The 72,089-nt window shown below is 37.1% G+C and overlaps 3 protein-coding genes and 1 pseudogene across 7 annotated transcripts; 1 reads left to right on the top strand and 3 right to left on the bottom strand.

Moving 5' to 3' along the window:
* Nucleotides 1–16,384: 16,384 nt before the first annotated feature.
* Nucleotides 16,385–47,528, bottom strand: LOC114529957 (deleted in malignant brain tumors 1 protein-like). 5 transcript variants are annotated; one of them, XM_028551526.1, is made up of 15 exons: nt 47,402–47,528; nt 46,681–47,297; nt 44,112–44,196; nt 43,461–43,778; nt 41,553–41,900; nt 40,472–40,807; nt 39,039–39,383; nt 25,799–26,122; nt 24,673–24,996; nt 22,465–22,791; nt 21,667–22,002; nt 19,637–19,969; nt 18,988–19,320; nt 18,096–18,362; nt 16,385–17,060 (listed from the first exon to the last, which is right to left on the bottom strand). In XM_028551526.1, the coding sequence occupies exons 2-15, from the start codon at nt 46,693–46,695 to the stop codon at nt 16,738–16,740; spliced, it is 4,014 nt and encodes a 1,337-aa protein (XP_028407327.1). In that variant the 5' UTR covers nt 46,696–47,297; nt 47,402–47,528; the 3' UTR covers nt 16,385–16,737. The 5 variants fall into 5 exon arrangements, with proteins under 5 accessions (XP_028407327.1, XP_028407328.1, XP_028407330.1 ...); XM_028551527.1 differs by having other exon boundaries at nt 16,385–17,051; XM_028551529.1 differs by having other exon boundaries at nt 40,472–40,771.
* Nucleotides 33,663–34,358, top strand: LOC114529960 (annotated as a pseudogene).
* On the bottom strand, nt 34,475–36,229 carry LOC114529959. Its single transcript, XM_028551531.1, has 2 exons — nt 35,829–36,229; nt 34,475–35,175 (listed from the first exon to the last, which is right to left on the bottom strand). The coding sequence occupies exons 1-2, from the start codon at nt 35,992–35,994 to the stop codon at nt 34,499–34,501; spliced, it is 843 nt and encodes a 280-aa protein (XP_028407332.1). The 5' UTR covers nt 35,995–36,229; the 3' UTR covers nt 34,475–34,498.
* Nucleotides 47,529–49,554: 2,026 nt separating the features above from the next.
* LOC114529924 (deleted in malignant brain tumors 1 protein-like) lies at nt 49,555–70,328 on the bottom strand. The gene is made up of 15 exons (XM_028551491.1): nt 70,253–70,328; nt 69,144–69,464; nt 67,678–68,031; nt 67,010–67,330; nt 65,750–66,085; nt 64,735–65,085; nt 63,341–63,670; nt 61,856–62,191; nt 60,010–60,345; nt 59,384–59,716; nt 58,720–59,055; nt 56,269–56,595; nt 54,725–55,057; nt 53,136–53,402; nt 49,555–50,445 (listed from the first exon to the last, which is right to left on the bottom strand). The coding sequence occupies exons 1-15, from the start codon at nt 70,320–70,322 to the stop codon at nt 50,162–50,164; spliced, it is 4,635 nt and encodes a 1,544-aa protein (XP_028407292.1). The 5' UTR covers nt 70,323–70,328; the 3' UTR covers nt 49,555–50,161.
* Between the last annotated feature and the right edge of the window lie 1,761 nt (nt 70,329–72,089).

Below are 72,089 nucleotides of genomic sequence, written 5' to 3'. Positions count from 1 at the left end.
ATAGGCCACATGGCGTGTTCATACCAACAGTATATTATTTTGTTGTAATTTTTATTCTTATTGCTTTATTCTTTTATTCACTGTTGTGATATTAGAATAAACTATTTTAGAAATAACGAGAATTTTTGAGGATTACTATATATTATACAGGGTGAGTCAAAAAAGTGACGCCTTTCATATTCAAATTAGGCACATAATTAAACAGAAGTTGCCTAAATAACCCCAGGGTATACGAAGCATGTGAAATAAGTGAACTCTAAAACATAAATTGTGAATCTAAAATAAGTGAATAAGTGAAATCTAAATCATAAATTGTGCTCCTTTTGGGAGTAATTTTAACTAATCTTATAAAAGTAATAATAAAATAATTATAAAAGTAAAATAATAAAAGTGTATAAAATTTCCATGGAACTGGACGACTTTTTATTAGTCAGGCATTTTACTTGTTGGCAACACAAGATGGTTCAACCAACCACTGAACAACGAGTATTTGTTGTTGTTTGTTGAGACCCAAAATACAGAAATACAAAAAGATACCCAATCTGGATAGAAAAACAGTTGAAATTCCGCAAAAATTGAGCACTTATAACTATTCGAAGCACATTAATTTTAAATTTGAATTTGATAGCTCGAGTTTTTGTACTTCGCAAAGGATTTTACTTATATATGACTTCACCGGGAGGTCTATTATTCAGGGGGGTTGGCATGAATGTATTTCTAGTTAATTAGAGAGTTTTTTATTTATTTATTGATATTTCTATATCAAAATTTATTGAAAAATGTTGAAACGAGAGAAATACGAATGGGACTCGAGATCCCATTCCGGGCATTCCTCCGATTCCAAAAACGTTAAGAAATAATACACAGAAAAAACAATTATAGTTACATGAATAAACATATGCCGCAAGCTCATGAATAAAAATAATTGTGTTTTTTTAAATTTTAGACAATGCTTATTACCCGAAAGTAAAAGTAGCCTGAAATAATGTAAGAAAAACCTTAAAAATTAAGATTCAGGCAATAGCATATGAACAGTTTCTATACAATTCAATGACCACGTACAAGAAAAATCGACGTCGACGTAATAACTTTTATGAGCGTAAGAATGTTCTTGACAGAAAAGATTTTTGGCCAGTTGTATGAATCTACCGGATTTTGGATACCACCTGTTGTTCACTGAAACTTTGATTAAATCTTAGTATTCCTAACTTGAGTGTCCTATTTAACAATCATTCGTTTGAAAGCTTAAAATAATTTCATTGATTGAATAAATCACTATCCGGTGGATAGCACTATCCAGCCTTCGTACAACCGGCACCTGAACGTTAACTTTACTTATATGATTGGAAAGTCGATTACCTTATTCATACTTAATTTAATTGGCGCGACTTTTATTTCGCGATTTTATCCAAGCCATATTTCGCGAGGTTTTATTTTCGCGATTTTGATGGACGAAAATATAAAACGGCATTAAAATTCGTAAAATATTTCGGAATAACATTTTTTTAAATTGTATACACTTTTTCAACAACTGAGTTATTTTGGCAAGTAAAGTGTAGTAGTAACTGCGAACATAAAGATTCTTTTGTTTGGAGTTGTTGATCATTATTTATTGAATAATTTTTTATTTAGCAATTCTAAATTTTTGACGGGTTATTTAATTTCGCGCGGGGAATTTTCGCGGGGTTCTGTATTCGTGCGATTCTAATTTCGGGATTCAATTGCGAAAACTGCGAAACTACAGTAAAGTCGCGCGAAATTAAGTACGAGTAACTTTGACTTCTTTCGAAGATAAGTTAAAAGTTTGAAGTTCTAATTCCGTAACCGGCGGCTGGGTAATTTAAAACACCCTAGAGGTCAGATATTTTATCGAAACAACGCTAAACCAAAACGTGTCTATGTCAGCAAAGTTGGACGTTCAATGGTCATGGTTTGTTTTGCTTAATCCAAACTTTAGTTCGCGTTAGCGTAACTGCCATTTTAAAACTTTTAGAAATTCTATTTTTGACCTGTAAATTTTTTTGGAAAATGTACGACCATACAATGGCCTTAACAACTCTCAACCAATCACATCGCAGTATTTTCATTAGTGACGTAACCCGCGTTATCTACAGCTCCTCCTGACCCGGAAAGGTTTTGTGCGTGACGCACACGATTCGACTCATCAAAAACTGGATTTTTTATTGTATTTTCAGGAGTGGGATCTGGTTCAACATTCTTTCTTTTTAACCATCGACTGCGATAAAATAACGCAATACAGGCAATGATAATCCCAGCGATGATGACTGCTGGTATTATCATAAATATTGGCCATTCAACGCTGTCCGATTCCTCGTCTGACTTTGATTCTTCTAAAAATTCAAATATAGACAAATTGTAGCATCTGTAGTTGATTTAGTGTAGGTATATACAGGTGGATGACAAAATTGAAACAATTCAAATTCAAATTCAAACTAGCAGTAAGATATTGTAGTAACGTGAATGGTAGATAGATAGATAGATAGATAGATTTAATAACGATAACACATGGCAGCCTATAAGGCTGAATTGCGTGCTATAATTTACATGGATTAATAGAAATAGTTAATTAATTTTTACTCTATTTACACATAGATTTTTAAAATACATAACTGTAGGATAAAATTACGCTAATATAATAGTTAAAAGGATCTAGAAATTATATTTTATCATTAAAATGTCTAACGCATGAGGGTATAAAAGTGTCTTTAAATCTATTTGTCTTGGTTTTTGGAAGGACAAAAGTTCTTGAATGTCTCAGATTGTAACTTGAATGGCATCTAGGTGGTATGATATCGTGCATGTTTGCCACAGATGTTGTGCTGATTTCAGTAAAAAGTTTCTCGCATGCATCGATACGCCTGTCACTCAGAGTTTTGATGCCACATTTAGATAGACTATCCGAATAATTCATCTGTGGATAGATTATGGATAGAACACGCTTTTGAATCCGTTCCAGGGAGTTTGACAAATAAGAGGGTAGAGCAAAGTGGAATACTTGGCAGCTAAATTCCATAACTGGTCTGATGCAGGTGGTGTAGAAGTTTAAAACATCAGTTTCAGGGACGTGGGCCCGTTTCAATTGAATGATAAAATAGATACGTTTGTTGGCTTTCTTAATAATGTTGTTGATATGTTGGTTCCACTTTAGATCACTGGTTATTGTCAGTCCTAAGATTCTGGCATGCTTGACTACTTCGATATGACCTGAGTTAATCTTTAGGCGAGGGAATTCTTTCTCAACTTTAGTGAAACTGATTACGATTTCCTTGCACTTCGAGGTATTTAGTTGCATCTTATTTTCTACCGACCAGTTTTGAACGCAATCGACTGCATCTTGAATATTACTGGATGAGTCTCTATGAATAATTTCTGATGCAGTAGTATCGTCAATGTATTTCCAACGCTCGAAATGAGGAGGGCGGAGGTCATTTATCATAAGAATAAACATCCAGGGTCCCAGTTTGGTTCCCTGATAGTCCAGTAATTTTAGGAGATTTTTTTGTTAAGGTCGGAAAAAAATAGTAAAAAGTTGAAATTTGCAGTATGCAATCCTTTAACCGTTCTCAACAACATACTAAAAGTCCTCATGTATCCCGCTTGAGCTTTTGTTGTATTAACGCCAGAACCATACACTACCTTTGAACGGAAATTTTGGCAGATTGAATACATTTTGTTGGATTTGGTTGGATTTGGCAGTTCAAAAGTGGAAGCACTGACAATAACAATTGTCTGCAGACGCTGCGAATTGAAAATATCTCAGTTAAAAAAATGTAAGTATATGTGCAAAAAACCTTTATTTTCTTCAGAATTTACACTATATGTTAAACTCTACCTTCGGTATGCAACAAAAGCTGTATAATATATGCCAGTCTGCAAAGTTTACTTTTTAACCGGATATCGATTCAGCCAGGCACATGTAAATGTACGCCAATTTTGGAAATGTATATGTGCAAAAGTTCCAAATACATTTATTTTTTAGACTTTAGTATAAATATATTTGGTCCAATTTTGCAAACTCTGAATAATTACTTCTAAAGGTAAACAAATGTACGCCATATGTACGCCAAAATTTGTGTTTGTACACCGGACAAGTCCGGTGTACACACTTTACTTTCCAGGCTGGTAATATATGCATTTGGCAACTGGATTTAAGTTTATAGCTATAGAGTATAGTCATACGTTTCTACACTCTACAGATCCCTTGCGTTGTTTATGATTTGGTATTTTTAAAAGGCAAATTTTCCAAGCTCCCAAGAAAGCTTAGTTATTATATATGCATTGTAGCATACAATAGCACAATGGCGCACATATTCTTTGGTCATATATGATCGGAATTTAATAAATGCAAACAAGGCAAGGGTCTGTTGCGCTATAAAAATTTGTACTACCTTGCTTGCTATTTGAAGCCCTTGTAATGTGTCATCCAAAGAAATATTAGATTACTAGTATGGAATGTTTATAAATTCGCCATATAGAATAGACCTTTTCGGTAATTACGTCACAACTACATTGAAGCAGACAGAATGAAATACAATACTTTACAGCGCACGTGTCAATCCAGCATGTAGGCGGAAGGCCGGCCCATCAAGTGCATTTCTATCTATCGTTATATACCATCCACTATTATATACCATCCATGCATCTCACTATATGATACGATTGCCATGCAATGCTCCGTCTCAAATAACGATTTATCTAGATCACGCAGCAATGATTCACATACATCCATATCAAGAAATATATTTTTTCATTAATATTGTCCTATACCAAGTCATTTATCCGTCTATTAGGACAAGTGATGAAATAATTCGACATTATGTTATGGTTGTGGTGATCCTTTAATGTGGTGATCCCATATAATGGTCCTTTTTCAAACTGCTTTTTCAAAAACGTTCACTCCACCGCAGCATTTTGTCTAGTTGATTATATAGCTATTAGATTTATATAAAACTTGTCTGCTGTATACATCTGCATGTATATGCCTGTTGCCTGTACTTATTGGGCTACTTCAGTATTCACGTTTTTATAGAGTATGTTGTATATATACACACATCATCTGAAAATCTTATATATTAAACTATTACTATCCGTCAAGAAAGATTTCTGACAAATGGAAAGAATAAAGCACGGTTTATTGAAGGTCTAACGCGATATCTTGAACATGCTGAGATAGAAGTGAAACAAGCGGTAGCAGATGCAGATGCGTTAATTGTGCGAACTGCAATTGATTTGTCGACCAACAACAACGTTGTCGTAGTCGGAACTGATGTCGACTTGCTTATTTTGTTGATACAGCTATCGAAGAAAGACAACCAACTCTATCTGTACAAACAAGGAGCTGGAAAATGTCCAGATAAAGTATTTTCTATCAGAGATGTTCAGAAACATTTGACAGAAGTATCCAGCTCGTTGTTCTTTCTGCACGCCATGACAGGTTGTGACACTACCTCCGCCCTGTACAGACAAGGCAAGAAGAAGGCGTTCAACCTCTTACAGAAAAACGAGGAATTACGGCGCGAGGTGGTGAGTGTATTCAACGATCCAACATCTTCCCCTGATTCTGTGTCATCCGCGGGAGAAAAGTTTCTTCTGGCATTGTATAGTGCTCCTAAGTCAACAACTTCTCTGAATGATCACAGACACAAACGATTCATGAAAGCGGTAGCTAACTGTCCTGTTAACAACCAGATGCAACTCGCGGCTTTGCCACCGACATCTGCAGCAGCAAAGGAACATTCATTCAGAGTGTATCATCAAGTGCAACAGTGGTTAGGAGTGGAGTTGCCCCCAACTCAGTGGGGCTGGCAATTGAAAAATGGAAACCTGCAACCGGTTCTCACTCGTCAAGCACCTGCGCCTGAAAAACTGTTAACTTTGATTTCTTGCAATTGCAAGAGTGGCTGTGAGCGATCATGTGGCTGCAAGAAAGCAGGTTTGGTTTGCACCGTTCTGTGTGGCCATTGCAACGGAAATGGCTGCAGTAATTCTGAATCACCAATTGTATGTGAATCAGAAATGGATGGAGAACATATTTTTGATGAAAAGAGCGAAGGCATTGATGTTATTTCCGATTCGCCGATATTGGAAAATGAAGCATTTGATGTCCATGTGCCTGACGAAGAGTTGTCAATAGACAATCAATCTGATGAACTTGAATTTCCATCAGCAACTGCGAATCCACGAAAGCGGAAAAGTAAAACATAAACATATCGGGACAGTGTACAGTCTTTCGTGTAATAGAGTTGGGTGGAACCCCTGGCTAGGATTCTTGTGAAACGTGTTTTAATAATATTCACTTGTCAACTTTACTGTGAAAATTCCAGTTGTTACTTTGTGTCAGGTAATTTTGTATGTTATCGTGCTTATGACGTCATAATATTGCTGTTTAGTCTAAAGTAATAATTTTACGTACCAAAACATATTTTAAAAAATCCATATTTAGCGCAAATATAAGTAATGACGTCATGACCTCATAACGGCAGAAGCTCCAGTCGGATACATGAGGACTTTTACTATGTTATCAAGGTCACTGAAATGAGTGAATACCCCAATTTTCAACTTCTTACTAATTTTTTCCGACCTTTTTTACCATTTTGACTGTACTATGAGGGACACCGGAAGGGATATCAATCCATTCGGACTTACAATCTTTTGCTAATTTCACTCGTTGTTGTCTGTTCATGAGGAAGTCGACCACCCATCGCTTGATGAAAGTTGGCATAGGTAAATTGATAACTTTTTTTGCTAGAATTTTGTGGTCAATCAGGTCAAAAGCCTTTTTGTAATCAAATAATACCACTCTTACTGCATTACCTGTTCCATCAGTGGCTTGAGACCAAGAATGAATCATAGAAATTAAAGCTTTGGTAGCAGAAGATCGAGGGATGCCACCAAATTGAAAGGGATCTATTACCGTAAGCACAGCTGGGGCGAAGTATTTTTCCACGACAAATTCCTCCGCAAGCTTAGATAGGACAGGGGTTAACGATATAGGTCTAAGGTGTTTGTTTATGTCCTTAACAGGTTTCTCCTTTGGAATGGGTGTTATATTAGCCTGTTTCCACGACAAGGGAAGCTTCTTTTGTTTGTAAGAGGAATTCAAGAGGTTTGATATAGGGGGGGGCAAGGATTTCGGCATAATCTCGAAGAATCCAGTTTGGAATGTCATCGGGACCTGGGGCTTTGGATGGATTTAGGCGTTTCAGTTTTTTAAACACCATTTCAGTATCAGTCAGGTTCATATCTAAATCTGGTGGATCGTCAGGGATTCCTTCGAACAGGATTTCCACGTCTGAGGCATCTAATGGATTGTAAAAATTCATTGGTTCTAATAGGCTATTGTTGATTAAATCTGAGAAACCTTTATGTGTTAGATGTTCTGTATCCTCGATATGAAGTTGATTCAGCAGGCAGCTGGTTACTGGTTTCATACCTGAAATACGTTTAACTTCCGACCACCATGATTTCGGGTTGGACTCTTTTAGATTGGCAACTCTGGTAGCAAAATATTTTCCCTTACAGGATTTCCTCATTCTGTTCACTCTATTCCGATAGAATTTAAAAAGTGAAGTGTTATTAGACGAAAAAGCACGTTGTCTCAATTTTATCAATTGTTTCAGTTTTTCTGTGATCCAAGGAGTGTCGTTGTGATGGAATTTTACCTGCTTCTCTGGCATTAGAGTATCATATCCAGATTTAATGATGGAACATAAAAAATTACATTTATCATCGCAGGATATGGCTGAGTTAACAATTTGCCAGTCGATGTTACACAGGAAACGACCAAGTTCATTCTTACGTGACTGACGAGTGTCTCTTTTGATGACAGTTCTTCTACTTGAGATACCGACAGGTCTTCTAGTTTTGGGCTCAACAATTATTACATTATGGTCTGATAAACCTAGAGGAGGCAGTACAATAGCTGATTTTGTATCATAAAATTTGTACATGTTCGTAAGTACGAGGTCTAGGGTATTGGTGCCTCGCGTTGGTTTGTTTACCAATTGCCTTAACTGAAAGTCACGACAGAGGTCTCTGGTATCGAACTGGTTAAAGTCACCGGCAATGATGATTCCACACCCTGGGAAAAGACTATCAATTCGTGTCAAAGATTCAGATAGATATTCAAAGAGATCTGCATTATTAGAACTTGGTGTGTGGTAAACACATGCTGAAACGATACAGTTTATTCCTCTTGGTAATCTAGGTGGCCTAACATGTGTCCATAATACCTCAAAGTCTGGATGTTCGATGTCGGGTAGTCGTTTAAACATAATAGAGTTCTTTATGTACACGCAAACGCCGCCATGGGTGCCGAAAACGCGGTCTCGCCTTAAGAGGTGGTAATCAGTTAAGGTCACATGATTGTCACAAATGGATTCTCGTAGCCAGGTTTCAGTAACAAAAATTAAATCGAAACTGTTTTCAGACGTTAGAATACGTAACTCGTCAATCTTGGGGACTAAGGACATAACGTTAGTCAAAAAGATTCTTGGAGAAAATTCTGACTTTTGAGCAGGTAATAGATTCCTACTGTCTACATGTGAAGTAATACTGGAGTTTGAACTGCTGCCGATGCCACTTTCAAGGATGGGAGTATCAGCGGGAATACTCTGCCTCAATGATATTAAATTATTTCCATTTCGCCCGTTTTGCTTTGATCTATACACACGACTACGGGAGGAAATTCTAACTGGTATTAAGTTGGCCATTATACATACGTAGAGTAGTTCCCGTCGAGGGTCAAATTTGTTCTCCGTTCTGTGGGATTCTTAACAATTTCTCTCGGTCGCCATGGTTTACAACTAACGAATTTGGGCCAAAAGTTATCTTCTAGCACTTGTGAACTGACCGCTGAGGGAACATGGATCTTAACTGATAGTGTTCCTTTGCGTCGACTGGGGAAAGCGGAAATGTATGTTGGAATTATGTTTCGTCGCTCAAGATACGAGAGGATTTGACTTTCTTTAACGTTATTGGCTACACCAGACAGGAAATATTTCTTTGTTTTATTTCGCTTTCTATTGACTCCAATAAAGCCCTCAGGGTCGCAAGATGACTCTTGCTATTATTGATTTTACGTTGCGGAGTATCACCAGTTGTGTTTATATTTGTCTGTATCAGACTTTTCATTGATATCTTTACAATTACGGGATGCCACTACATTTGCATAGGTCGGTTGATGTCCGTCTTTTGTTAATTGTCCAGCGCTGGTCGTGTTGTTATCCTCTGTTGACTCATTTAGCACTGGAATTATTTCACGCCCATTGTTCTCAATAGGGTTTGTGAATTCATTCGAGACAATAGAGCTGTCGAAAGCTGACGTATTTGCATTAACACTTGACTTAGCCCAAATTTCATCGCATTTGCTAAGATTATTTTTACTTTTATCCATAAACTCTTGAAATTGTGAGATTACCGACGTTAAGTGAGAAATAGATCCCGATAATACTTGAATCGCTTCAGCATTCACTTTCTGGCCGACTTTTATGCATTCAAGGTCGTCACTAACATCAGCCGATTGTACGCTTGATTGCCGGGTGTCTGAGATAGGCGATTCGTCTTCGTCGAGTTTACAGATCTCCTTACACAGTTCTTTCATAATGACATTCGCTTTTCCACCATTAATGTACAACAGGTTCTTGTTCTTTCTCCATAAAATAGATGAGTCATCAAACGTGAACAGCTTTTTGTCACTTGCAGGCTGCGACCAAATTCCTTCCAATTTTAGATTTTCACTTACAAACAGTTTTAATGATTCGAGGTCACCCGTCCATGCGAAGCTTAACTTATCGCTTAATTTGTTATCCATAAGCAAATACAAGGCTTTTGGCTAGTATAAGCCTATATTCTTGATTGGTATACAGACTTTATATGGTATATATTTGATAAAGACGACCCAGTGAGCACACGACGTCGTTTCGACGTTGATTTATGGTTGAATTTTGGTCGCGACGTCGATCAACCCAATATCGACTTCGTTTCGACGTCGATTTCACGACGTCATATCGACGTCGCAAACTGACGTTGTTTCAACGTTGTTTTGACGTCAGGTAAAACTAGAGTTTGCTGCGTTTGCCGCATTTAAATTGTATATGGATTGACAACAATATTCGGAAAGTGTTGTGAACATCATATATGCAGTGTAATGATGTGTTTTTGTCAAGTCGTTAAAGCGTCGATATATCAACCTGTTCTCGACGTCGTTTTCGCGACGTTTATTCAACGTTGTTTCGACGTTATATAAAAACTTTACAGGACCAACTTGCAAAGACTCGCAATGGTAATAATATCATTCCTGATAGATAGTTAGGACGAATGTTGCGATTTTAAGAAGTGTTGAAAATTAATTTCTATGTAACAGACTATTTAAAACCATTATTAAATACCTCGGGCCTCCCCGGAGCAACATCGGTCATGCATCGTTGGTAGAGTGCGCGCAGTGCATTTCGGGAAGGTCAAATTGAGCGCGTTCATTTGAAAATTGAAACATGTTGTCGCGAACGGAATATGAAACATTGTAGCTGTATATTTCGGGATATTTTCACAGGATTTCTAAGTTTAATGGTTGGATATCTTTCGCATAAATCCAAGAAAGCAGTAAAGGTTAGTGAGAGTCAGTTTTACAGTGTGTATTGCCATGATAAAGGCCATGAATCGCGAGATATGAATACGCGATCGTGACATCGTGATTATATTTTGAAATTTAAACGTTTAAAACATTGCCCAAACTTTTTGATTCTCTTTTATAAATGGTTCAGCTAAACGAATAACGATACTTGCTCATTATATTTTGTTAATTTATGTTTCAACGTTGTGTGATCGTGGGTTATTCATTCTAATGTGACTTTGTATATACAGTAAGATCGCCATATTTGACGCCAGAACTAATTGCATTTATAATCCTATTCAATCCGCTACTTAGTTTTGATAATTTAGACCATATTTATGGTTCCGTATATGTTAGTCGTGTGTTCTTTATGTGTTGAACGGGATTCGATTTAGCTATTTGCTTTGATTTTTTGAAAATTGCGTACTATTATAGGCCCTTTGCTAGATGAATAAACTGATTTTTATTATGCTGCTCCCTTTGCCAGTTGCCTTTCTCAACTGAAGCACAGAAGTGTCAACGTGCTACATCATTAAGCTTGCTAAAAAACTAGCGAACGGCCTAGCACAGACCTATAACAAATATATGGGGTAAGCGTACACATAGGGACCACATATGTAGTAAACAATATCATCTCAACTTTTAAGGTTGGCCAAATCGCAAGTCGCAAATTGTCATCACAAGTAAATGCCCCTCCTGTTGCTGCGTGTATAATGATGATGAAAAGATTGTTCAGAATGAAGGGAAAGATAACATACTTGAACATAATGTCCAATTCCATAATGGTCTATAGTGTCCAAAAACTTTTTATTTTACAATACTGAGACTCTTCTCGCACTATTTTGAGGCGAGATTTTAAGAAAGAGATGAAGGAAACCCTGAGACAATTTTTCGAATCTGATTTCGTAATTTCAAATCAAGTATATTGTAGATTTAAACAAGGTGATGTAAATTGAATAAAATTTGTTTGAACTATAGAGTCAGTGCAATTATGTTTTTTATATGCATTTCAAAATCCAGCTAAAATCCTTTGCACGGACGTTGTTTTAAAGGCAATAATCTAACGTCGATTCGATTTGCGTTTTCAAATCATTTTCGATTTGGTTTTGACGTTGAAATTTCATAAATTCCAGACGTCGATTCGACGTCGATAACCCGACGTTGTTTCGACGTCGAATAATCGACGTCGATTCGATTTGCGTTTTCGAACCTTTTTCGACGTCGTTTCGACGTCGCTGGGTGACGTCGATTCAACGTTGAATCGACGTCGTTGTGCTCACTGGGGAGGAGCTCGAAAACTCACGTCATGCTCTGTCGGTGGTAAATAAGCATATTGAGATTAGTATATAAATGCCAAGTTTGGCTGCAAAACGTCGAGTAGAACGGAAAATATAGCCTTGCGCGAAGTAGACAATTTTTGTAAACTTATGTATTACGAGCAAAAGTTTTATATATTAATTACACTCTTCCGGCCATTATACAAAAGTATACAAAATTTGCTAACTTCATTAAAGGTTATATCTTCGGTACTTTACAATATTTCGCGGCCAAGTTTTACTATAAGCCATTTCCGTAGCCTCCATAAAAACAGACTAAAAGTGGTTAAAAGTGCCTTGTGCCCACTTTGCTACTTTTCAGTAGTAATTAACGTTGACAATTGAAACATTTAACACCTTAGAAAAAAATTGAGCTTGTTTATTTCTTTCTGAGCCTTGTTTACAATAGTTTCTTGTAAACTCACGGAGTATGTTGGGCCAGTGTGCCTTTTGTTTCGGTAATTTTAAAGTTCACACACAAGTGTTCACCAGTAATAAAGAAATTGTCGGTGTATTAAAAGGGTTGAATGTAGATCCAGTCACATTGAGTGCTTTTGCAATAAACAAATTCGAAGGACCCAGCAGACCCAGCGACACTGCCCGAATTCCTTATCGCACGCGGGTGTCGTTACAGTCGCCGACTGGCCGAATTAAAGCACCCCTATTTCGGTGATTCGTAAAATTTCTTTTCAAATATTAAAAGCACATTGTCAATTAGTTATTTGTCAAAGCATAGATATTTGTCCAAACAGTTCATAGATGCCTTGCGGTTCGCGACTAGATCTATACCCATGCAGTACCCTTGCTCGTTTGGAAAATGGCTAATTGCCGATATTGTTCGGATCAGGAAGTTATTATTGTTCCGCTCAACTAAGGCATGTTTCAGACGTTGAACTTTTCATGTGCCGAATCGAATGCAAATGAAGTGAAACAAAAACTTTAGCTTATTAACATTAGGTTCAGCGCATGAAACTGAGTTCGACGTCTGAAACGGGTCTAACTCCTACAGGTATCACAATTCACAACGCACGTTCAAAACATAAGGTATACTTTGTGGAAAACCCTGTATTCATTTCTTAACCGCAGCAGATAAATGTTTGAAGTTGGTTTATCGAAAGTAAAGTTAAACACATTGATTTTGAAACCTCGATCCTCTTCACAAATATTGTTGGCCTCGCCGGGCCAACATAAAGATCCCCAATTACGGCAAAGAAAGATACCGCCATGGAAATTTGTGACTATAAAAATTTGTGATTCTTATTCACTTCTAGATATAATTTAACGATAGAATTAATTTATATCTAAACGATTAACAAACGAACGAAATAAATGGATTCATTTGTTAGTATTAATGCCCCGTACACTTTGAACACGCTACAATAAACCACTTCCTGACTTTCCCGAATTACTGTCACAGAACCGTATCGCAAAATGTTTATAATAATTAGGCATCATTATATTACATACTTTATTCTTCTGCACCTCTCGGCTTTTTCTTCATATAAAATCCAACAAGAAAACCAACGGAAGCGTTCGGAGAGCTTCTCAATTATACAACACAGAATCGATAGAAGCAGCAATTTACGTACAACTTTAATAAAATAAGCCGCCCGTTCTTACAATGTTTTAGTAAGGCGCGTCTGTTATGATTATTAATGTATTAGCGTTATTATGAATTCCACATGCGTCTTTCACTGTAGAAATGACAAAACACAAGATATCACCAATATGAAATAAGAATCTGGAAAACTGCCTGCTCAAGTTAATATTTGTTGCATTATTCTAATACTACCAAATCGAAGTGACGTACTTCCGGTTAACATGAAATTTAGTTTGGTTTCAATTTTTGTGAGTGGGCACTACGTCTATTAAGCTTTGTGTTTAAAAGCGTCGTCTACGTCGATATGTCGGGAAAGTAAGATAAATTTCCCTTCTTCATTTTCTTTTAAGCGAGGGAAAAGCAAGGTTTTGTTTCCTCATGCTTCCTTCCCTTTTCAGGCTAAAAAGGAAAGTAATATGTAGTTTTCTTTGTATTCCTCGCCAGCACGTTTTGCCGATACAGCACGTTTCTCCTGTCTTGGATATAGTTGCAGAGAGTTTAGGAAATACAACTGCAACGTGCTCATTAACAATGGCATTGATCCTTAAAGACGAAAGAAAAGGTAAATTACGTTGCATTTAACCTTGCACATCGCCGTGGTTGTTGACAGGGTTAACAGATTACTGAATAAATTAGCCAAATAATATTAACATAATCGCTGTTTTCTTTGTTTAAAACAATGAAATCAAAGAGCCGAGCAGTAATCCGGCAACCCTGGTTGCTGAAACGATGACGTACGCTGACTTACGCCATTACCACGGTGCATCACCACGCGCCAGTTGATGTGTTCTATGTTGCTTAGGGTAAAATGTTCTGTTTCAGAAGAACTTAATCAATACTTCAAAATGTTATGCTTCGTTAAATCTCGGTAACCGGCCTCATGTGAACAACCCCTTAGTGTGCTTGAAGCAAATTTGCTGATCGACTTGAATCTTATGCCCTGAATAATGTAGTTGTAAACAGTACCTATCTTTTAAGGTTAAAAACATTTTGTTTGCTTGTTGAATAAAACGATAGACCTGCTTTTTCTTTGAACTTAACCACCGTTTAAGCAAAACGGGCTTGATACAACCGGGCCTGAAGGGTGTCGCTAAACTGGATCGGATTTAACCCATGCCATGACTGGCATGATCACCGAGATGATGGTAAATATGCATGAGAATATAGCAAACAAATTAGATGAATACATTATGGACAGTGAGACGAATTTTGATCGTATTGACCAACCTCGTTCCCAGGGCCTTTTTGGACTGTATATGGGGGCTGGGAGGACAGGTGAGAAGAGGAAAGGCCCTGGGGCCGCATTTTGAATGAGCATAATTTATCATAAAATTTCACCTAATATTCTCAAAACATATTCACGGCATAGAATGCTCACCAGGTTTGAATAACGTTTTTGATGTTTATGCACGTCATTCTTGTGAGTCTAAAAAGCGCTACCGTTGCTTGAGTGGTAAAGTTGTATTCCAATTCCTTGTAAAATGCTAACGATCTTTTACGCGAGGCTGGACCAATATATGGTAAACAGACAGAGGATTTGCAAATAAATATCACTTCACGTGGGAATTATATAATTGTTATTAACTTCTCATTAACCGAGTGCGAGCACTTTCCCGAGAAATATCGGACCGAGGTCTTTTCGAACAGACCGAGCTCGAAGAGCGAGGTTTGTACAAAAAGATCGAGGTCCGATATTTCTCTGTAAAGACCGAGCAAGCGAGGTTAATAAAAAGTTTATTATATGGCATAAGTTTATTATAAAAGTTTATTATATGGCATGAACTAAAGTAACTGATATACAAAAGAAATCAGTCGGGCATAGGACGAATAATATATGAATATATACCACACCCCAATTAAGCTTCTAGATACGGCCTTGACTTCACTGAAACTTGTAAGCATTAAATCTGTGAGAAATATTTCCTCTTGGGGACGGGTTAAAATTGATGAAAAATTTATAATTAACCCGGCTTTCTAGTACGTAACCCAGCTTTCTAGTACGTAAATTTAAATTTTTAATTCTGTGTTAACTGCAGTTCAAAATTGGCGACAAAGTGGGCGAAACACGTAAAAAGGCATGTGTAATTCTTCATTAAACTAAACAGTTTCGAAAGATTTCGTAACTATTTCAGACAGCAAAAAATTATTTAATTTTTTGTTTCAGCTTCCGTTTCAGTTCTGTTTCAGTTTATGTAGCTATTGCTTGATTATCTTCCCTTCAATGCAATACACGATACCACAACGGTACAACTTGAAATTTCGTGACCGAAATATTTGTATCGAATGCCATATAATATTATGGTAAAATGGCAAGAATAGGAATCATCGCTTGTACAGTGAAACTACGTGTACGAATTGCCATGCACACGAGAATCTCAATCTTTCAGTAAAGTCCGCGGGAAGGTGCCGAAATTCTATGACTAAGTTAATCGTAAGACCTATCTTAACCAAATGCCAAAATATAATATATGGGCAGTGCTGTAACAGTTACCTCTTGTTTATAACTAATTACACGTGTACAGGTACTCTGCTAGAATCATGGCAAGTTACCGGTACAAGTCACAAGTTACAAGTTCGAAATTGTAACTGGTTTTAGTTACAAAGTTATTTTTGTAACTTAGTTACAAGTAACATTTGAGTATTGAGTAGGCCTAGTAACGAAAAACAACAAAGAAAAACATTTTTTTCTATTAGAACTAAACACAATTTTTAGCTTTCTGATTAGTTCCGACCGTTCCTCGACAGAATAGCACGCTTGCATTCAATGTGATGCAACCTTGTATGAACATAATGATTCCTTAATTTTTTATTTAAAAATGTAATATAACTTGTCCCGAGCGTATTACAACTTGTAATATATAATCGTTTTAGTTTTGAATGCTTTTTTAATTAGTTATACCGCTACCTTACATGTTTAAAAATAAAAACGAGTTACCGTTCCAGTTACTGAAAATTATAACGAATATTTGTGACTAGTTATTTCTAACGAAGTTACCAACAGCATTGTATATGAGCGATGGGCCATAGGCCACATTCCGTTTAGATGATTACGTAATACTATTAAGCACCCTTAACTTTAGTAAATGTATTTTTTTTAATAATATTTGCTGGAAATTGTCAGATAAGCAAGTCTACTTATAAATATCTTACATGCATGGACGCATGTCATTATCGTATTATCGCAACTATAGTTATTTTAAACTTTGATAAGTGTTTTCTGCATCTCTCACTTTATCTAACTGTGCATAGCTTGAGTAATCATCCTTTACGGCATCTCCTGGTGACTGGTAGCGGTTTCGTGCCAAATCTTTAAGATTAACCTCTTCGTAAATTTCACCTGCATTTGTATCATGAACACCGGTGCTCGATCCAGCATTTCTGTTTTCTAACCATCGTCGACGATAATACACCACAGCATATGCAACACAAAATACAACAATAATTACAGCCATGGCGATGATGAAAGAAATATACCATTCCATTTCGTCCTTTGTACCTTTGGAGTCTAAATGTTCTGAAAATAAAACATGCATTATTTGTTGTAGCTATTTTTTGGCTGTTTGAAATACAGGTCGTTTAAATTATGTTTACGAAAGTCTATTGAAAGTCATAAGTCTATTGATTTATGTTTTCGAAACGACGGCTAAACATTTTTTTTCTCTTAATCCTCAATGATGTCATGCTATGACATCGTCTCGGACAGGATCGAGATGCTTGTGAAAGTGAAAGTGAAAGCGAAACCTCAAAACTCAATACTTGTTTAAATTTCCAACGTTTTGGAATCCTCTCAGAAGATCCTCGCGATATTCTGACAACTCACGAATTTTTTGCTAGAAGCCTGTTTGCAATCATATATTATTACACAACTATTTGCCAAAATAGACCCATTACAAGACCCTTTGGCAAGTAGGTTGTATAGAATACATGCATAATTTTGTATGTTATTTACCGGCTGCGAGGTCCGGATAGAAAAATATTTTCCCAAGGTATCAAAAATTTTTCTCAGACGTTTTTCAAACCTAGAAAAAATATTTTAGGAGAAAAAAAAACCGCTTTCGCTCGAGGATAAAATATAAGATTCCGGACCGTGGTCAGATATCGTAAAATTCCGGCCGCTGCTACAAGCAATCGGATCGCAGGAAAGGCTACGATTGCGCCAGCTGCTGATGCATGTAATTTTTTGCAAACATTAACAAATGCTCGGAGGTGGCTAATTCAAATAGAACATTCAAAGTATTTTTTTACCTTGAAACACCTTAGGCCAAGATTGCCTTTTCTTCTGTACATACTTTCAAAATACTTAATTCCTCATTATATTTGACTCGCCGGATGTTTACTGAAAAACCGCTTCCGTGATTAGCACGTGATATTTATAACGTCGCTTGACTGTACAACAAAATTTCCCGGGGTAAACGAGGTTCGCTTGAAAGATAGGTGGCCAGAAATATTGATAGTCACCCCTGTACTTTTAATTACCAACAATACTTATTGTTTTTTCTAATAAGTTTTACCTAAATATAATATTTACCGTAAATTAAATTATGTTTACCGTAATTAAAATCAATCTCGATTGATTTCTCATCCGTGAGAGCGTAGCTTTTTCCAACACATGTGTATGTTCCATTATCTGTTTCACTGACATTACTGAGATTCAACACGTTTTGCTCCTGTTCTGTGTCACCAAACTGGACGCCATCTTTATACCATGTCACATTGGCTGGAGGTTTTCCACCTTTTCCTTCACACAAGCATGTTATATCATCACCAAGATTTACTACGATGACACTGGAACAATTGACTGTTACATTTGGCCTCTCTGAAATGTTAGGCAGGCAAAAATATTATTTTTAATGACAGGTTTTTACACTTAATGAAACATCAAGCAAACACCTTACGCTCATGCGAAACGTTTCATAAATATCATATATATTAAGCTTCAGACTTGGACTGTTTTCCAACACTCTTTAAATTTTCATTGCATGTGTGTAAAGCACGATCATTTAAAAAACAGGTGACGGAAAGGCTATACCATGCCTAAAATTATTCTGAGAAAGCCTTTTTAGCAAACTTTTAATACACGCTTCAAGTAAAATCTTAGAGACAATGTAACCAAATTACTGGCGTTTAAGATGTAAATTTCAGGTTGCATTCATTTGTAACTTAAGAGATATTAACGCTTTAACAAACGTTATAACTCGCCAACTTTTTCGTAGTATTAAATAGAGTTGACTAGCATCAACGGAAAGAGAACGCCACGAGAACAAAAACATTTCTGGGCTGCCTATAATTATGTATATATACTCATGTTTCACTTCTGTCCGATGGATTTCTATTGAAATCGCATATGTATGCAATCAAAATAATCAATAGGAGGATCTGAATACATGATTATCACACCACTAATTTTTGAGCTGGTTATAAAGCCCTGTTTAAATAATCACCTGTCGGAGAACATTCTACTCCGGCGTCTCGATCATGAGAACACGGACTAAAACTGACACCCCAACCATCATGTAAACAACTGTTAATATTTTGTTCTTCTCCCGTACAATAAACGTTAGCTAACCATATCGGTCCGGAACCAGAGATAACCTCGCTCCTCGGAAGAGTCCTCACAACGTTGTGGTAACCAAGCTGACGGCATACAACCCTGGCATCTCGCAAATCCCATCGATTGTCACAGATTGTTCCCCATTGTCCCTTGTAGAATACCTCAACACGACCAGTACCATCTTCCCTAAGTGGCCCTTGTAGCCTGAGTGACGCAGTTATTACTGGAAAAATATGTGAGGAATGTGTATATAAGCGAATATATCAATGCATATTTGCTTTTACAGTGTTCATGGTAAGACAAATCAAGCATCTCTAGCAACACCTTTTTGAACTGCTCCTGGAGACAGGCTGAGATCTGAGTATGAAATTTTCATTCTTGTGATATGGTCAGCGACAAAAGCGCATGAAGCTACTGAGAAACAACTTGCAAAATTGACGTAATAGAGTCTGTTGAAATTATCAACTCGTTTCTATATCACGGTGAAAGACGAATTCGTTTCATATGCTCTCCGACATTGATTTTAAATAATTAATTACCTGTCTTGGAACATTTAACTCCGGCGTCTAGAGAATGATAGCAATTAGGAGCTTCCCCCCAACCACCATGAGTACAACTTGCAATATTTTGTTCTTTCCCAGTGCAACCAACATCGGATAGCCATATTTTTCCTGAGCCAGGAGAAACCAACTGGTTCCTTTTAAGAGTTTTGACAGCATCGGGATAACCAAGTTGACGACATACAACCCTAGCATCTTTAAAATCCCATTCTGAATCACAAATTGTCCCCCATTGTCCATTGTAGAATACTTCAACACGACCAGTACCTTCTTTACTTGATCGCCCTTGTAACCTTATTGGCGCTGTTATGGCTGAAAAAGAAGTGTAGAAAATTGTTTTATAGACGATAATAGAGAATGAACGTATAGAAAGGCCAGTTAAAAATCGGTATAGGAAATATTCAGGGTTTCTTTTTTTTTAAACACATTTGAAAATGAAATTTCCAGTGTTACCCTACTCAAGGTAATATACTTACATTATATTGTTTTATCGCCATGCAAAATTACAAGAATATTATGAAGAAAATTGTCCTGTAATGTCTTTGCATAGAGCGCTTTATTGTTCTATTAAGTATTCAATCTATGGCCGATGATGGATGTAAATGGTATAAAAAGTGTATTCATGCAGATTCGAATTCGCAGAATAACTGTCCAATATATATTTAGTGTAATTACAGAGATGACTATTGAAAATTCCGGCCTCTGGTTGGTCGAGCAAACTCAGCTTTTTACCCAATAATCATTAGAGAAGATTTTTCAAAATGGCATGCAACGAGTGGTGTATGTCAAAGTGACAGATGAAGACAGGAATTATTTTAACAAAAATGCTGTTGTAGGGCGCTTTTTAACTGTATTCTTAGATTTCGTGGAAGGGTCTCACGAGAGACCTTATTTCGGTTGTTATAAATGCATCACTGTTATATTGTCATTTGTTTACAAGATATATGTTTGTTTGCTTTTTAACATCTTGCGCATTCGCCGAAATTTTTTTCAAATGGGCCGACAGGATTTCATACATTTTTAAGATTTATACGACTCAATATTTCAAAATTTACCCGTTACATGATCTTGTTATTTTTTGCTTTGTCACGAACTACTTTTTGAAAACAGCCATTTTAGTGTCGACTCAGATTTAGGGGCTGATTACATGGTGTCATTTCAGCCCGGGCAGAGTTTCACCCCGGAAAACTGGGGCCAAAGTATTTTGCAATTACATGACAAGTTTTAGCCAGGGCTGTGTTATGACACGTCAGAATTATTTCAAGACCAGGGCTGAAATTTTAGCCCAGGCTGAGTTTGTAAACTCGGGCTGATAGTAGACCTATTTCGATTCTTCGAGCGCTTTAAAATCCCAAATGACAATAACTCAACCTTTAAGACTGCACATAAAAATGAAATAAACAAACGAGAAAGCATTGTCAAGGGGAATTTTTCTGTCTGGGTTTAACGATTTATTTAAACCCAGTTTATTTAAACCCTGGAGTTATTTACGATTAGCTACATGACAACAACACAAAGTTTAAGCCCCGACTGAAATTCTTGTCATGTAATCGCGTGCGTGATTTTGTTAGAATTTTATAACAACCCCGGGCTGAAGTTTCAGCCCGGTTGGCGGGGTTGAAACCCAGCCCGGGCTGAAAACACTCCATGTAATCAGCCCCTTAGGGGACGTAGTTTTGCCCTTTAGCTGAAGAGGCAAAGAGGCAAAAAGAGATTTAATCCATTTATTGGTCTAATTTATTTCTTAGTATAAGAGTCTTTTTTAAAGGAAAAACAATTTACGACATGCGTAACTATACATTGGCCACTATTCTCTATTTATGTAACATCGCTTTCTTAAAGCAATGGCTATTTTGAATAATTGAATCAATAATCAATGTAAATTATCAGTGTACTCCTATCGTGCGAAACGGAATTCTAATGAAACGATCTTTTCGACCTTATACAACATTGGTCGTATTAGAGAGACCTGGAGGATACTACACAATGTATTTTAAGTAGCTACCGACCTGTTGTAGAACATTGAACTCCAGCGTCGTTGAGATGGGTGCAAGGATTAACTCCCCAAGAACTGTGAGAGCAACTTGTTATATTGTGCTCTTGGCCATTGCAATAGACATAATGTAACCAGACTTGCCCAGAACCTTTGGGGACTTCGTTTCTTTGAAGAGTTTTAACAGCATCCAGATAACCAAGTTGATGGCATACAACCCTAGCTTCTTTTAAATCCCATGAATTATCACAGATTGTACCCCAATATCCATGATAGAACACTTCGACACGACCTGTTCCTTTCTCACGTAAAGGTCCGCGCAACCTTAGCGACACAGGCGTAGCTGAAAAATCTATAAGAATATACAATTAATGCATGTTGTGCGACTTAAGAGAAAGTTTAAAATCACAAGAAAAAGTGTAGCTGCAAAACCTTGAAATAGTGTGAACGTAAATAAATGAGGTTAGTTAATGATAGTAAAGTTACAAATAGATCATATTATTATGTATCCAAAACATATGGTGTTAATTTATGCCAATAAAAATGTTACGCCTTTTTCAAGTTTCTATAGTGCACGGTCTATCCGTGCAAATAGCTATTACCATTGCACGGCTGCTTTCACTAAATTCAAACACTCACAGAATCAATCGTATTGTTTTCGCACCTATTGGATCACGAATTCGAATAGTATCGCCACTAGGAAATGTTTTATACGATCAAAAACTGTTTACTTCAGGTACCTAACACTTTCAATTGATCTAACTTAATTTTAATTAATGTGATAATTGATTATTTAGATTTTTTTATCTTTTACCTGTTGTACTGCATTCAACTCCTACATCTCTTGAATGTGAGCAATAAGTATCACCCCAACCTCTATGAACACAACTTGCAATATTACGCTCTGAGCCAGTACATTTGAGATTTTGTAACCATATCTGTCCAGAACCAGAAGAAACCTGATTCATATAAAAGGCCCGAGCAACATTTTGATAACCGAGTTGACGACACACCACCCTGGCATCTCTTAAATCCCATCCATAACCACAGATAGTTCCCCAAGTTCCGTTGAAGAATACCTCGACACGACCGATACCATCGTAACTTAATGGTCCTTGTAACCTGACTGACGCAGTTATAGCTGTAAAATAGTAAACGTGGCCAATTGAATATGTGATATGATGTGATATAAACATTCCATTATGTTCTATATATCACAATACCCGGGTGTAATTAATCTCCCAGCGTAATTGGTACCCTCACAGGGCGCTCCGCGCCCTCTCGGGGATAAATCTGCATAATTGTGTTATGTGATAGACCACATAATTTCATCTATAAACTTTGATGAGACGTCTGATGTTATATTTCATTGTAATTAATAGAAAATACATCATCTGACTATACCAAATACAAGAAAATACATCATCTGACTATAGATGAGTAACTCAACTTCCATAAAAAGGCAAGAATCTGTCGTATTTTTGCAATTTTTCCCAAAAATATGAGGGTAAACTTGGATCCTTTAAAAATGTACGGCCGTTGCAAGTTGATATGACTGCAGTGCTTCCACTTCCAGAAATATATTTCAATACTTATTTTTTCACATACCACCACAGTTAATAGAATATACACCGTTTGGAAACTAAATGAAAGTACAATACAACACATTAATTATGTTGTTGTCCGTTCGTACGAAAGGCGGATAGCGCTATCCACCGGATAGTGATTTCTTCAACCGTTTTAAACATGCCTGAAAAGCAGTGAAATTACAGATTGGGAGTCGACAGTAATGAAGGATATCCCCCAACTTAAGAATATTATGGTTTAGTCTAGGTTATGCAAAACAACGAGCAATTTTAGAGCGATTAAAAAACACTAGCCGGTGGATAGCGGTATCCGCCTTTCGTACAACTGCCCCCAGGTTTATGCACAAATGGTTTCTTTCTCGTCACGTGTCTATTGTATTTTAGCCAAATTTACCAATAGCATACGTCTTGCTAAGCTCACCAACCTTGACTTGAAAAATATGTTAATTAGAAGTTTGCTATTGGTTTATCTGTGCAAAATACAATAGACATGTGATGATACAGGAACAATTTTTTTGCATAAATCTACCTCAACATAGTTAATGAGTTGTATTGTAACTTTATGTGGATTCCAAACCATGTATATTCCGTTAACTGTGATACCACGTACCCTCCACCCTCTAACCACAGCCCCAAGCCGTATAAATTTTCTATCATGTTATTATCCCTATGCTTAACTAATTGTTTGTTTAACCGAGGCGAGGGGTTGGTGCATGAATGTATTTTTAGTAATAGTTTGGCAAACTTTAAATTGAAACGAGCGATCCCACAAAACTGTCTCTAATTTACTTAGGCCAAACGAATTACAGTTGTTTTAATTAATTCGAAGAAAAAAGTGTTTTAAGTCAGTCATGAAAATTCTGGCAAGTTAGCTTTTTTACACTTAAAGTTATCTTGCTGAGAAGTAATGGAATGAGATTTTTCTTGCGTTTTTAAAAACAATACTAAAAGTTTCCAAAATTATGGAGAACAATGCAACACGTGTGGACGCTAAGCATGACCGCAACAATTTTTTTGCGGATACAAAGGAATTCGGAATGTATGGACCGGGTCTGATGCATTATCTTTCCAATGACATTGAATGAAATAATCCTCCTGGTATTTGAATTAATGCGTTTTTCTCTACACAGAACAATAGAAGAGTTCCGCCCGTTTGGTGCATACTGTACATATTTATACAAGTGTTAAAACGTTTCCGCTAACTGTTTTTCTGTAAAATCTGTAGTCGTGAAAATAATTTACGTAATTTTAACTTTATATCTGACTAAAATAGACAAAAAAACTTTCGACGCACTAACTCTCCTGACGAAGGCCGTCAGGTCGAAACGTAGAGAAGTGTTTTGTCTATTTTAGGCATTAGTTATACCACATTATTTTGATGCTAATCTGAGAGAATTGAAGAGAAGTTAGTGCTTTAATGAATTCCAAGGATTTACCTGTTCTTGAACATTTTACTCCAACGTCTGCAGAATGCGAGCAATCAGGATAACCCATTCTATAAGAGCAACTTGTTATATTTTGTTCTTCTCCAGAACAAGCGACGAAGGAAAACCATATCTGTCCAGAACCAGAGGGAACCTCGTTTCTTCGAAGAGTTCTTACGGTATCGGGATAACCAAGTTGACGACAAACAACTCTAGTGTCTCTCATATCCCATCCATAATAACAAATTGTTCCCCATTGACCATGATAGAATACCTCAACCCGACCAGTTCCTGTTCCATTTGAAGGTCCTTGTAATCTGACCGAAACAGGTGAATCTAAAATCGCCAAAATGAAGCAGGAGGGACAAACGTAATAGGCCTATATTATGTTATACCTCAACACTTTATAATATGTGTGAAGACGTCTTGCTTAGATTATCGTAGCCACGAGACACATATTGTGTCCCATGTCAGAAATATAAATGTCTCAAATAGATGATGTGGATTGATATTTTGTTATTTCGGTGAGTATAAACTACCCTGTGCGTACGTGTCGATATGGACATCTGCGTGGGTAAAAAAACTGATACCTTTGAAATTCAAACTAGCCGCCTAGCGGCTGTAATGTGACAGAAGTTGCCCAAAGTTGCCTTTGATTATAAACGAGTTGTTCCTTTTCACCGCTACTTGATAATATCTTAAACTCTTCCCACTGTTTATTTCATCTTATTTGATTCCACATTTCATATTGTGCTTCCGAAACATCTTTTTGAAAAAATAGTTTGCAAAATGACAATTAAGTTGCTGACGTTTTTCACTAAAGCAGAAGCGTTTCGTCTTAGCCAATCAGCAAGTTTCTAATTACCAGTCTCTACTCGCTCAAATTTTGCGCGTGCGCACAAGTACCATGACCATTGAACGTTCATGGTCCATGACATGGAATTTGGGCAACTTTGGATTCCGCTATGTTCTGTCACAATACCCGGGTGTAATTAATGCCGCAACGGAATTAGTACCCTCGCAAAGCGTTCCGCGCCAGCTCGGAGATAAATTCAAAAAATTCAAAGCAGGTGTTAAAGTTTTACGATTGAAATACCATTTTACCAAAAAAAATAAAAAATGAACCGATAACTTGTACCTGTTGGACTACATTCAACTCCCGCATCTTCTCGGTGTCCACAATTATGAAGACCCCAACCTCCATGAGAGCAACTTGCTATAGTCCGTTCTGTTCCTTTGCAATCAACATCATCCAACCATATTTGTCCAGAACCAGAAGGAACAAGCCCACCATAAAATGGTCTGGCACCATCTTTATAACCAAGTTGACGACATACAACCTGAGCATCTCTTGAATCCCATCTATCACGACAAATTGTCCCCCATTGCCCACGATATAATACTTCAACACGACCAATACCATTTGAACTTGATGGTCCTTGCAACCTTACCAATACAGCCTCTGCAAGATAATAAGAGATTGTCACACCCAGAGAAATAGCTAGAGGATGGTATAGGCCTCTCTCAACAGTAATATGTCTACGGATAATATTATTTCCCCTCTAATAATGGAGTATAAACTTTGAAATATAATTTTTTAAAGTTAGAATTAGTATTCGTAATTGCATATAGGAAATGTTTGAGCAAAATGAATCAGGCACTACTGTTTCATTTCGATGAAGCAACATGGCCAGAAAATTCTGCAATAAATAGCATTCCACTTGCATAGGGTGACACCCTAACTTAAGTTGCTTTACCCATCATGGCGGATGGACACAGTTTTCATAGCTCCGAGTCGATAAATAAAAATCTCATTGACACCTTTGATTTCCTCAAAATAAACAAGTATATAACATCGGATAGTATTTCTTACGTTGGTAAGCGAATTAAATGGCAGGATAGCTACGAATCCTTACAAGATTTTGTGGCGAATGCCCTCGGTCAACAAGGCAAGTGGCGGCGGTCAGGAGGCGTTTCAAAGTGTTTTGATGCCCACAATACAGATCTATCTATGACATGGTATCCCGGAAAGTTAAGGCAAGTGAAATGCCTTAACTTTCAAAGGAACAGTTGGAAAAAAAGCAAAAGCCTGTTTGATCGACCTATTGACGCCAGCCATAGATGTGCCGGAAAATGCTTTCAAAAGTATTGACCATCATGATAACAACTGCGAATATTTGGAAAGTATAATGTTGGAGATTGAGATTCTGAATAGCAAGGTCGACTCAATGCAGGCCCTAAACGATTCCCGTGGTGATCCCCCAGCAATCGTAGTATCTAAACTGTCTAAAGAAGTAGCTTGCCTACCTATTGATCTTGAGGGAGAAAAGGCAAAGAACAGTGCTTTAGAGCATGAGGTAAACCGTCTCAAAGATGAGATTTTGTTAATTAAATCATATCTAAAGGGAACAGCGAACATAGAGAACAATACAGATTAAGTCCTCCCGGATTAGCCTCAGTTAATAGCAAACGTAACCTATCCAATGGTCTGGGTCACGAATCGGTGCTTGAATATCAAAACCATAACCGTATAACGAAGGGCTTAATAGCTGCTAATGATTCTGTCATCATTGTTACTGATGACGAACAAAATGATCCAACTGCTGGTCATCTCCCTAATGCAAGTAAAATCCACCACTGCCTTAGTCCAAATTTTGATCAACTAAATGCAAATCAACTAAATGCAAATGATTCACTAAGACAACAGGTTTATCATTACCGTGCTAAACAACACAAAGCATTCCTTCAAAAACACGACTGTGAAAGCGAATTGCGCAAGATGCCTTTCCCTGCAAGACCTAGGCGTTGCGGCTCTATACCTGGAATTCAAGACTCAAATCACCCCTCTATAACTGATCGACACCTAGTCAGAAAGATCCAACTAAAAGATCCAACTGCTGGTCATCTCCCAAATGCAAGTAAAAGCCACCGGTGTCTTAGTCCAAATCTAGATCAACTAAATGCAAATCAACAAAATGCAAATGATTAATTAAGTCAACAGGTTCATCATTACCGTGCTAAACAACACAAAGCATTCCTTCAAAAGCAAGACTGCGAAAGCGAATTGCGCAAGAAGCCTTTCCCTGCAAGACCCAGGCATTGCGGCTATATACCTGGAATTCAAGACTCAAATCACCCCTTTTTAACCGATCGACATCTAGTCAGAAATCGTGATCAAAATTTTTTATTAAAAGCGTCCAGGAGAAACCGTCGTCCAAGGAGAAATCACCGTCCAAGGCCGCCTCGGAATCCAACAAGAGTGCCAGTCCTGGCAGCCGCCAACTTATATTAAGCCCCAGATAAAGTTCAACTCGAGTTTTCAAAAAGACTCCATATAGAACAAATGAAGTCGTGGGAGGAATACCTCCACTATGTTCATCGAGTAACACGGAACAATATCAGCCAGCAGAGATGAGAATACCTACTAGGATTACTTACAGAAAAAACAAACGGCGGGAGTGCATCAGGGTTCCCAATTTTAGATTATTAATCCCATTGAAGACCCCTGTAACGATCCCACGCTTTCCAAAAATTTGGTTTAGTAATGTTAGGTCGATGGTCAACAAGTTAGACGAAGTTTCTGCATCAATTTCTATCGAACTGTGTGACGTTGCCGTAATTACTGAAACATGGTTAAATCCACAAATAACTAACGAGTCTATTCGTATACCTGGTTATGTATCGTGCCGACGGGATAGAATGAATAACCAGCGCGGTGGTGGTCTTTGTTCCTATTTTAACTCAAACCTTAATTTTACTGAATTAACTGACCTAGGCGATCCAGAAATTGAGAGTCAATGGTTTTTAATCAAAATGGATCGATTACCACGAGGAATAAACTCCATTATCCTGGGAGCAGTTTATCACCCTCCCCACGTGCTTCGAACGCATATCTTCAAATGTTTAGATTCCTCACTGGCCAGCTATCCTAATTCCGCTGTCTTGGTTCTCGGAGATTTTAACCAATTTAAGCCAGGAAATCTGTGCAATTCCTTTAGATTGAAAACTCTGGTCACTAAGCCTACCAGGGGAAGTAATGTCCTTGATCAAGCATTCTCAACTCTATCGGCTTACTACGATGCTACCATCCTGCCACCTATTGGCCAATCTGATCATTCCAGTATATTACTTCAACCCACTTCACCACATGCTCCAAGCTTACCCACCACACGACTCCTAATGCGTGATTATCGTGTTTCCAACAAACGAAATTTTATATCCTGCCTGAACTCGGTTAATTGGACACCGCTCATTAGGCGAAATTCATGTGACGATCAACTGGATTTGTTCCAGTCCGTGGTTCATGGTGCTTTGAATTCATGTATTCCCATGCGTACTGTTAAACTCCATCCCAATGATAAACCATGGATTACTCCTGCTATTGAAGAATCCATTAACAAACGTCAACAAGCTTGGTTGAATAATGACCTTCCCAAATTTAATGTTTATCGCAATAAAGTGATAAAACTCTGTAAAAGTGCACGTCGAAAATTCTATTATGACAAAATCAATCACATGCACGAGAGCAATCCAAAAAAGTGGTGGGACGGTATTAAACCGTTGTCAGGAATGTCCAACCCCCCTCCGTTCTATTGTCTAGCTATAAACGGCACCGTCTTGAGAGACCTTGAGCTTGCCACCGTCATTAATGAATCCTTTTGCAGTATTGCTGCTGATATACCGCATTTAAATTTTACTCTAGTACCCGTTTCCAATGTTCCTGATAGATACGTCATTACGCGTGATGCTGTTGAACTTGCCTTTGCAGGTGTTAACGATCGTAAGTCTGTAGGACCTGATGAGATCCCCAATTGGATCCTGAAAACATGTGCCGCAAATATTAGCTACCCTGTATGCTCCATGTTTAACTCTTCGATTAGAGAAGGTCGTGTACCTGATCTGTGGAAATGCGCGGATGTTCTCCCTTTAAGCAAGATCCCTACACCGAAATCTATTGATACGGACCTTAGACCTATATCCCTCACCGCAGTACTGAGCAAGATTCTTGAGTCTTTTGTTTTCAACTGGCTTGCAGCTATTGTTATGCCATTCATTGATCCCCTCCAGTTTGGCTGTGTGAAAAAGTCTTCAACGACTCACGCCCTCGTGCACCTAATCCACCATTGGCTTTCGGCCCTGGAAACACCTAATACCATTATTCGATCCTGCTTTATTGATTTTTCTAAAGCGTTTGATCGAATTGATCATAACATTCTGATGAGCAAGTTACAACCTCTCAATGTTCCACCCGTGTTAATAAATTGGTGTTCAAGTTTTCTTCAAGGTAGACAACAGCGCGTCAAATTAAAATCTTGCAAATCTGATTGGAAAGAAATCAATGCTGGAGTTCCGCAAGGTACAAAATTGGGCTCATTGTTCTTTCTTATGATGGTCAATGATCTATCCAGTGAACTACCACTGTACAAGTACGTTGATGATTGTGCTATCTCTGAAGTTGTTAGAGTATCTGAACCGGATTTTCCAAAATTACAGCAAGAACTCGACAAGGTGACACAGTGGTCGAATGTGAACAACATGAAATTAAACGTTAAAAAAACTAAAGATTTTACCGTGTCCTTCTTGATCAATGAGCCCCCGGCACAACCCTTGCTTGTCAAAAACCTACCCCTGGAGGCTGTGAACTCTATCAAACTTCTGGGAGTAAATTTAACCTCCGATCTCAAGTGGACCACACACATCAAGCACATATCCTCTAAAGCAAGCAAACGCCTGTATGCCTTAAGGCTATTAAGAAGAAATGGAGTCCAACCTAGTGATCTTAAGGCTGTATATTGTAGTTTCATCAGACCTGTCCTGGAATATGCGTGTCCAGTTTGGCATACCTCACTACCGAATTTCCTCACCGTTGAATTGGAACATATTCAGCAACGTGCGTTTAAAATTATTTCTCCCCATTTGTCCGAAAGCCTTAAAGATCTGAATTTACCTACTTTAGAAGCGAGAAGGGAACGGTTATGCAGAACCTTTTATAAAAATAATTATAATGACCCTTCGGGTAAAATTTCTAGTCTATTACCCAAACCTTTAACCCATGAGTACGATCTCAGACATCCTCGATCGATCTCACTTTTTAAATGCCGAACGAAACGCTATAACCATAGCTTTTTGCCGTATTGCATACGTAAATGGAACTCATTTTAATCTTTTAATATTTTAGAACCTAATGTTAGTATATCTTTTTGTAATTATGGTATTATCATGTTAGTAAATGTATTTCTGAGTATTTTATCCCTGTATATAAATATGTAAGTAGTTTTACCTTTCTGATACTTGTAAACTTTTGTTTTTCAGTTCGTTTTTGAACTGCCATTCAAGTATTTTAATAATAATGATCGAATAATAATAATCAATAATAATCGTCAATAATATAGCCTCGTAAGTTTATAATAAACTGTATAATAGCTACGAAGTACTGAAATTCCAAAATATGTTGGTCGGTTATAATTTGCCTCCATACCATCTCAGGGTCCATACTTGATTTATATTCCCTCATTTCCTTGATAAACGCGTGAGTGGGGAGAATATGTCAATATGTCCAGGATTAGAGCTGGCTTCACCCACAGTTAATAGAATATACATGGTTTAGAGACTACATAAAAGTACAATAGAACTCATTAACTATGTCGGGGAACATTTATGCAGAAATTGTTCCTTGTTCATCACGTGTCTATTGTATTTTGAACAAATAAACCAATGGTAAGGTCTGAATTAACATGCTGTTCAAATCCAGGTTGAGGAGCTAAGCCAAGGCATTGCTATTGGTTAGTTGGGCAAAAATACAATAGACATGTGACAGATAAGGAACCATTTTTTCCATAAATTAAACCTGGACAATAACATAGATAATGAGTTGTATTGTACTTCCATCTAATCTCCACACCATGTATATTCTAGTAACTGTGGTTCACCCTGGCTTCTCTCAATCAATTTATCGGCCATTACAAAAAGTCACACAAGTGCAAGGACAACTACGTTTGTTTATGGTTGAGTAATTGTAGTTAAGTAAAAACAGGCTTGATAACAATCAAAAGTGATACCAGCTGCGTTTGACGCTTTATGAAAGCGTATCTCTCACACAGGCACGGTTAAAGTTGCTTTCTTATAATTATTATCCTGAATTTTCACCATTTTCGGTAATTACTTTCAGTGACCCCGCTTGAAGTGTATCATGATACCTAATTTTCTTTGTTACATAGCTCAACATATGCCACCATAGCCCTCATAGACAACTCGGACTCGTTGTCTAATTGTAAATAGAGACACGCTTTTGGACCAATCAGCATGCTATATTATAAAGTTCAATGTAAATAAAGCTAGAGCTTTATGAACCAGATGGTCCGGATCAAACGTGGACATTTGCCGATGCATGCCAACAACAAGCAGAAATTGGAGCAGTAAGATACCTAATATGCCCGGAGTATTATACTTTCTTATACAATTTAAATCGTTAAAATATTCTTTCTCGGGGACATACTTGGGGATCTCACTTGTCCTCAAATTTTAAGTGTTTAAAGATCAATAAATTGATGATGTTTTGGACGTGGACAAACATGACTTCTCTATTGTGGGTTACATAGAAAGCAAGATTTACGCCTGTATTTTAAAAGCTCACTCACACTCACACTCAATGAGTGTCCACTCACACTCACATAGTATAATGCTACACTCACACTCCAGCTTTTCAAAGACACCACTCACACTCAAGTGAAACTCAGATTTTGAGTGAAGTGTGAGTGAGAGGCATACGTCCCTTGAGCTACACTTGGTTATACTCAGTTGCAGTTAGTGATTCAAATATGGCGAAAGGTGGTTAAGAAGGTTAGAATTGCTGGATAATGTCTCAAGAAACAACAGAGATAGGCGGAGACCTTATATTTTTTATTATGGGAAATATGACGAGGAGCAGTTCCGTGGCAGATACCGAATAACTAAAGGCTGCTTTCCAGTTCTGCGTTTTTTTCCCGTGCGTAAACGTACGGATAAAAACGCACGGATTTTTCATATCCACAACAGCGTTTTTAGTTGCGTAAAATTCGCGGGAGATTTAAAATTTTTAAAGATGGCGTCCGACGAGGAGTTAGTTTTGTTGTTGTGGCTTCGTAAAAGGAAACGAGGAATAAGCAAATACAAAAAGCGTTTCTGGGTAAAAGATATACTGAAACGTCGAAAAACTCTTGGCGAATATCATCGATTAATTCAAGAAATGCGACTAAATGACCACGAGTCATTTTTTCAGTATTTCAGAATGACCCCGAAACGTTTTGAAGAAACCCTACGTCTCGTTGGCCCATACTTGGTTAAAAATTCGTTGACCCGCGAACCTATATCTCCCGGAGAGCGCTTGGCTGTTACCCTTCGATACTTGGCAACAGGCGACTCGCAGCAAAGCATAGCATTTAGCTTTCGTCTTGGTCATACGACAGTAACAAGAATTGTCGAGGAGACTTCTGAAGCTTTGTGGAAATCGTTAAGAAATTACATGAAAGCACCATCAAATGAAAATGAATGGAAGAAGATTGCATCCGACTTCTGGGAGATATGGAATTTCCCAATGTGCTGTGGTGCAATTGACGGGAAACATGTGGTTATGCAATGTCCTGCCCGTGCTGGTTCTTCGTTTTTCAACTACAAAGGTTTAAAAATAATAGATAACATGCAGGGCCAATTTGAACTCTACAATTATAATTTGTTTCATAAAAATACATGAACTACAAATGATATGGCTAAGTGTTTTTTTCTGTCAAGCCAACTATCTTTTCAAATTGCTATATATGCCCTAATCTTTAATATTTCTATTCATTTATAAATATTAGGTACCCATAGCATAGTGTTGATGGCAGTATGTGATGCCAGATACCTCTTTACCTTGGTGGAAATTGGTAGTTCTGGCCGAAATGCTGATGGGGGCATTTTTGCTGAATCAGAATTTGGAAAAGCTCTTGAAAATAATAATCTAAATTTACCTGTACCTGGTTCCTTACCCAAGAAACCTACGGATCAGTGCCCTTATCTATTTGTCGCTGATGATGCTTTCCCACTAAAGAAATGGATGATGAAGCCGCACCCTGGTAAATTTCTATCAGAGGAGAGAAGATATTTAATTATCGCCTATCTCGTGCACGGCGTGTCATCGAGAATACATTTGGCATTGCTGCAGCTAGGTGGAGAGTGCTGAGGAGACCAATTCAGGCATCAACTAGAAAAGTTGCCAGTATAACCAAAGCTACTGTTGTTCTGCATAATTACCTGATGATTGAGGAATTTGGCATTCCAAATCAATCTAAGAGATACTGCCCAGCCGGATTCATTGACATTGAAGACAGGTATATATTAGATTATCTATCTATCACAGGCAAATAGCAAATATATTATACACATGTCTTGCAAGTGCTTAAGATTGAAATATCATAAAATTGTGTATAGATATGGAAGAAACAGGCCCGGAGATTGGAGGACTTTGACACAAAACGACACTGGCCTGTTACCAATTCAAAAGCAGGGTAGTAATAACTATGCACGTAATGCCAAGGCTGTTCAAGATTTGCTCACACATTATTTCATATCAGCTGAAGGAGAAGTGCCATGGCAATATGCTCATGTGCAAAATCTTGGTCAACATGAGGAATAAGAAAAATATAATTTTAATTGTGTGAATCAATAAATAACAAATTTCATTAATGTAAAGAATTAATGTTTATATCAACTGTATAATAACAAAATTGTAAACAATTAACAAAAACACAAAGAATATGTTAAAAACAGATTATTAATTATGTTAAATATATGTGTTTGCTAACAGTACATGCTTGGTTCATACTTATTCATCTTCTTGCCATGATGGGGTTATTAAGACAGGATTGTTATTGTGAGATTGAGTAATCATTGAAGCCTGTGGGATCTGAGCTTGGCACAAGACCTTTTGAATTTCACTCATTGCAACTGCTTTGGCCTCAGGATCCAATAATTGAAGTTGAGCGGATACACTCTTACCAAAGGCATCTTCTGCACTAATTGGTGTTGTGATAACTGATTCTTTTGGATTTTTCGTACCAGATAGATATTCCAAAATTTTAACATCTATGGCTCTATCCACATGCTGTTGAGACATTGATGCATATGATCGTTTTCTAGTGGGCTTTTGAACAGTAGTATCTTCCACAACCATGTTGCTGGGTTTTTTGGATTGAGTAGAACCAGACAAATCTGTATTCTGAGATTCAACTTCCAACTGTTTTTCACATCCAAGTTGTGATGAATCTTCATTTGTCTTGTTTTGATTTAATGTGTCATTGATCTGTACAATTGGTAGTTGGAAATTACTCTCTGCATTCTTAGCTCTTATATTTACATAAGGTTTGAGAAAAGACATGGCATTGAGATAAGGATATTGAGGTGCTTCATCTACCCCCGAACCACTTTTCTTTGCAGTACCACTTAGTGCACGAACATAATTATCACGAATATTCTTCCATATTCTATCTTTATATTCGGATACTACAGATTTAATAAAGTAAAAGCTGGTCAGCTGTTATATTGAACCAAAATGCTCTGCTTAATATTGAATTGGCACATATATATATATATATATATTAATATATATATATATATATATATATATATATATATATATTGCATGCATTTATAATTACAGTTGAGGACCTTTCCCCTAGAATTTCCTGAGACCTGGTTTTTCATGGGTGTCCCTTGGGATATCCCATGCAACTTTTGGAAACTGCACCCCTTGAAATACATATAGTAAGTTGAATAAGTTTACCCCTTCCTTGGACTTTCCAAACCATTTAAGAGATATGTGAGCAATTATTGGCAACCCTTGGAAATATTTTTTACCCTTGCACCTGGAATTTCCAAGTGAAAATACATGATACCTGTTTACATGATACGGATACAAATACATATACATGATACGGATTAAAAATGCATGTGATTTATATAAATAGAGAATATTCTCATTACTGAGTGCAATTTTAAAAGCTTGCCTTGATTCTGGACTGTCAAGCAATATTTCAGGCAAAACATGATGCAATTTTTATATTGCATTAATACACTGACTAATGTACTTTGCACTCCACAGTAAATCATATAACAACAACAAAGCTCCCTAACATAAAAAAGACAGATTTTAATACCTGTGTAGCTGGTGTCGCTGTCTTTATTTACACATTCTGCGACCTCTTGCCAAGCATTTTCCTTAATGGTTTTGTTTTTGTAGTTATTATCCTTGGTATTCCATAATGCAGGATACTTTTGTACTTCTGAAATAAGTTTTTCTTCCACATTAGAATATTTTCCCATCTCGAACAGTTCAAAAGTCTGGAAACTTTCCAATTTTTAATATTATATTTAGCTATTTCTATATTTTATAAACTGAAAAAACACCGTTCACGTGATCTGACAATCACTTTCCATTGGATAACTGGCTTGCGTGTCTGGAACATTCGCGTAAAAGTTGAACACCGATCAACTCACGCGTTTACGCTTGCGGAGACCACGTACGTAAAACGTGCGTGCACGCACGTAGAAAAACGCAGAACTGGAAAGCAGCCTTTAAGGCCGGATTTCGAGAGTTACTGGAGATAATTAGGCCAGAAATATCTGCACATAACGACCGAGGGAAACCTATTCCCGCAGATATCCAACTTTTGTTGACGCTCAGGTTTTACGCTACGGGAACATTCCAGCTAGCATGCGGAGATTTGTGCGAAATTTCGCAGCCATCAGCAAGTCGAATTATAAAGCGAGTATCCGACGCAATCGCACGCTTAAAAAACAATTACATAACTTTTCCTGAAGGTGATATGCTGGATCAACTTAAACTAGATTTCTGGAGAATTTGTGCATTTAATTTGTTGTGAGTGCAATTGACTGTACACACATAAAAATACCATGTCCGGGGGGTGAAAATGCTGAACTATTTAGAAATCGAAAAGGATACTTCTCAATAAATGTTCAAGCGGTTTGCAGGCCAAATTTAGAAATTTTAAACATTGTCGCTCGTTGGCCCGGTAGCGTACACGATGCTGGAATATTCGACAATAGTCGCATATGTGCACAGTTTGAATGTGGTGATATCCCAGGTATATTGCTTGGTGATAGCGGTTATCCATGCCGCCAATATCTAATGACACCAGTAAATGATCCGCAGACCCGACCGGAACGCAGGTATAATGGGGCTCAAATACGTACACGAAACACAGTGGAAAGGATGTTTGGGACATGGAAAAGGATGTTTCCATGTCTTTCGACGACACTTCGCACAAAACTGCAAACGTCCCTAACTATAATTGTCGCTACAGCTGTGTTGTATAACTTCGTAAGAAGCCGAAATGATCCCATAGATGAACCAGATCATATTCCGGCTGATGAGGAAGCATTAGATGATATGCATGCTGATGAAAGACGTTTGGGAAATGCGGTTCGGCGATCCCTGATAATGCAACATTTTACGTAAATTATACATATCTTATTCATATTGACGACACCATTAATATACATGTATACTAATTAAACTATTAAATACAATATACATCATTGATCTTTTGTTCTCTAATTACACAACTTCATAATGGCCAGAACAAGCAATATATAATATGCTCGTACAACCATTTCCTATTTTTAAGGCTTTTTTGTCGTTAATTTTGCTTCCTAGCCTGTGTTTTTTGTTTCTCTTGCTGCTCTTGTGCGGATTTAATTGAATTAGTCATCGATTCCCAATATTGCAGTTCAGCGTCTAGCACTTCCATTTTCCTTGTGTGTTCATTTATTATGTTTTGTTTTTTTAACACCAAGATCTCCATCTCTGCTTCATGCTGCTTGCTTTGCATGTCCAAACAACGTGCTTGGGCAGCGTATATTTGAGGTTTTCTTGTGAATGATGGTGTTAGGGCAGCGTCAACGACAGATGGCGGCATTTCTTTTTCGTTCGGTGCAGTGACTTCCCCTGAAGTAGTCGTCTCTAAATCAATTTCATTTTCATCGCGATCGAATGCTATACATTAAACATCCAATAAAGTCAATTACATGTTATGTACAAATTTGAAAGTAGTTGGAAATTAATTGAAGACATATACCATGGTATAACACCTACATGCATAGCGATTTTGCATTGTCTCACCTACTTCAAAATTATCATCATCAAATACATTACTTAAGCTGTTGATTTGGGCCGGAATTATAGAAGCAACAGCCGCAGCTTCATCGTCTTGTTTCGATGATGATGGATCGCCACCAGTTAACTTAACCTCTCTCTTCTCTCTCGCCAGTTGTTTTTTCGCACGAGCCTTGACGTTTTCCCAACACTTTTTTAACTGCTTTGCATCCCTCTTCGTCACACGTGACTGGGAATTGAATTGTTCGGATGCAGCCTCCCACGTTTTATTTTTCTTGTGTATGGTTTTGTAATCATTCTTTTTATTTTCTAGACGATCTTTGTGCTTTCGCACTAATTCAGTTAACAGCGACCTTTCCAATTGCGAAAAATATTGTCTACCTTCAGCCATCTTAATCAGTAACGTCGTACGAACGCATTGACAAGACTAACAACAGTCTTACAAGTCTATATACCTTCCATCATTCATTAATATTCAACATCAAAGCCAAACTCCAGCAAGTCACACTCGAGTGACGTCTTTGAATTCAAATCTGCCTAATATTTTCAAGGGTGAGTGACCCCTCATTGAGCGGACACTCACACTCTCACTCCACTCTCACTCATACTTCAGTTCCACTTGAGTGCATCTCCCTTGAGTCCCACTCAAGTGTCAGTGTGAGTGAGCTTTTAGAATACAGGCGTTAATAATTTTCCTACTCATTTCTTATACGGGACGCAATATTAGATTTTTGAGTTAGCGCTAAATCACGCATGCTCAGCATCCATAATGGGCTGTATTTCTGGCCATGAGTTTTAGTTTAGGTTAAGATATATTAACGGTGTATTAATTTCTATAGTTAATGGACCATTCCCCGGTTAAACTAAATTCCGAACTAGGAAAATTCGTCGGTTCTAAGGTATACAGCTGGAGAGAGCATCTCAAAGTTTGTAAAATCGGGAAAATATCGCCGTGTTAAGTTGGCAATTTTTATATAATTACATATTACGCTCAAAAAAGTGTTCTAAATTGTTAAAAATGATAACGTTCTTCAAGCCTAATGCTAATTTATTTCGCTGGCTGATATTTTTCACACCTTACAATATTTCGCCACCAAACTTTCCTTTTTACTAACTTTGGGATGCTCTTTTCGCCGTACTGATGAGAATCCCTATAGTTCTAAACACAATTTATTAAGATAATGGTACATTGTATAAAACGAGAATTGAGAATTGTAATCTATAAAAATACCTTTTGTAGCACATTGTACTCCGACGTCTTGATAGTGACGACAATGATTGTTTCCCCAACCACTATGAGGACAACTTGTTAAATTTTGTTCTTCGCCAGTACAAGAGACGCGAGATAACCATACTGGTCCAGAACCAGAAAAAACACGATGCCTACGAATTGTCGTAACGTACGTATGATCTAGATCATAACCAAGTTGACGACATACGACTTTGGCATCTCTCATATCCCATCCATAATCACAGATTATCCCCCAATAACCATGATAGAATACTTCAACAAGACCAGTACCATTTGCACTTAATGGTCCTTTCAATCTTATTCTTATAGACTCATCTGCAAAATCTTTCAAAGAAATCTACGTCAGCCTGTGTTCATAATCGAGCTAATTAAGTCAACAACATGATTGAAAGCAAGATGCAAAAGGTTTGAATGAATCAATGCACTAGCGTAGCCAGCCTGTCGATTTGTCCCACTATGCTAATATTTCAGTGTTCATTGACTGTGAAAACAATAGATTCCTAAAGGCATGAATAATTGTAATAACTCTAAATTTACATATATAGCGAGACAAATCGTCAGACTGGCTACGCCACTGAATTAATGTAAAGGCTTAAGACCAATAATAGCACAGGAAGCTTTACGACAGCCTCAGGTTGCTTAATTTATGGTGTTCAACAACTATGAGACCGATTACCTTAAAAAATAAATAATTATAATAACTTTATATAATTGTGATAATAAATTTTCCTTGCGGGTCAAAACCATCAAGCTGCATGGCTACGCCCCTGTCCAACAAGTCAAAGATGTTAAAGCATAATTTCTGTTTTTAAGATGCATTGCTGCTTTATTCATTGAATATATAGCTGTATGTTATTTACCGGCTGCGAGGTCCGGATGGAAAAAACTGTGCCCGAGGTCTCGGTTTATTTTTTAACCTTGACTTTATTGACTTTATCAAACACAAAAAGTTGCAACAAATTTAATGAATAAACTTATTAAAATATAAAAACTATGAATTCTGCAAACCATTTTAGAAATTTAATACGTCATCAACTCCTTAAAGAGCATTCTAGTCGGGAAACAGCAAATGAAATGCCGAATATTGTTACCATAGCAACTTAATCACGGCAAATTGATTAAAAAACAACGTATTGAACGGCGAAAAAACTTATTTTTAGCATTTATTTAGCCTTTCCCAGAAAGGTTTTCACACATTTTAGCCGTACGTTGTTTGGTTTTGTCGTTTTGTTCACATTTTTAACCGGTTGTATTTCACAGCGGGCCTGAATTTTGCACCCAACCCGCTGTAAAGTGCATCCGGCCCGCTGTGAAATAGAAACAGTTCTCAGCCAATCAAATTGCTTTATTTACATAATTAAAATAAAGCTATTTATTTCATGCATTAATTCTCTTCAATGATATTTTCATACCAGTTGTGGAACATTCCACTCCAGCGTCTCGGTAATGAGAACAATAATGATCTCCCCAAGGACTGTGGTTACAACTTGTGATGTTTTGTTCTTCCCCATTACAAGCGACGTAAGATAACCATATAATTCCTGAACCTGAAGGAAAAGTGTCCCTTCGAAGTGTTCTGACAGCGTCTTTATAACCAAGTTGACGACATACAACTCTCGCATTTCTTAAATCCCATCCATAATCACAGATTGTCCCCCATTGTCCGTTAAAAAATACTTCAACACGACCAGTACCATTTGTACTCAACGGTCCTTGTAACCGGATGGAAACAGGCATAACTGACAAATCTTAAGATAGTTATATTGACAATACACGATCAGTTAACCTTAATAAACGTTATAGTATTGTTTGTTTGAAATCACACGAGGTTTTACAATTTCCCAATGAAGGTCAATGTTATGAAGTAAATTAAAACTTTTGTTAAGGTTTATGCATGTCTACAAAACGTCAATTAAATAAATTAAATATTATACGATAAGCCAATCAACGAGTTAACCCGCTAGATCTTCAACATCAAAAAGATATCAAAACAGTATACAACATTCTTTTAAGGAATGTTAAAGTAAAAGTCAAAGTCGATTTTCCAATATCTATGCAGTAACAGCTGTCGACTGACTCGGCTCCAAAAGCTTTAAATAATGATTGTTTTCAAAAAATTCATTTAACTGACGTTATTATTGAAATACAAACTTTTCCTTTTCGCCAATAAACATGTTGCTAATTACCAGTTTTCTACTCGTCCGAACTTTGCGCACGCGCAAAATTCTGCGATTCGGCTCTGTCGCACATGCGACATGCCATGTCAACAAATTTCTGTCGACATACCTGGGTATAATAATTCGGCCTACAGAATCAGTACCATGTGATAAAGATTTCCGCGGCTCAGAGATTAAAGGGTGACAGATTTATTATTTGTTTCACAGTGTTGGAAGAACGGCGCGGATGAATTTTTTTTACTTGCGAACTTGGTAAAAGGGGTCGATAAAAGGATGTATTTTTTTCAAAAAAGAACCTAAATTATCTTTATCTTACCTGTGCTAGAACATTCAACTCCGGCGTCGTAAGAATGAGAACAATAATTAATAGCCCCCCAACCATTATGAGAACAACTTCTAATGTTATTTTCCTTTCCATTACAAGCTACGTGGGCTAACCATATCTGTCCAGAACCAGACGGGACCAGGTCTCTATAAAGAGTTCTACTGTGTACATGATCTAAATTATAACCAAGTTGACGACATACAACTCTAGCATCTTGCGTATCCCAACCATAATCACAGATTGTCCCCCAATATCCATGATATAATACTTCAACACGACCAATACCATTTGCACTTAATGGTCCTTGTAACCGCACTTTTACTGGAGAAGTTGAAAAATCTAAAAAGAATTAAGAATTCCGATACGACAAAAGCAGGAGAGAATCTACTTGATTATGGTGTAAATGAATGATAATTTAATTTTTGTACTTTTGTAAAAATTATAATAATAGTTAAGTTTATCGTTAAAATTATAATGACAAATAGTTTATTGATAAAATTACAATGGCAATTAGTTTGTTTATAAAATTATAATGACAAATAGTTTATTGATAAAATTATAATGACAATTAGTTTATTGAAAAAATATAATGACAATTAGTGATTTTCAGCTGTCGGAATTTGAAAATCGATTCAATATTCTTTTGTTCACGTTCACATAGAATTATTGGAGCGTGAGGAAATTCATAATTTCAGAGGTAGGCCTCATTGGTTTCTTCCTTTTTTTCTCATGAACTGAAATATGCAACATTCAGCCAGTGTTTTGCGCTATAGTTTTTAAGCATTTATGAGAATTCCCAAAGGTGCTACCAGCTTTGTGATCGTAGCTTTTATCAAATGGTTAAAGTAAAAATACTCGCCGAAACGTTTTTAAACATGCCACGTTGGCTAATGGACTAGTCACACTTAGAGGCTGTTTAAATGAGCCCGGTTACCCGAGATTCAACGAAGCGTGAGAGGACTTTGAGGTATTGAAATAAGTCTTTATGACACCAAACAAGCACATGCTATTGTTGTGGTGATTATACGACTGCCAGGATCATGTTATCTGCTCACTTCAATTCCTCAAAATCATCTCACGCTTCGTCGAATCTCGGGTAACCGGGCTCATGTAAACAGCCCCTTAGGCACCTTTCTATTCTTATAACTCGTTTTTAACCCGTCAAGAAGTTTAGTTTACCGGGGGGTAACTACTATCCAACTGGGGTAATGCCCAATCAAGTTTCGCGAATTAATTTCCGGCTATTAAGGCCCACACAGACAGGACGCGAAACGGCAACGCGGCGCGAATTTTCAACGTTTTTTATTTTTCAAAATAAAGTAAAATCTAACCTATCATAATATTATTGTATATTACATAACAATAATACATTTTGACTGCTTTGGCGTCAATAGATTCCAAATTTTGCTTCCAGAATTTAATTTCTATGCTTCTGAAAAATGAAAATTCGCGTCACGTTGCCGCATCGCTTCCGGTCTGTGTCGGCCTTTAATGACAACCAATCATGTAATGATCTTTTTCACACATAATCTTCAGTAAAGCTCTAGTCCAAAAAACGTTTTTCTGAATTTAATTGAAAATAAAGCACACTTGTAAACAGTTCCTCTCATAAGCAAAAGCTATCTTCATAGAATTTTGGAGAACCAAGAAAATTTTTCTGTAAACTATCATTGCTCATTGCTCAATTTTTCCCCAAAATATTGCAAATCACAAGAAATTTGTGGGAAGTTCGAGAATTCCTACGCCTTCCTCTCTTTCAAGCGTTCTTTTCGAAAGTTTCAGTGTCTGTATATTCTGTTTTCAAACTGTTGAAATAACCTTGTCAATGTTACTTCCGTTTAAAATTTTCGGGCAAAGTCCGTATCTACTAAATTACCAAATCTATCGATACCTTCATACCTGTTGCAGAACATTCTACTCCGGCATCTTGAGAATGAGAGCAGGAATTAATCCCCCAACCATTATGATAACAGCTTGCAATATTTTCTTCATCTCCAGTACAATCAAGAGCAACTAGCCAAATATTTCCAGAACCAGAAGGAACCTCGTTCCTCTGAAGAGTTCTTGCAACATCTTGATAACCAAGTTGATGACATGCGACTTTAGCGTCTTTCATATCCCATCCACCGTCGCAGATTGTCCCCCAGTTACCTTTGTGTAATATTTCCACCCGGCCAGCACCATTGCCACTTGATGGCCCTTGTAACCTTAGCGACACTAAAGGCAGGTAAATAGACAATGAATCTCAAACGTTTTCCATGCGAATCTCAACACATTTTGTTTGGCGATGTTTTAAGCAAAATGGGGAGGTTCCTAATTAAAACATGGTGTGAGAATATTGTAGTGGGTGATTTCCATTCACATACTTCGACGTATTTTTGTCTTAAGAAGTATTTAGTGTATGCATTTATTCAGGAAATTTTCCAAAACGGGCGGTGTAGCGGCGAACTCCAGCCCTCCCACCTCCTAATGCGTATTCATCAAAATGAAAATCTCTAAACTCATTAACATAGGCTGAAACCTCGTATCTTAATCTCACTAATGATTTACCTTGGCACTGATTTGGTGCAAATTGAATTAAAAAAATAATTGCGCCAGTTATGAAGGCAAAACTTGTCATCTCGTGTACAGGTAACTGAAACGAAAAATATACTGAGTTACATTATTTGGTTAACGCATGTTCAATGTTGAGAGACTAAATTAAATGTCCACGCGGTGTTTATTCAGTATCCTATTTCGCAACCCTATTTTCTCCTATCCACTTGTGGAAATTGCACACAAAATTCAACCCAGTTCAGGCAAAACAGTCATAAATCTACGAAGTCAACTTTGATATTTGGAATTAATAATATTTATAGCCCACATATAGTCCACAAAATTGTTGTTATAATCCCTTTATTGTTTTCTCGATTTTGATTGGTCGATTTACTTGCAATTAACTGCGTGCAAATAGTAGTCGGAGCATGCGCATTTGCTGAAAACGAGCTCAGCTAGAAATACTAATCTGAGCATGTGCATTCGCTTAAATTTGTAAACTGTAATGGCGACTCGCTTTGCTGAAATTTCGAAAAATGAGTTTTACTTATATCTGAAAAACGAGTTGCACTAATTGCTCGACCTCGTCCAATAATTGATTATTAATTTCTAGGATTACCAATATCCGAAAAAGATACAATTACTTAACTAATAACATGCAACATAAAGTCCCATATTTGAATTAAGTTTATTTATAGAATACCCCCTGGTACATTTTCGAAAAATTTCAAGCTTTCTTTATTTTTTCCGTACCGATGAAGGCTCGATCGTTTATGCGATTATATTTGTTCCTGTTCGCCCAACTGCACTTAGAGTTAACAGATAATGTGATTCACTGATGTGAAATAATGTGAATTGATGTAAATTTCTGATCTGCTTGTTGTCATTCGACATCGACATAAATTTCTGATCTGCTTGTTGTAATTCGACATCGCGGCTTGTAGTGAAAGGTTTGATATCTTAAACTAATAAGGAGAATAGCAGCATCGGGATGAAAATTTTCCTCTTAATATTAGTTCCTGAGATTTGAAGAATAATTAACCTGTTAAGATTACTATTTATGTCGTACGTCAGTCGTGAAGTCATTTTGCTTTATTTTCGTCTTGGTATAATCTTTGCTATGGACTACTTGTATGATAGACCAACTTGTGATCTAGGTAAGAATTCGAAGGGGAAATGTTACCACAGCTAAAATAGCATACTGAGATTAGTGTATGAATGCCAAGTTTTGCTGCAAAACTTCGAGTAGAACGGAAAATATAGCCTTGCGCGAAGTAAACGATTTTTGTATACTTTTGTATCACAAGCAAAACTTTTTAGTTATTAATTACACTCTTCCGGCCATAATACAAAGGTATACAAAATTTGCTAACTTCACTATAGGTTATATCTTCGGTACTTTACAATATTTCGCAGCCACGTTTTACTATAAGTTTAGGAATTCTTTTCTCGGAAATGCCCCGTTTGTCGCCTGAATCAAAATTTGGTCTATTATGCAAGTAGTCCATTGCCGTATATAGCCTCCATGAACACAGACTAAATGTGGTTAAAAGTGCCTTCTCTGCCCACTTTGCTACTTTTTGTAACCAATGTTGATGATTGACACATTTAACACTCACGGAGTATGTTGGGCGATTGTGCCTTTTGTTTCGGTATTTTAAACTTCACACACAAATGTTCACTAGTAATAAAAATTGTCGCTGTATTAAGAGGGTTGAATGTAAATCCAGTCACATTGAGTGCTTTTGTATTCAACGAATTGGAAGGACCCAGCGACACTGCCAGAATTTCTTCTTATCGCACGCGGGTGTTGTTACAGTGTTAAAGCACACCCATTCTGGTGATTCGTAAAATTTCTTTCCAAATATAAAAAGCATACATGTTTGTCAATTAGTTATTTGTCAAAAGCATAGATATTTGTCCAAACAGTCCATAGATGCTTTGCGGTTCGCGAGTAGATCTAGACCCAGTACCCCTGCTCGATTAGGAAATAGCTAATTGCCGATATTGTTCGGATCGGGAAGTTATTATAGTTCCGCTCAACTAAGGCCTGTCTCAGACGTCGAACTTTTCAAGTGCCGAATCGAATGCAAATGAAGTTAAACAAAGACTTTAGCTTATTAAATTAGGTTCAGCACATTAAAAGTTCGACGTCTGAAACGGGCCTAACTCCCACAGGTATAACAACGGACGTTCAAAACATAATTAAAGTACTTTGTGGAAATGTTAGAAGTTGTTTTATCGAAAGTAAAGTTGAACACATTGATTTTGAAACCTCGATCCTCTTCACAAATATTGTTGGCCTTGCCGGGCCAACATAAAGATCCCCAATTACGACAAACAAAGATACCGCCATGGGAATTTGTGACTATTAAAATTTGTGATTCTTATTCAGTTTTAGATATAATTTAACAATAGAATTAATTTAAATCTAAACGATTGACGAACGAACGAAATAAATGACTTCTTTCATTAGTATTAATACCCCGTACACTTTGAAGACGCTACAATAAACCATTTCCTGACTCTCCCGAAACACTGTCACAGACTGAATGTATCGCAACCGTATCATTATATTACATACTTTATTCTTCTGCATCTCTCAGCTTTTCTTCATATAAAATCCAACAAGAAAACTAACGGAAGCGATCGGAGAGCTTCTCAAATATACAACACAGAATCGATTGAGCAGCAATTGACATACAATATTAAAATAAAATAAGCCGCCCGTTCTTACTATGTTTTAGTAGGGCGCGTCTGCTGTTGTTATGATAATTAATAATGCATAAGCATTGTCATGCATTCGACGTACGTCTTTCTAGAAATGAGTAAACACATGATATCACCAATATAAAATATTTGGAAGAAGAGTCTGCTCGTGTTAATATTACTTGCATTAGTCCAACTCTACCAAATCGAAGTGACGTGCCTCCAATTTTTTGAGTAGACATTACGTTAAATTTATTAGGTTTTGTGTTTAAAAGCGTCGATATGTCCGGAAAGTAAGATTAGTTTCCCTTCATCATTTTCCTTTAAGCGAAGGGAAAGTAATAGGTTTTGTTTCCTCATGCTTCCTTCCCTGTTCAGGCTAAAAAGCCAGCACGTTTTGCCGATACAACAGGTTTCTTCTGCCTTATAGATGTAGTTGTAGAGAGTTTAGGAAATACAACTGCAACGTTGTCATCAACAATGCCATTGATCCTTAAAGACGAAAGAAAAGGTAAATTACGTTGCATTTAACCTTGCACATCGCCGTTGTTGACAGGGTTAACAGATCACTGAATAAATTAACCAAATAATATTACCATAATCGTTGTTTTCTTTCTTTCAAACAATGAAATCAATAAGCCGACTATAAACATGTTTGGCTTCTTTTTTTTCAGTAAACCGCAACCCTGGTTGCTGAAACGATGACGCTGGCTTACACCAATACCACGGTGCATCACCACCCAGCAGTTAATGTGTTCTATCTTGCTTAGGGGCTGTTCACATGAGCCCGCGGTTTCAGAGTTTTAACGAAGCGTAAAATGTTCTGTTTCAAAAGGACTTATTTCAATATTTCAAAATCCCATTTTATGCTTCGTTAAATCTCGGTAACCGGGCTCATGTGAAGAACCCCTTAGTGTCCTCGAAGCAAATTTGATGATGGACCATATATATAATAGTTAATAATCTCTCTCTTGATTGAGTCAACTTGAGTATTATGCACTGAATATGTAGTTGTAAACAGTACCTATGTATTAAGGTTAAAAACATTTTGTTTGCTTTTTGAATAAAAGGATAGACTTGCTTTCTACTTTGAACTTAACCACCGTTTAAGTAAGCGAGCTTGATTGAGTTGTAAAACAGGTCATGACTGGCATGATGAGCGAGATGATGGTAAATAAGTATGAGAATATAGCAAACAAATAAAGACTAATATATTACGGACAATGAGACGAATTTTGATCGTGTTGACCAGTCTCGTTCCCAAGGCCTTTGGGACTGTATACGGGGGCTGGGAGCGAGAGGAGAGAAGAGGAAGGCCCTGATTCCGTAAATTGAACAAGCATAATTTATCATAAAATTTATCTAATATTTTCAAATGGCGGCGTTGCGTATAGAACGGATAATATTCTCGTATTACAGCATATTGGAATAGTGCTGTTTGGGAATAATTTCAAGAATATTACTCCAATTAAACATATATTAGAAAAATCATTTAATCAATCAGAAGTCAGAAGCGGCTGGCCTTTTATCCCAACCCAGAATCAAGGTAAAAGGCCCTGGGACTGAGGTACGTTGCATGTTGACACCAATGAAGTCAAATAAGATCGCAAGGCTAGCTCCGCCGGAAGTTTGAAGCCAAAATGGCGGGCACTGAAGCCCGTCTTGTAGGTATGATCCAGTCCTCCAGCGCCGGAATTTTTAGGTAAAATGTAGGCAATATATATGACTGAATATTTAAAACTCGTCTAGATTCAATTAGCCTTTCTCACGATGACGAATATGCCGCCATTTTTGGGGTACTTTTTTAAAAAACCGTGAGCGTAAGACTTGGTACATATTGTTACATATTTTGCACTGTTTTTTGTGACTACCGCATGAGCGGTAGCAACTATGTCAGAGGCTTGCTTGCTTGCTTGCTTTCTTAAATGCTTGTCTTATACCATGACGTCACACAACTGATGTACGTCACACTCGGCAGTTTTCGCCATTTATCGCCAACCTTTTCGGTGTAATCAAATATGCAATTCAAATGCAAATTATTTTATTATCAACACAGCTTTTCTATATGTACGGTGTTTTGCTTACATTTTTGAGCTGTTTGAACTTTGCACGTCTTACTCAAATATAATAATCAATATTTAAACGACACATATGATCTTCTAGTGTGAAAACAGCTACAGTATTTAGCGACACCTGCAGACCGCCGACAGCAGGCGATTGGTTTGTCTATAGACGATTTGTTCGTCTTCTGATGTGAAAACGGCTAATCGCTTACTTTTTTTGAAATTTGGAGTTAATCAATACGGCGGATGCGTTGCAAGACCAAATGCAATTTCTTTACTTTAATAGTAACATGTAATATTTGTAGATGTGAATGCTGTCTGCTGAAGCTTTAGCATATAGCTCACATGCACAATCAGTTTCGGTAAACATAAGTAGAGGCAGGAACGCAAAACAAAAGGCTGTGTCATTCTACCGAAAACTGATCGTGAAACATTACCCATTCTTTGGACTACAGTAGTGTCAACCACGCGCTTTAGTATAAGAAGTCACACGCTGTTTACCGTGCTGATTCAGTGAATCAGTTTAATCAAACGATATTCATGGCTTCGCAAAGAAATAATCCGGCCGTAATTGGCTACATCCACAACCTGTCACCCTTGAAAAAAGTTGAAAAAACTCAATGGTGCGACTTCGAACGAATTAGGATCGAGATATTATAATAAAACGTGTTTGTATTTTAGCTTACAGATGATATTTTATGAGTAAAAATTAGGTATAATAATTATTGATTTTTTATCTCGTCGTCAACTAAAGTTTTTGGAAATTATTGGCAACCTCCAACCCGGCCACCATGCCGAAATTTACTACCCGTTTTGGGTTTTTTATTTTCCACCCCCTACCATTAGAAAATTTGTTGTATTCAGTTTAGTATTTAGTTTACTTAAAAAATGCTTGACATGCAGTTCTAGGAATTCGGCTACCGTGAATTTTATCGTATTACTGTGATTAGTTATTTTAGAGTTTGATAAGCGTTGTCTGTATCTCTTGCCTTATCTAAAGCAGCATATCTCGAGTATCCATCGTTTACGGAGCCCTTCGGTGACTGGTAGCGGAATTTTTGCGGCACAGTTTTAAGATCAATCTCTTCGTAAATTTGATCTGCATTTGTCTCTTGAACACCGGTACACGATCCACCATTTCTGTTTTCTAACCGTCGTCGACGACAACACACAACAGCATATGCAACACAAAGTATAACAATAATTACAGCCACGACGATGATTAACGAAATATACCATTTAGTTCCGTCCTTCGACCTTTTCGAGTGTGATTTTTCTGAAAATAAAGTCGCATTATTGGGATTTTAATCTTGAGTATCCATCGCTTACGGAGCTCTTCGGTGACTGGTAGCGGAATTTTTGCGGCACAATTTTAAGATCAATCTCTTCGTAAATTTGATCTGCATTTGTATCTTGAACACCGGTACACGATCCACCATTTCTGTTTCCTAACCGTCGTCGACGACAACACACAACAGCATATGCAACACAAAGTATAACAATAATTACAGCCACGACGATGATTAACGAAATATACCATTTAGTTCCGTCCTTCGACCTTTTCGAGTGTGATTTTTCTGAAAATAAAGTCGCATTATTGGGATTTTAATCTTGAGTATCCATCGCTTACGGAGCTCTTCGGTGACTGGTAGCGGAATTTTTGCGGCACAATTTTAAGATCAATCTCTTCGTAAATTTGATCTGCATTTGTATCTTGAACACCGGTACACGATCCACCATTTCTGTTTCCAAACCATCGTCGACGATAATACACCACGGCAGATGCAACACAAAGTACAACAATAATTACAGCCACGACGACCCAGTGAGCACAACAACGTCGATTCAACGTTGAATCGACGTCACCCAGCGACGTCGAAACGACGTCGAAAAAGGTTCGAAAATGCAAATCGAATCGACGTCGATTATTCGACGTCGAAACGACGTCGGGAAATCGACGTCGAATCGACGTCTGCAATTTATGAAATTTCAACGTCGAAACGACATCGAAAATGATTTGAAAACGCAAATCGAATCGACGTTAGATTATTGCCTTTAAAACAACGTCCGTGCATAAGATTTTAGCTAGATTTTGAAATGCATATAAAAAACATACTTGCTCTATATATAGTTCAAACAAATTTTATTCAATTTACATCACCTTGCTTAAATCTACAATATACTTGATTTGAAATTAAGAAATCAGATTCGAAAAATTGTCTGGCATTCCTTCATCTCAGATTATGTTTTCTTAAAATCTCGCCTCAAAATAGTGCGAGAAGAGTCTCTGAGTATTGTAAAATAAAAAGTAAGTTTTTGGGCACTATAGACCACTATGGAATTGGATATTATGTTCAAGTATGTTATCTTTCCCTTCATTCTGAACAATCTTGTCATCATCATTATACACGCAGCAACAGAAGGGGCATTTACTTGTGATGACAATTTGCGACTTGCTTGGCCAACCTTAAAAGTTGAGATGATATTGTTTACTACATATGTGGTCCCTATGTGTGCGCTTACCCCATGCGTATATTTGTTATAGGTCTGTGCTAGGCCGTTCGCTAGTTATTTACTAAGCACGTCGACACTTCAGTTGAGAAAGGTAACCGGCAAAGGGAGCAGCATAATAAAAATAAGTTTATTCATCTAGCAAAGGGCTTATAATAGTACGTAATTTTCAAAAAATCAAAGCAAATAGCTAAATCGAATCACGTTCAACACATAAATAACACACGACTAACATACGGAACCATAAATTGGGCCTAAATCATCAAAACTAAGTAGCGGATTGAATTGGATTATAAATGCAATTAGTTCTGGCGTCAAATATGGCGATCTTACTGTATATACAAAGTCATATTAGAATGAATAACCCGCGATCACACGACGTTGAAACATAAATTAACAAAATCTAATGAGCAAGTATCGTTATTTGTTTAGCTGAACCATTTTTAAAAGAGAAACAAAGAGTTTGGGCAATGTTTTAAACGTTTAAATTTCAAAATATAATCACGATGTCACGATCGCGTATTCATATCTCGCGATTCATGGCCTTTGTCATGGCAATACACACTGTAAAACTGACTCTCACTAACCTCTACTGCTTTCTTGGATTTATGTGAAGATATCCAACCATTAAACTGAGAAAATCCTGTGAAAATATCCCGAAATATACAGCTACAATGTTTCATATTCCGTTCGCGACAACATGTTTCAATTTTCAAATGGACGCGCTCAATTCGACCTTCCCGAAATGCACTGCGCGCACTGTACCAACGATGCATGACCGATGTTGCTCCGGGGAGGCCCGAGGTATTTAATAAAGGTTTTAAATGGTCTGTTACATAGAAATTAACTTCTTAAAATCGCAACATTCGTCCTAACTATCTACCAGGAATGATATTTTTACCATTGCGATCTTTGCAAGCTGGTACTGTAAACTTTTTATATAACGTCGAAACAACGTTGAATAAACGTCGCGAAAACGACGTCGAGAATAGGTTGATATATCGACGTACAATTTAAATGCGGCAAACGCAGCAAACTCTAGTTTACCTGACGTCGAAACAACGTTGAAACAACGTCAGTTTGCGACGTCAATATGACGTCGTGAAATCGACGTCGAAACGAAGTCGATATTGGGTTGATCGACGTCGCGACCAAAATTCAACCATAAATCAACGTCGAAACGACGTCGTGTGCTCACTGGGGATGATTAACGAAATATACCATTTAGTTCCGTCCTTCGACCTTTTCGAGCGTGGTTTTTCTGAAAGTAAAGTCGCATTATTGAGATTTTAATATCATTGAGGTAGCGCTTAGAGAATTGTGCTGTATAATTGCCATTTTCCAATCGAGCAGAGTACTGGGTCTATTCGCAAACCGCAAAGCATTTATATGGACTGTTTGGAGGGACTAATGATTACAATTACAATTTCTTGTCCCTTCAAACAGTCCATAGATGCTTTACGGTTCGCGACCAGACCCAGTACTCTGCTCGATTAGGAAATGGCTAATTTTGCACAGGAAATTGATACCTATAGTTTTTAAGCATATGTTTTTTAAAATCATATTTTGTATTTTACACAAAAAACTGCTTTGGTTGTTAACTCGTTGGTGGTTGTATCGCGCACAGCAAGTTTACTGGTCGATTTACTCTTGATGAGAATTACAAGGGCGATTTTTCTTATATAGCTAAAAAATTAAGAATTATTTCGTGTTTTTCTCATAATATCATAATACTGTATTAACCTAACTTGTTTACCGTAATTAAAATCAACCTCAATTGATTTCTCATCCGTGAGAGTGTGGCTTTTTCCAACACATGTGTATGTTCCATTATCTGTTTCACTGACATTACTGAGATTCAACACGTTTTGCTCCTGTTCTGTGTCGCCAAACTGGACGCCATCTTTATACCATGTCACATTGGCTGGAAGATTTCCACCTTTTGCTTTACACAAGCATGTTATATCATCACCAAGATTTACTGCGATGAAACTGGAACAATTGACGATTACATTTGGTCTCTCTGAAATGTTAGGCAATAGAAATAAGGTTTTAAATGACACGTTTTTAGACTCGAAGAAACATCGAGTAAACAAGTTAAGCCCATGAATATCATATAAATTTATAAGCTTAATTACTGAGGAATTGAAAGATTTCGAAACTTATTATAATATTATTGCATGAATGCATATAATCGTAATCCTTTCATTCCTTTGAAAACAGGTCACTGGAAGCCTATATCATGCATAAATATGCATATGTTTAAAAGAAAATACTAAATATTAGTATAAGTACAAAGGTGATAATTGAAAGTTCTGGCCTCTGATTAGTCGAATGACCTCGGATTCATACGCGATAATCACCTAAGCGGATTTTTAAACAGGTGGCAAGTTGTTTTTGTCAAAGTGAAAAATAGAATAATACGTTATTTTAGAGTAGATACTGTCAGTACCTAAAAGCACAAAAGAAGTGAGAAATTAGGCCTAAAACTATTTTCATGGTAAAAACTATTGAAAGATTTTCAACTTTCTTTTTCGAAAACATTGTTCTATTCGAACTGTCGTAAAACTGTAGAGTTATTTGTTTACGTTTGTAAATACAACTCAACTTCGTATCGGTTTTTATACAGCGATATTCACCTCGCCTTCGGCGAATAGTTGTTAAGTTATAACCTTTCTCTTCTAGCGGTAGATAGGCCTAATGAACGTAACACAACTGTTTCTCAACCGAAAACGACATTGAAGAGATTAAAAACTCAAGATTTGTTTTGTATTACTCCAAGTGTTGGTCACGACGTCCCACTCGTACTTGTTAAACCCAGTTTTTCTTACCCAAGCTGCAGTTAGTATTACTTAAAACGGCTGTGTTTTTTTATTTTGGAAACCAAAAGGTGAACACAACTGAACTGAACTAAAATCTCTAGTTACTATTTTGAACATGTTACAAACATCCTAGCTAATATGGATATTTCCAGTTTTTTGAGGTGTGTAAAAACCTCTAGAATTTACCTGCATCGAGTGAAGTGCCAAAAATCATAACTGATTTATTGTCATAGTATTTTAATTGATGGAAAAAGTTTTGGTTTAATAGAATCAATCAGAATGCTTGAAATGGTAATCACTTATAGGTCATATCCTTTTTACAAAAGTTGACTATATTTTAGTAAAAAAAATTGCGAACCTCGCCACGAGGATGAAAACATTTCTGGGCTGCCTAAGGTGCATACTTATGTCTCAGTTATGCCCGACGATTGAAACCGCATATACATGCGACCAAAAAAAGTAATGGATGGAACTGAATACATGAATATCAGACATGTAATTATTGCGCTGGTTAAATCATCACCTCTTGGAGAACATTCTACTCCAGCGTCTCGATCATGAGAACACAAAGTACTACTAACACCCCAACCATAATGTGAACAACTTTCAATATTTCGTTCTTCCCCAGTACAATCAACGTTGTCTAACCATATTGGTACGGAACCAGGAATAACCTCGCTCCTCTGAAGAGTCCTCACAGCGTTGTGGTAACCAAGCTGACGACATACAACCCTGGCATCTTGCAAACCCCATCCATTGTCACAGATTGTTCCCCATTGTCCGTTGTAGAATACCTCAACACGACCAGTGCCATCTTCGCTCAGTGGTCCTTGGAGCCTGAGTGACACAGTTATAGCTGTAAAGGTGTAAACAAATTTATGAACGAATAAATATCCGGGTGATACATTGTTCTACCTCTGCAAACCAAAGGCAAAGTTATATATTATTGTGCATGCCTATTGTTATTCTTATTTAAGTATTGTCTTTAAATAAGAATTTACAGATAAGTCTTATTAAAGTAGTGGTGCTTGATTTCTTATGCTGATTTCTTTAGTTATACGAACGTAGCTAACTAAATTTAGATCCAATTTTGTTTCAAATTAGATATGACATCATTTATTCCAGCGCATAAGATCCGTAAGACTCTTGATATCGTTCTTGGAATCTCTTGAGTGCAAGAAGAGGAAATTATTTTTTAATCAAAAGATGCAAAACACAGGAGATGCGTATCGAATCACCGTCAGGCTTATATTTAGGTTGTACCCATCAACCTCGTTCCCAGGGCCTTTTGGGACTTACACCAACCCAGAATCAAGGTAAAATGCCCTGGGAACGAGGTTGATGTTGTACCAAGAAACCTCAGTAAAACTATTGAAATCACGCGTTATATAATATAACGTTACAATGTAATAGTTAAAATTTGAATGCCTAAGCACCCTGTTGGGCATAGGCATATAAATGTTTTACTTTTACAGAAGCTATTTCACGCATCCATTAATTTATTAAGAATATTTACTATTTACAAATATGGACAGTAATATCTAATATTACTGCTCAAGCACAATGACCTTCGACATGTTCCCTATCTCGCAAAATATATAGCATTATTTATTTCTTCAGTATTTAACATTTTATAATTTCATTTTCAGTAACACTTGAAATCGATATTCTCAAGGCAGATTTATGGTAATTTCAGGCGTTTTCAAAATTGCTTTAAGAGAAAACTATAAATTGGCTTACCAATTTCCTATCATCGAAGTTTTACTTACACCTTACTAATAATTTTATAGGCAAAATGTCATATATTGATTTTAAATGCAATTGCCTGTACATTTTCAGCGGATATTACAAATGAAACACCTCTAGCTACACATTTTTTAATTGTTTTTGGAGACATGTTCAGATCTCAGGAAAATTTCTTATTTGCATGGTCAGCGACGCGGAAGTGTGTGAAGCGACTAAGAAACAACATGCATGCAAAGTTTTTATCGCCATCAGATAATTTTCTGTGTCAAATTAATTCATCTGATATTCTATACTATTGTCAGTTGAAATAATTTTACCTACCAGTCGCAGAACATTGTACTCCGGCGTCTTGATTATGGTGGCAAGAATGAACTCCCCAACCGTTATGAAAACAACTTGCAATATTTTGTTCTTCCCCAGTGCACGAGACGTCCATCAACCATATTCTTCCTGAGCCAGAAGGTACGCTGTTCCTTTCAAGAGCCCTGACAACATCAGGATAACCAAGCTGACGACAAGCAACCCTAGCATCTCTCAAATCCCATCCAGAATCGCAGATTGTTCCCCATTGTCCATTGTAGAATATTTCAACACGACCAATACCCTCTTTAGGTGATGGCCCTTCCAACCTGATTGGCGCAGTTATAGCTGTAACAAAGATTTAAGCACGCAAGCGTGTCAACAAAAAATACGTTTTTTAGACAATAAGGGCGTACTGCCAATTGAGTTGACAATACTTTATTACTTGAATTTAGCTAATAATAAAGAATATCTAATGTAACATTAATTTTTAGATCATTTTACGCAGAAAATAGAACTTTCGCAATTTAACTAATGCAGAAAATAGCAAAACTTTCATAATTAATCGAACGTTATTTCAACTTTATATTTGATTATTTCTGACCATTTATATTTTGAGCATTGTCCTATTCGAAAAAGAGCAAGATACCTCTTGCGAGGTACACAAAAACGAGGCCATTTAGGTTTTCTTCTGTCAAAAAAATATTTGTTTATTAAATTCTGGATTTTGATTGAAAGAAACATCGTCTTTGAAGCCTCTGAGAGTCCAATGGGAAAATGAAAGTAAGCACGCATGATTTTGAGAACCTTGCCTCATGCAGGCCTCTTGCTCTTTTTCAACTAGGTTTATGGTTCTGCTTTTCACCGGTAAAGGAGAAGCAAAGGTACATATCCACGTTACCATAGCATCTAAGTGCGGATTGTTTATTAATTAGAGGTTTTATTGACGTACAGTGATCGATCCAATTAAAGTATAACCAAAACTCTTGCATACAGCATGAAAATAAGAATTCCATAATTATTTTGTTTTTATAGTAAATTTTTAATTAACAATGTGAAAGCTCTGCAAAGTCTAATGTGACAATTTTGCGAGCCCTGAGTGAAATCTGAACGCACTATTCAAGTATTTGGCAAATCAACACTTCACTGACGTAGAGATGACGCGGAAGATCATTAAGGTGGCTTTCCTTCTTTAGGTAAAAACGGCCCGACAGGTTTTTCAGTACAGACAGAATACTGATATTTTAGAGTGTTTCTATCACTCTCCATTCGAGTATATCGTTATTTACATCTTCCTAGCACAGGAAAAGCAGTTTCATCACTATATTCCTAACAAATATTCTATTTCAATTAAAAATAATTGACCTTTTAGCCGCCAAAAGGAAAGCGCCCTTAGTAGAGCAAATATTCGTTTATTTAGCGTCTTGAACCTGATTGTTCTTTCGTTCTGTCAATTAACATGAAGATATGACCCTTCTGAATACGTATGTGCTAAATTTGAAGCCTGAACTAGGAAGAAAACTTGAAGAAATCTTGATGGATGAAAACCTTTTTAAGTCCAAGAAAAGAAGCATCCCTAAATGCTAATTTTTGTAAAAATGTTGTCACGCGGAATCCTAATTTGTCCTGTCGTGGTCCGTGAACGGTGGATGGTGCATGGACGGGCGACGCTCGACCGTTTTGTTAGTTTTGCGCATGCCCGACTAACGACTGGTAATCAACAACGTTCTGATTGGCTAGGACAGAAAGTTTGCATTTCAATGAGAACGTCGACGTCAGCATTCAACTCTTTTGTAATTAAAAAGCGCGTCATAAACTTTCGGCAAAATAAAATCAGAAGAAGCAAAATAGATGAGGACAGATAACATAATTCATAATCTGCAAGCTTATAAGTGTTTTAAAATGGTACGTGATTACTTTTTATCAGTATATTTGCTTCGCAGTAAGGATGCTGTTTACTTCTATAACTTTCAGCTTTGTATGCCTGCAAATTCATAAACCAACTGCCTAGTTGAAATTGTTTAATATTAGAATTATCTGCAATTCTTAAAGACAACAGATACTCGCGTGACCTATCTACGACAGTGAAGATGGTGTACAGTCCGTAATATAAAGATTGAATCTGTATAATATTTCCTCAAGAAATTTCCGAATATTTGACAGGCTTGTACGTCGCTATACTTCTAAATTAACATCAGAAAGATTTTTTGTTCAGACATTTGAAACAGCTAGGCTGCAGAATTGAAATCGATTTAAGTCTATTTATAAAGTTAACTATACCATGAATGAAATTCCAATCCCATGTTTCCCTTACAATCAAAGTGCGCATAAATCCTGAACATAAACCTAAATCTTAATAACATATATTTTCCAACTATATTTAAAGAGAAGTGTTTGATATGTTATGGCGCACGTAATCGCGCTGAATAATCTCGTTTGAGGTAATGTGAATGGCGCATTTTAAGTACCGACCTGTTGTAGAACATTCCACTCCGACGTCGTTATTATGAGAGCAATAATGTTCTCCCCATGGTCGATGTGAACAACTTGTTATATTTTGCTCTTTCCCAGTACAAGCGACCTGACTCAACCATATCTGTCCGGAACCTGGAGGAAATTCGTTCCTTTGAAGAGTTTTAACAGCGTCAAGATACCCAAGTTGACGACATACAACCGTAGCATCTCTCATACTCCAGCTATAACCACAGATTGTCCCCCAATATCCATGATAGAGTACTTCAACACGACCAGCTCCTTTTTCACTTACTGGGCCTTGTAACCTTAGCAGCACAGGGGTAGTTGAAAAATCTAAACGGAATATTCACAACTATTGAAGCTGGCTAGCTCACATGACTATAATTTCGAAAATCCTATATTATATGAAGTGAAACCTATATTTCCAAAGTATAGGTTTTGGAGAATAAATAGAAAAACAAAAGTAAAAAGACGACAAGCTGGTTTATATAAAATGGAAACTGCAAGCCTTCTGTGAAATTTCAAACTAACTCTAAACTGCAGCAACTTGAATTTCAGAAGTTTTAAAGCTTAGAGTTTCCTTTTCGTAAATTGCCATTCTAGTTCTGGACTGATCAAGTAGTAGCATTGCGTAAAAACCGAAATATTCGACAACCTTTACCTGTTCTACTACATTCGACTCCGACGTCTTTTGAATGTTTGCAATCATAAGATGTAACACCCCAACCATTATGAGAACACCTAGCTATATCACGCTCGGAACCTGTACAATCAACAGATTGTAACCATACTTGTCCAGAACCAGAAGGAAACTGTCCACTACGAAGTTCCCTAGCAACATCTTTAAAACCAAGTTGACGACATAAAACCCTAGCATCTTTCATATCCCATCCTTTATCACAAATTGTTCCCCATGTTCCATTGTAGAATACCTCAACTCGACCAGCGCCATCTTCACTTAATGGCCCTTGTAACCTGAGCGATACAGTTATAACTGAAAAAAAAAGAATGGAGAGTAGATATGTCGTATGAATATACATAGATTTAGATTTAGAATGGTATGCTGTTTTTCTAATTTTTCAATATTTTTCATAGATTCAATATACGTGCTATGATGACGTTTGGGATGCGTATTTTTAAAGTGAGCGTTTCTTTTAATTCATTTTTTTTTTCTTCCCAAGTATAATTCAAATAGCTACATTAAGCAGTTCGCCTTTTTCACTCAACCAGAATTTCGGTAAGCCTTTTTTCGAATTGAAGTTGATGTCGTACGGCTAGAGATATTACCTGTCCTTGAACATTCTACTCCGGCGTCTTCATAATGAGAGCAAGAGCTCTTTCCCCAATTGTTATTTGGGCAGCTTGTAATATTCGGTTCTTTCCCAGTGCAAGCGACGTGAGCTAGCCATATCCGTCCAAAACCAGAGGGGACCAGATTTTCTTGAAGAGTCCTAACAGTATCCGGAAAACCAAGTTGACGACATACAACCTTGGCATCATTTATGTCCCATCCATCATCGCAGATTGTCCCCCAATATCCATTATAGAATACTTCAACACGACCTGTACCATTTTTACTCAATGGTCCTTGCAGCCTGACCGCCACAGATGTAGTTGAAATATCTATAAAAAAATACTATATAAATTCTTATGATTCTTATGATAAGTCGTTCAACTCTATGTAATGAATGGTCGACTTGGATGTTTTTTTTTGGTTATGCGCATGACTCGTGCAAGGCTCGTGCTGAACGCAAAAGGAGAAAAGTTGGTATTTCAACGAGAACGTCAGCAAACTATCATGATTTTACTACGAGAATGTAATAAATATTTTAAGTCTTTAATTATATTTTTTAATATTATAATTAGTTATTATAGTATAACATTTATAGTACGCGCGTGCTGATTGGTCGAGAAGCGTGTTTCTATAACTGTATAGAAACACGGGAATTTTCCCGCCGAACTTGTCAAGCGAAGTAATGTAATGAGAATTTGTAATTGAATCGAATTATAATATTTGTAAAAAAATCTTTTTATTGAGTTATATTATAAAAGAAATGAAAAACATTTTTCCTATGTTTCTATACAGTTATAGAAACACTTGTGGGAGTTTGGGAGAACTCGAAATAACGTGGAAAAACTCGCCCTACGGGCTCGTTTTCCCACTGATTATTTCTGGTTCTCTCAAACTCCCACGCGTGTTTCTATAACTGTATAGAAACACGGAGAATGTTTTTTATTTCTTAAATGAAAATCATGCTTTAGAGATCTGTAAATTCCTTACGTAGAGTATTACACGAACATTTAGTTAAGTGTCCCATACCCCACCTTGAAAACTTCATAACATGTCACGAGAAAAGGGCTGATTTATAAAAACTGGAAGCGGAACAGCTTCAATAAAAAACAATTTTAGAATGTTGCTGTTGCATGAATCTCCTATATCGTCTTTTAAATTATATTCAAATATTGATTTGCATTTGGCTGTATCATTTTATACCTATGATAATGCACATATGCATGCTCTTTACGTGGAAACAAAGTTGTGTCTCCTACTTGCATTGCAGTTTACATTACATTCGAGATTTCGGCACGCACAATTAAAATTGTTACCCATTAGACGTTTTTAGGCTATCAATACAAAAGCCTAGCACAAATGAAATTTGCACGGGTACCCATCTTAGGGGCTGTTTACATGAGCCCGGTTACCCAAGATTCAACGAAGCGCGAGATGATTTTGAGGTATTGAAATGAGCAGAAATGAGCATGATCCCGGCAGTCGTATAATCACCACAACTATAGCATGTGCTTGTTTGGTGTCCTAAAGACTTATTTCAATACCTCAAAGTCCTGTCAAAGTCACGCTTCGTTGAATCTCGGGTAACTGGGCTCATGCATGTAACGGAGCTTTAGTCTGTTTGGTAAACGGTTTTAGGACCAAATGATTTCCAAAATAAGGCTGGAACAGACGAACTAATGACTGAATTGCAACCGCATAGTAACATTAAAAAAATGTACGTTTCGTTGAATACAGCAACTGCATAATCATATTCTACTTCAAGAAAATATATCCTTAAAATACTGGCATTTTCTAACATTCATAAGACGACTTTCTGTATGACGAATTTCAAATACCGACCTGTTGTAGAACATTCCACTCCGACATCATTATAATGAGAGCAATAATGTTCTCCCCAAAGACTGTGAGAACAACTAGTTATATTTTGTTCTTCGCCAGAACAGTCTACAAGATTCAACCATATCTGTCCAGAACCTGAAACAACCTCGTCCCTTCGAAGAGTTCTAACAGCATCGAGGTAGCCAAGTTGACGGCATAGAACCCTAGCGTCCCTTATATCCCAGCCGTACTCGCAGATCGTTCCCCAAATTCCATGAAAGAATACTTCAACACGTCCAGTACCATTAGAGCTTTGTGGTCCCTGCAACCTGACTAACACGGGCGTAGCTGAAAAATCTATGAAAAGAATACAGTATAATGAAAATACGGCTAAAAATATATAGCCTATATAAACTCGCGTGAAAAAGAACGGCGAAATAGTATTGTTGAAAATTATGCTTGCGAGTTGCGAGAAAAGATACATATACAGATTTTACTTTTTAGGAAAATCTTTTAAATAAAAAATCTTGTTGGCTGATGCGCCTTTAAGGTCTAGATCTACCCGTCGGATAAATGAATGTCGTTTTTGACAAAAGCACAAACTCCCCCACCTCGACCAGTTGCACGATCTTTACGAAAAAACAAAGATTTTAGCTGATTAACATCAGGTTCGGCACATGAAATATTCGACGTCTGAAACGGGCCTAATTTTAGCATGCGCCGAGCTAGGGTACTGATTCGACTGGGAGATTTGAATTAGCATACGCGTATGCTATGAGGCATGCATGGGCCTTGTTTACGCTACACTCAATATATTGCCAACGCACGACAAACTATAGGTGCCCGGCCATATTAATGTCGATTGTGCTCGGGTTTTTTAGTAGTAGCCTGCACTCTAATAAAATTGAGACTGTCTACAGCTTCGTAATATATGCCATGCACAATGAGACTGCGGTAGTTTAATTAGAAAATTAATTTTGATCTTATAAACTTAAAATTTCGAATAAAGTTAAATTTAAATTTTTTTTTAAGTTGCCTGTTTACGTCAGCTGAGTGTTACTTTAAATATTTTGTTTTACTATTTTTTTCCATCATCCTAAAAAATTGTCTAACTGGAAACAGGTCTATTTTTCGTATTTATAAATATATATTTTGTATTCTTGTTCATGGGAATTTATCCCCGAGCCGGTGCGGAACACCGTGCGAGGGTACTAATTCCGCCCGGAGATTATGATTACACCCCGGTATTGCCACAGAACATTGCGGAATCCGAAGTTGTTGAAATTCTATGTCATGGACCTTGGATGGTTTTGTAAGTTTTTAAGAAATTTAAGTGAATGAGTGGAAACCGTCAATCAGAAACTAACTGATTGACTGAGTCAGAAATTTGTATTTATACAACATTAGATACGATGTTACTTAAAGTATTGTTATCTGCAAGGAAACATGCAAATACAAATAGCAAGTTGTTTAAAAAGTTTTGGAGGAAATCACTGAAAGGTATACCTTCTGTAGAACATTCAACACCGGCGTTCCTGTAAGAGCAAAATAAGTGAATAAACCACGATGGCCAATGATTGTGAGGACAGCTTAAAATACTCTGCTCTTCCCCAGTACATGCGACCCTAGATAACCATGCTATTCCATCACCAGGAGGTGTCTCGCTTCCTTTAAGAGCCCTAGCAGCATCTAGGTAACCAAGCTGACGACAGACAACCCTAGCATCTCTCAAGTCCCAACCATGTTCACAAATCGTTCCCCAAAGTCCTTTGTAGAATACTTCAACGCGTCCAGTACCATTCGAACTTAATGGTCCTTGCAACCTCACCAATACAGCTGAAAGATGTTAAAAGATTTTTTCACTCAGCTATTTATCATATATAAAGTCCCACACACATTTAAACACATGTGTTGATCATTTCAGATATAAATATATATATAAAATATATATAAAAAATATTTATAACAAGAAATTTTACATTGCTAACTATTTCGGTCTTTTGTGTGTCTCACATGGCAGCAGAATTACAGCGGATTTGCATGTGATAATTAGCTTGAAAATTGCCAGCTTACTAGTAAATGAGGCGAAAATGAGCATATTTTACTTGCTTTAAGGAGAGGGTTATGCCTCGAATTTCTTCTTCATATTTTGTGTATATTTCAAGAAGTATTTATAATTTTGTACACGATTTTGGAAAAGGTTGGTAGATTTTCAATGAGAATTAATGTTGAGATGAGAATTAATGTTCCGGTGGACTTCAGTGTTTATAGCATACCCGTCTACAGTGCTTACGCTGGAAGAACCAATCCTTAAAAGGAAAGGTAAATTAAATTCATTAGCACCTAATTTTTAAAGAAGGCCATATAGATCTTCATATCAGCAACATGGTCCTATTTTGGCAAACGTAAAGAGGAACGCTTATTTTATGAATTTCACCATTTTTATTTCTACAATTATGCTATATAAGTTTATATTGCAAGGTAGTTTGTGTTCATTGGTGCATCCACTATCTAACAGTAACGTATATCGCGGTCGCATTGACCAAAATAGTTGGCGATGCCTCAAGATACTGTCCTTCGTTATAGGGACGTTAAGCATGTAGGACGCGAACGGGCAGACGGCGGCTATCAATACAATGGGTCATTGAAAAGAAATGAATAATTAAAGACCCATCTTGACTAGTCCTCTAATTTTCAGTTTTTAAAAATCGATAAGATTGATGTTGTTTTGAACGTGAACAAACAAGACTTCTCAATTGTGGGTTGCAGAGAAAGCAAATTTTAATAATAACCTTTTAAATTAGCGCTAAATCACGCATGCTTGGCATCCATAATGGCCTGCATTTCTTGCCAAGATTGTATTACACGAAAAATTTTGCGAAATATATAGTGTAATATACCTTTCGAATTACATTTTACTCCAGCGTCTTGATTATGAGAACAAGAATGATCCCCCCAACCACCATGAGAACAGCTTGTTAGATTTTGCTCATCACCAGCACAAACAATGTTCGCTAGCCATATCTGACCAGAACCAGAAGGAAACGAGTTCCTATGAAGTGTCCTTACATGCACATTGTCAGGATCATAACCAAGTTGACGACAAACAACCCTAGCATCTCTCATATCCCATCCATAATCGCAAATTGTTCCCCAATATCCATGATAGAATACTTCAACACGACCTGCACCATTTGCACTGTGAGGTCCTTGTAACCTTAGTTTCACGGACTTGATATCAGCTGGGTAATCTTTAAAAAAGTTGTGTCAGTCTGTTTTTAAAATTAGGCTGGGCCATATGTAATAAGTATCATCTAATTTTGAAAATAGCCCATGCAGGCCGTACAAAGAGAGTCAGTCGATCATGGGACGAATATATGAATATGAATATGAACACCCGCCCTAATTCAATTAAGTTTCTAAAAAATCATGCAAGACATGCACATTAGCAATTAGTCAAAAACAGAGATATATTTTTCTATATATATGAATATTTAAAAAAATAGATAACATTTAACTCTTGTCTGTTCAGCTATAGAGACACGGTACGGTCATTTGCGATAAGAAAAAAAACGTCTCATCGCAAATAACGTAATACCGGGTATCTTTAACTGAACGGAGAACGGTTAAATGTTATCCATTTATTTTATATTAATAAAATCGAAAAGTTCCCAAATTAAACGTTCAAATAGTTTTTTTTTTTTTCCCCAAGACACGCACGAAAATGTAATTGGCTGACAAAATAAACAAGCGATGATTGACAAAATTGGGTAAAATTTTCTGTGACGTCTTCCGTGCGTCTGTCCTCTTAAAGATCATGGTTCTCGACCAATGAAATTGGTTGGATTCTTTTAACTCTAAAACGTTATGTTATATAAATTAATTGGGGTATCAGGGAGATTAGGACATCCATACCGGTTTTGGAACATTTCACTCCAGCGTCTTGATAATGAGAGCAATAATCAACACCCCAAGGGCTGTGGGTACAACTTGCGATATTTTGTTCCTCCCCCTTACAAGCGACATAAGCTAACCATATTTGTCCAGAGCCAGAAGGAAAAGTGTATCTTTGAAGTGGTCTAAAAGCATCTCTGTACCCCAGTTGACGACAGGCTACCCTAGCATCCCTCAAATCCCATCCATCATCACAGATTGTTCCCCAATAGCCGTTGTAAAATACTTCAACACGACCAGTACCATTTTCACTTAATGGGCCTTGTAACCGGAGCGACACAGGCGAAGCTGAGAAATCTTAAAAGAACATCGTCGCGCGATTAACGTTTGTATTATTGTCTGTTTCCATATCATGTGATATCTTCCCAGATAAAGTCAATGAGACAATGACACGTTCGTATTATAGAGCCTAGAGGGTCATAATTCATGGACAAATTTTTTCGAATACTGAGTCTAGGCTTTTGGATGGTCTGCACTAGTCGACAGTGATTTAGGGCCTGTTTACATGTAGCAAGTTATCCCGGCTAGGCCAGGTGACAACTACATAAAAGTTATAATGAAAGACAAATGAGTTTATGCTATTGATGTGATGCACCTTCGCTCTATGTAAATAGGCCCTTCGGCTTATGTGAACACGAAATATGAAAATTTATCTTATTCGCTCTTTTTTAATCCTAATCTTGGGACAACCAGACCTAATCAATGTCCACCAATTCTGCTTTGTTTTTGTTGTACTGACGCCGTTTTCGAACGCCAAAGTTCTCAGCTGAGTCACGCGGGACGAAAGATAACATTATTTTGAGGTTTAGTCTGTTTTGAAGATTTTGTACTATTCTAATGGTTTCAAGCTTGGATTTTAAACATTTATTCAAGCTTCAAGAGTCCACCAACTGCTTCCTTTATGGCATAATGCAGCAAAGAAGCGAGCAATGTACACTTTTCTATCTACTTTCGTATCGAATGATAGAAACATTATTGAGCTTTGAGTCATTTGATAATATAAGTTCAGATTGGGCTAGTTCAGGAAATTAGGTGGTTGTTTTTAAATAGCGAGTGGTTGCATCATGCATCTAGTTGTCGTATTAGTACGACTTTTTTCAAGACGCGCGGTCGACGAAAAGAAGTGAATATCCTTGTTCTCAGCGCAATTTAAAGTGAAATTTGAAGTCGGTTATAAATACAAAAAGTCTGAAATGAATTTCATCGGGAACTCAGTCATACCTGTTGTAGTACATTCAACTCCAGCGTCTTCACTATGAGAGCAATATTGAACTCCCCAACCTCTGTGATGACAATTTGTTATATTTTGTTCCTTTCCATTGCAATCGACGTAACCCAGCCATATCTGTCCAGAACCAGAAGGAACCTGCCCACCATGAAGTGCCCTAGCAGCATCTTTATAACCAAGTTGACGACATACAACCTGAGCATCTCTTATGTCCCACCGATTATCACAAATCGTTCCCCATTCATTATTGTAGAATACTTCCACACGACCAGTACCATTAGCACTTATCGGTCCTTCCAATTTTATCAATACCTCTTGAAGGTAATGAAAAAAGTATTTCAATAGCCTTCTGAAGTGCTTACGTCACACAGTTTTCTATCTATACAATTTTGTCCCACTTGTTTCCCAGATTGCATTGCGATTCATTGTTCGAGACCGACATGACGTAAGCACCTCAAAGGTCTATTACAATAATAGAGAGTTATTTCATAATATGAGTTCCATCTTTTAAAAATCTAGCACTAATCCCGTCCAATCATGGGGGATTTTTATTTTCTCCGAGTCGGTCCGGAGCACCGTGCAAGGGTACTAGTTTGCCTTAATAGTATAATAAAGTTAAGGGCAATTTTGTTATGTAGTGCTACCATGATAATAATATTACCTGTGCTTGAACACTCCACTCCGGCGTCTTGAGAATGAGAGCAATAATTAACTCCCCAACCATTATGAGAGCAACCTGTAATATTATATTCCTTTCCATTACAAGCGACGTGGGCTAACCATATCTGTCTAGAACTTGATGGAACAGATGGGACCAGGTTTCGGTAAAGCGTTCTGGCATGTACACGATTTAAATCATAACCAAGTTCACGACAAACAACCCTAGCATCTCTGATATCCCATCCATAATCACAAATTGTTCCCCAATATCCATGATAGAGAATTTCAACACGGCCGATACCATTCCCGCTTAATGGTCCTTGTAACCGCACTCGTATAGGGTTAGTGTCAAAATCTAAAAGGAATTTCGGATGCCATACGAGAACTAATGGGTTAGACCCTAATTAATTCTTGGCGTATAGCACAATATTATATAATAATATATTTCCCAACCACACTTAGTGGAGTAAAATATTCTGGGAGTTGTTATGTTATAACAATATATTATTATACTGTATACACAGTATAATTATCAGCGGCCTTTATTTCTGTATATTGATATGGCTGTCTAGAGTTTTAATTAGGTTGCACACATAATATTCTTATAAGTTTCATAAGTGTCCTCAAATAAGTAAATTTGCGTAATAAATTAATCAATTGCACTGATGAAGGTCCGGGATAACGTACCGAAAGCTTTGCAGTATTTGCATATTAGTTTAAATGATGGCATGTAAAAAAATCGTACGAGCACTTAATTTGTAATCCTCATAAAAACTTTTTTAGGATAAGACAAATCGGCTCGTACGATTCTCCTAAAACTTGCATATTTTACGCACTTCAAGAGGGAAGTCAGAGAAGATTTAAAAATATTTACCGAAGGAAACACGAGAAATATACGATTATTTTTATATTCATGACATCACAAAAAATGAGGATTTTAATTTTATTGTGCGAAAACACGTGTGTATGGCTATCTAACCACGTTTTGGTGCAAAAATATTTTATTGGAATTTGGATTATAATTCCTGCAGAGGCGGATCTGGGGTAAGTCCAGTCAGTCGCGCGGCTTACGTATTTTTGGCAATAAAATGACAATCAAATATGCAAATCTATCCGCCCCTGATTCCTGCCAAAAAATGTTGCTAACATAAACAATAACATTATTTCATTTAATAATGATTTTGTAACATAAAACTGTAGAGAGCCACCTTAAGCAAGTGTGCGTGTTAAAATTTCATTCCAAGCTTCGAAATTAGTTTATTGAAATATATTAATACTCATAGGTACACCGCGTAAGTATTGAATACTGCAACACTTTTGGCCCGTTAACACAATCTGCAATAGGCCCGTGTTAACAGACCGAAAGCTTTGCGGTATTAAATACTTACGTGGTCTACATACAAGCTAATTTACTTATTTGTGGTCATCATGGAAAATTACAATATTATTATATTTTTATATTTATACCCGTTGTAGAACATTTCATTCCAGCATCTTGAGTATGAGAGCAAGAATGAATCCCCCATCCATTATGATAACAGCTTGTAATATTTTCTTCCTCTCCAGTACAATCAAGAGCAACTACCCAAATATTTCCAGAGCCTGACGGAACCTCATTCCTCTGAAGAGTTCTTGCAACATCTTTATACCCAAGTTGAAGACATGCGACTTTAGCATCTTTCATATCCCATCCATCATCACAGATTGTTCCCCAGTATCCTTTGTGCAATACTTCGACACGGCCAGCACCATTTCCACTTGATGGCCCTTGTAACCTTAGCGACCCATCTAGGAATTAAATTGAACTTTTGGAATGCATTTGCGCCATTACACATAAATGCGCGTGTTATAAGTACAAAAAATTAGTCGCGACGGCCGGCTTAGCGACCAGTTTCCACTCACTGAGCATGCGCCAAATTAGCCGCACTGTCAGTACGTGGAAGGTATTATTTCAAAATGTCTATTTTTGATTGTGTTAATCAGGCGTTGTAAGCCGTATCTCGTGAAGATTAGCTTAAGCTAGGGCCTTTACAGACCGCGGCGTGATGACGCGAATTTTCAGTTTTCAGAAGTATATAAATAAAATTCTGGAAGCAAAATTTGGAGTCATCAAATTTTAATGTCAAAAATGAAAGACCAGTTTGGTATTCGTGAAAATGAATTGAACTGGTTTACCTCCTACTTAACTGATCGTCAGCAAGTTTGCTGTGAAAATCCTACTTAACTGATCGTCAGCAAGTTTGCGGTGTAAATGACTATATCGGCTTCTCAATCTATCAAAAGTGGTGTGCCGCAGGAGTCCATTCTTGGTCCCTTGATGTTTTTATTATACATTACTATGATTTCCCGCAATACTTAAAATCCACAACTCCGGGTCTTATAACATAATATGCAAATTTGTAAAACATTGGCAAATTATTCAATGTGTTGAATATTCGGCGTAAATAGCGCGCAAACTCGCAAAACGTCGCCGCACACTGCATGGAAGAACTCGAGTGACTTTTGGGTCAGAATGTATATTTCTGTCACCGGCTTTAGTTTCGAGGCCTCATATCTTAATCTCGCTAATGCTTTACCTTGACATTGATGTGGTACAAATTGATTTAAAAGGAAAATCGCGCCAGTTATAAAGGCAAAGCTCGTCATCTTGTAAACAGGTAACTGAAACAAAAAAATATACTGAGTTGGTTACCATGATAGTTTCAAGGCTTAATAGAGTGTATATGTAAATAATCCACGCGTTGTTTATTATTTAGTGTTCTTTATACTGAATTTCTAGTTGCTTTTCACTTGTCGAAATTTTCGCGAAGGAGTGTCATTTTTCTTCTTACTATTATAGCTTTGTCTGAGCGCTAAAAATTTAGATTTAAGTAAAACAGAAACAGAAATGAAATCTACTAAGTCAAATTTGACATCAGCTGCAATTCATTACGTATAGCTCGTGTATGGGATATTCTTCCTCGCGAGAAATATTCTTGTTCACAGCAAGGCTAACAGATTTTCTGAACTGAACCCTTGCAATTTTTGTCACTCGTATGTATGCAAAAAATACTGTTTTCTGACAAGAAGCAAGGATATTTTCTTATTTTTACGATTTGCTATATCTGAAAATTATACCATTACTTACGATCACGATTGATAACATAATATACAACCATAGTTAATAGAATATACATGATTTGGAGACTACATTAAAGTACAATAGAACTCATTAACTATGTCGGAGAACATTTATGCAAAAAATTGTTCCTTATTCGTCACGTGGCTACAGGGACATCAGGAAGACTGTGGATGTGTGTTTGCCAAAGCTCTAAAGGTGTTTGGTGGTTCTTATGCCATGATTATCCCATTGTGATCGAAATTCAGTGTAATGAAGTGCACACAAGTCAACCTCGCTTAAAGAATCAAGAAGCCCAGAGTTTTCCATAAACTGAAATAAGTCCTTGTATAAGGCAGACAAAACTCGATTTACTTCCGCCCATAAGCGTTCAATGCGTTGATTGTGTATGCTTCTGCCAGCTATAAAACTTCCTCTCCCTTCTCCCCTGTTTGCAACCATGAAACGTGCCACATCCACATTTTCAACACCATGCATGGTCTCCTCTTACACGGGAGGGCAAGCCAAATTCCTCAACTCCATTCTAAAAATATCCAAGAACTGTGTTTGCACAGTTATTTGTATAACAATTCAAATATATCCTCAAGCGACTAAAACCGTCAATACATCCATGTATCAAAAAATCTTTGTGATATTAATTTGTGGTTGGAGTCAATGTGCCAGAGATGATTAGGACCTTGCACATTATAAACTCTTTAATTGACAAATTGCATTACGTCTCCTAATGATTCTTCCAATAGGATCGACACGATACATGCTTTGTCTTATCCGCTCTCTTTGAACAAATACACGCCTAACTCTTGAACCTCCTCTAACATAGCTTTCACCACTGTAAGAGTTAGGCAAAGAATTTGTCTTACATGCTCATCTAAATCCTCATCACTGATTTTGGAAAACATTGGATGTATTCCATATTCATCTCTTTTTCTAAGTAGAGTTCTCTCTGAAACAGCCAGAAAATTTGAGATTGCTTTCCAATTCATACCAGTATCTCTTAGTGCTTCAATTTGGTCTTTCGGTATATCGAAAGCAGGTCTTCCCCCGGTGCTTGGCATAGTCATACACATGATATAAATAGGTTAAAAATTCATTATTTCATTTTCTCTTCACGACTCAAACACGAGTTCGATCGGAATACCTAATTCTTTGGAAGCTTCAATTCCATGATTAAGCTGTAAATCTCTGAGGGCGAAAGGCATATAGACTTATGTGTATCAGACATTGCTGAACGGCCGAATAGTTTAACTTCCTGATCGGCTAAGTTATTGCTCAATTATAATAGAATAATAAATATC

The sequence above is a fragment of the Dendronephthya gigantea genome, unplaced genomic scaffold (genome assembly GCF_004324835.1).
Source record: "Dendronephthya gigantea isolate DGI-Jeju-01 unplaced genomic scaffold, DenGig_1.0 000058F, whole genome shotgun sequence".
NCBI classification, from domain to species: Eukaryota; Metazoa; Cnidaria; class Anthozoa; order Malacalcyonacea; family Nephtheidae; genus Dendronephthya; species Dendronephthya gigantea.
The sequence above is the reverse complement of the archived record's forward strand: the minus strand, read 5'-3'. Positions and strand labels throughout refer to the sequence as shown.

Bases quoted from the DNA above. Each gene is read 5' to 3' on its own strand.
- LOC114529959 (XM_028551531.1), bottom strand. From the start codon at position 35,994: ATGGGAAAATATTCTAATGTGGAAGAAAAACTTATTTCAGAAGTACAA. The intron at 35,176-35,828 runs GTATTAAAATCT...TTAAATCTGTAG, and splicing joins CAGCGACACCAGCTACACAG to TATCCGAATATAAAGATAGA.
- LOC114529957 (XM_028551526.1), bottom strand. The intron at 22,792-24,672 runs GTAAATCCTTGG...ACTATTTTACAG, and splicing joins AGTAAAATGTTCAAGAACAG to CTATAACTGCGTCAGTCAGG. The intron at 17,061-18,095 runs GTAAACATAATT...TTTTATTTTCAG, and splicing joins CGAGATTGATTTTAATTACG to AACATTTAGACTCCAAAGGT.
- LOC114529924 (XM_028551491.1), bottom strand. From the start codon at position 70,322: ATGACGAGCTTTGCCTTTATAACTGGCGCGATTTTCCTTTTAAATCAA. The intron at 63,671-64,734 runs GTATATTACACT...AACATCTTTCAG, and splicing joins AGTAAAATGTAATTCGAAAG to CTGTATTGGTGAGGTTGCAA. The intron at 60,346-61,855 runs GTCGGTATTTGA...ATTTTTTTATAG, and splicing joins AGTGGAATGTTCTACAACAG to ATATTTCAACTACATCTGTG.